Genomic DNA, 69,592 nt, shown 5'->3' with positions numbered 1-69,592 from the left:
GAAGGAAGGAAGGAAAGAAAGAAAGAAAGAAAGAAAGAAAGAAAGAAAGAAAGAAAGAAAGAAAGAAAGAAAGAAAGAAAGAAAGAATCCCATTTCTTAGCAATGTCATGTTGGGGGTTAAGTTCTAACAAGGGAACTTTAGGTGACACTAAAACCATAGCTCTTAGCACAATAGAACTGATGAAATTCAGTGCAAAAGAGAAAACATTAAAAGCAGTCATAGTTGGGGTAGCCACATAAACACCAAGAGGAAATACAGTGAAAACAAGTCATTGAAGCACTGAAATATAAGAGCACAGAAAGAATTTCTTTCCCCAGAAATTATATATTAAAAAAATTAAAAGCAAGATAACCTTTCAAAAAAGCAACTTTTAGATATTGCATTTTTGATAGCATTGTTAACATTAATTAATTAACATGTACATATTAGTGAGGTTCATTGTCATAATTCAGTACATGTATTTATTAAGACAATTTCAAATTCAACCTCACATTACCTACCTCTCCCCATTGTTCCTAACCATTAGCAGTCACTATAATGTATAGTCTGACTTTGTAAACTTCAACATGAGAAGTCATGCAGTATATACTTTAAGTGCCTGGTTTATTTAAGACGATGTCCTTCATCTCCATAAATCCTGTTTGGGGGATGAATGATATTTTATTGCATATATATGTATTTTACACATCCCAAGCTTCATCATTCATATATCCAATTGATGAGTGCCACAATCAGCACGGGCTCACAGGTATCCCTTTGTTATGTTGATTTCACTTTCTTTGAATATATGCAGAAAGTGGGATAGCTGGATTATACATACTGTAGATCTATTTTTAGGCTTAGTTTTTGCTCAACCTCTATGACGTACTCCATAACAGCTTTTGGTGAATCATGTTATCATCTTCGGTGTGTAACAACTTCTTTTTCTCCACATCTTTTCAGCTTTGTCAGTTTTTAAATTTTGATAGCAGCCATTCTAACTGGAGCAAAATGATATATGCCTTTGCAATATTTGTTTGTTTGTATTATAAGACAAATTTCACTATATTGTCTAGGTTCAAACTTACAAGCACAAATGATCCTTCTACCTCAGGCAAGGTGGGGAATCGAGGGGTGTACCAGATGCAGTACTGTAGGTTTGAGTTTTGTTTCCCTGATGATAAATGAATTGGAATTTTTTCATAAATTCATTGGCCATCTGCATTTATTCTTTACAGAAGTATATATGCAAATCATTTGGCCATGTCTTATTTTTCTTTTGCTTTCTGTTTATTCAAGACAGGGTTTCTCTGTAAAGTCTTGGCTGTCTTGGAACTCACACTGTAAACCATGCTGGCCTCAAGCTTAGAGATCTGTCTTTCTCTACCTCCTGAGTTTTGACCATGTTTTAATTAGTTTATTTGATTTTTTTGTAAGTGTTTTCAGTATTTGTAAGTATATTCATCATTTGCAGATGACTAGTTGGCAATTTTTTAATATTATTTTTACTCTGTTGGAATTTCCTTTTGTTGCACAGAACCTTTTACTTTAAATATCATTTGTCTCTTTTGTTTATGATTTTCCTGTGTTTCTAGCACATATAAAAAAAATCATTGCCTGTACAAATGTTTTGAATTGTTTCCCTGATTTTTTTTCTTTGAATAGATTTATAGTTAAAGCTTCCCATTTAGGTCTTTGATTGATTTTTGAGTTGATGTTTGGGTAAGATAAAAGATACAGACCAAATCTGAGTCTTCTACATACAGATATACACTTTCCCCCAGCACCGTTAGTTGAATAGGCTGTTGTTTCTCTGCTGTATGTTTTGGGTACCTTTGTTAGGAATTAGTTGGCTGTAGATGTGTTGGGTTGGCTCTGGGATCTGTATTCTGTCCATGAGTATTGATGTCTGATCCTATGTTAGTACCAGATTGTTCCAGATATTATAGATTTGTGGTATATCTTGACATTAATTATTGTGGTGCCTCCAGCTTTATTCTTGTTGTTCACTATTGTCTTGGTTCTTCAGGGTCCTTATATGTCTACATAAACTTTAAAATTGTTCTAGCTCTGGTATTTTCATAGGGATTGCATCGAATGTACAGATTGTGTTGAATAGTGTAATATTGGTAATAAACCCCACTTAAAAAACAAAAACAGCCGCACTGTTGTACCCATGGCCACCTTTGAGGAGGTGAGCGTGCTGGGCTTCGAGGAGTTCAACAAGGCAGTGAAGGAGCATGAGGGCAAGACCATTTTTGCCTACTTCAGTGGTTCTAAGGATACCGAAGGGAAGAGCTGGTGTCCAGACTGCATGGAAGCTGAGCCAGTCATTCGAGAGGGGCTGAAGCATGTTACCGAAGACTGTGTGTTCATCTACTGCCAAGTAGGAGACAAACCTTACTGGAAAGACCCAAATAATGACTTCAGACAAAAACTAAAAATAACCGCAGTGCCTACACTACTTAAATATGGAACACCTCAAAAACTTGTGGAGTCTGAGTGCTGTCAAGCCAGCCTTGTGGAGATGATCTTCTCTGAAGATTAAGATTTGATGACCTTGCCGGACTGTGGTGGCACATGCCTTTAGTCCCAGCACTCGGGAGACAGAGGCAGCTGGATCTCTTTGAGTTTGAGGCCAGCCTGGTCTACAAGTTGAGTTCCAGGACAGCCAGGGCTGCATCATAAAACCTTGTCTGGAAAAACCAAACCAACCCAAAAAAGCCTGATGATTGCAGTTTTGTATTGATTGCCTGGTTTGTTTAAAAGCAGCCGCATAATTGCTTTGAATTGATGAGTAAATGATGTTATTAAATCAGTGTATATCTAAACAATAAAGAATTGAAATACAAAAAAAAAAAAAAACAAAAACAAACAAACTTCTGATCATGATTGGACCTGAAGGAAGACTTAACATGTCAGTTGGGCCAGCTCAATCACCACCAACCCCTAGGAAGGTGAGTTAACCTTAAGCCAGGTTCAGGAGATAGAATGATTAGTCCTGTCATAAGATACTAAATGAGAGTGCCCTTCCAAGAATTTGTGCCTGTAGTTTAGTAGTTCAAGGCCACAGCCTTGTATCCTAGACCTGCTGCTTTTCTCAATTATTCAAAATTATTTAGATAAGCATAACTTCTTTTCTTCTCTTTTATGTGCATGTTTTCTTTAACACCTTGGACTTTGCACAGCATTCAGGGCTTCTTTCCTCTGAAGCCTCCCCTTTGCCCTGGCACTGCTTGTCTACCATATCCTTCCTCCATGATGGCTTAAATGGCTTGGCTTCTTTCACTCTTCCCTCTATCCTCCTCCTCCAGGTAGCTTCTAGGTTTTAGAGATGGCTAGTCCTAGGAGATGTTCTTTAAAACTCTAATAAAAACTGTTCTTGGGCTTCATTTTGAGGCCATGCTTAAATTTTTTCATTAACAAGACAAAGAACCCGAATCAGGGAACCCTGATTTCTTTTGTATCATCCGGTAGCCACGAAGGAACCCCAGTAGTAATGTTAATATGGCCATTTATCAGTTGTTAATATTTTCACTGAAGAAGGTTTTCCTACTTTAGTGTGTGTCTTCTATAATTTCTTAGATGAGTACTGATTTTTTTTTTCAGATGTCTCTCATATCCTTGGTAAACATATTTCCTTTTAATTTTGTCTGTGGCTGTTGTAAATGAGATTTTTAAATTTCTTTCTCAACATCGTCATTGTGGGTGTGTAAAAATGCTATTGACTTAAAAGCTGCCTTCAGCATTCTGCAACTTCCTTTAATTACTTTATCAGTTCCCTTTCATACATACTGTGTTCAGTTTCTTTAACCACAAAAGAACACTGAATTTTATTTTTTCTACATCTATTGAGATGTTCATATGAATTTTGTCTTTTGTTCTGTTAATGTGGTGCCTTATATGTTGATGTCAAAACCACAGCATAAAGGGAATAAGAGATAGTTTGTACTGAGTCATTCTGAGTGCTCATGGCCTGGGAACCCACACTTAGGTTACCCCAGATTCTATGTGCCAATGTGGAAGCTGTTTCACAGGGGTTTATGGTTTTGTAGGGCAAAAATGTCACAAATCAAGGCAACTTTAAAATATATTAGTGGGTACAGCAGAGAGGCAGGCACCAGAGATGGAAGAGCTATTCTATAAGCCCAGGATACTGTTTAATGACATTATTAGCTCTTGGATCGGCAGACGTTAGTGTTCTTCTAAGTTAATAGTTTATAAGAGGTTTTAAAATTTATTATCATGAGGTGTGGGACATGGAATGGCTGTTCCAGAAGGCTAAAGCTAGACCAACAGAAAGTACTTAGCCTTGGAACCTACAAAACTCCATTTTCATCACAATACTGAAATTACTCTCATGTCATTGGTCTTTGCAGACATATAAACTCCTTCCAGGACTCTCTTGCTCAAGTGGGACACAGCTTCATTTAGGGGTTTTTGTTCACAGTATTTATTGATCTGTATATGTGTGTGTTCTAGTTTGCTTTCCTACAGTAGCAGTGTTAAACTGCTACTGTTTAAGAAGAGGCTGTAATTGTTAAGATTAGCCCCACTAAAGAGAAGCCGGGTACCAAGCATTGGAAAAGGCAGTCTACAAGCCTTTGCAGCAAGACCCCATCCAGTTAAAATTCCTCATTTATTTAAAGCAAAGAGTCTAAAAGGTTTTCTACCCCTAGAATATAAACTCATCTACAGATGTGATCCAAGGGGGTAACAATCCTTGCCAAGCTAGCACTCAAACTTGGCAGTGCCATCCACATGGTACTGGTTTGGGAAGCATGGAAGTTGGAAGATTGGCAGGGTGTGGGGGTTGATGGGTGGGGGATTAGGGGTGGATTCTTCCTCCATGGTTTCAGAGAGCCACTGAAACCAAGCAATGTGTTCCTGTAAGAAGAAACCACCCTGTGAAAGTGTGAAGGTAAGACCTGGGTTGCCATGGAGACCCCAAGATGTTTGAGATGCCAAAGTGTGAAACATCTGCTAAGGAGAACTGCAATATGAGTTGAACCCATCCAAAAGTGACAAGTATGGTATATATGGTAGAAATATTATTACTTGCCTTTTTTTTTTTATTTTGAAGTTAGTATTGTCTTTGTATTTATTTTGTTTGCTCTTTATTTCAATCAGAGGTAGTTAGCCCAACAAGGACTCACATTCCCTAAGTTTGAATTTTCCCCTTTGAACAAGCTAGCCAATAGTGTTAGCTTGTGAAGTCCAGCACTCATGAATGGGATAAGATGTAGTCACTACCTATGCCAAAGATAAAAGATAGAAGTCATCTTGGCTAAATGGTCATTCTTGCTGCCCAGTCTGGGGTGTGGTGTACCTTTTTAAAAAAAGAATTACTTAGTTGGGCTACTTTGGTTTTGTCCCCATGTTCCTTTGTAGGGCACCAAAATTATTCGGTATTTCTAACACAGACAACAAAGCAAGAGGAATAGAGCTATCTAAGTCCTTTTAAACTGAAGCCTGAATATTGGACCTGGAGCTATAGGTTTTGGTACTTAGCTGGGTTCCTGTCTTGACTTGGTCAGTCTTTCCCTGCTGTACCTCCAGTTCTTCCTTTTGGATAGGGAATATATATTTTAATAAGAATGGTGATGATGGCTTTCTAGTTAGGGTTTCTGTTGCTGGGTGGAAATGCCATGACCAAAAAGCAAGTTGAGGAGGAAAGGGTTAATTCAGCTTACACTTCCATAATACTGTTTATCTTTAAAGGAAGTCAAGCCAGGAACTCAGACAGGGCAGGAACCTGGAGGCAGGAGCTGATGCAGAAGCATGGAGGGGTGCTACTTAATGGCTTGCTCAACCTGCTTTCATATAGAACCCAGGACCACCAGCTCAGGAGTAGCACCAACCACAATGGGCTGCTGCCCTAGCCTAGACTTGTCTATCACTAATTAATGGGGGCTATCCCAAAAGCTGTTGCCTGTACATGGAATATGTTCTTCTAGCTGGGCTGCCTCGTCTGGCTTCAGTAGAAGAAGAAGCACCTAGCTTCACAGAGACCTCTCAGAGGAGAAAGGAAAGGGGAATGCAGGAAGCACTCTGGGAGGGGGTGACCAGAAGAGAGGCAGTGAGTGAAATATAAAGTGAATAAATAAAAAAATTAATTTAATTTAAAAAAGAAAGGAAATGCCTTATGGAGGCACTCCCTCAATTAAGGTTCTCTCCTGTTGCAGTAAATCTCCAACCAAAATATGCCCAGCAATGAAAACACAACTCAGTTAATATGAATACATGTTGTGCACCTATATTGGGCAGATCTACCGCTACACTACCATCTTCCACATATATGAGACCCCTTAGAATTTGCAATTTCTCCAGGCCATGTGCTTCTGCTCTGCTTTTCTTCTTCTTCCCCCACTTCCATTTTCTCCTTCTCTCTCCCCAACTTTCACTACACTTTCCCTTTTATCTACCCAATCATCAGCTCTCCTTTGTTTTAAAAATTAAGGTGGGAAGCAGGTTTACAGGAAATCACCTGAGTGCTGACTCATTCCTTGTTCACCACCACTCTCAGGAGAACAGAATTAACTTCAAATATAATTAGCCCCAGGGCTATCCACAACACTCTCCTTTCAGACAACTCTAGTTTGGGAGTTATACCAGCCAGCACAGAAGGCTATCCACATTCATTCTGAAAGTATAACAAAGCAAAAACAAAATTCTAGGCCTTTAGGCCCAGGCTTGGGAATGTGACCTCTGTGACTTAATGCTCCAAGATATGCTAATCATAAAACAGATAGCAACATTCCTCCACCCACCCGCTTCCTGGGTTGAAAGAGTGTTCATTCAAAGAAAGTCACCCTGACCATTGCCAGAACCTGCTATGCAAAAGTGCCATTGTTAGGGGCTCTTAGAAACTGTCTTGAGAGAAATTGCTTATTTCAGAAATTGCTTATTTCTGAGATTAGTGTTTGTGTGAACACTACCAGGAACAATTACCAGGTATTCCTCGTGACTCTTGTGACTTTGCACTTCCTTGGGACTCTTAACTGGTATTTTTGGTATTTTCCAACAACGCCCTCCCCACTTCCTTGAGTTGTGGTTTCTCCCTTTAAATACCCCCTTATCCAGCTACTCGGGGCGCCACGGTCCTCTACCCCTGTGTGGTGTATGTCCGTGGGCCCGAGAGCGCTCTTGAATAAAAATCCTCTTGCAGTTTGCAGCAAGACCGTTTCTTGTGGGTGATTTTGGGGTGTTGCCTCTCCTGAGTCAGAACTTGGGGGAGTCCTCACATTGTGGGTCTTTCAACTCATTTAAGGAAAAATTGGGCACTTTGAATTTTTCTGTCCCCAGGGAAAAGGAACAGCAAGACCTGAATTTTTAAAGAGACCATTGAACAGCACTCTTACTATCTGTTACAATTTTTCCCTGAGAGATTGATTTCTTTTGTTTCTTTTCCATCTTACAAGTCTATTTTTTTAGACTGTTTTGTCTATTAGGCAAATGAGTTGAGCTCAGTGAGTATACACAGTAGCTTTACCTTTGTTGATGGCTTCGCTTTCCACCATTTCAGTTACTTCTGGCAAATCATGACTGAACACACAAACACTAATCTCAGAAATAAGCATGTCACAATTAAAAGCTGCAAGGGATGCCGAGTAATGTGATTATGCTTATCTAATTTAGCTCTATATATTCTGTCTGAGGCATGAACGATCCTTCTGTCCAATGTGTCTATGACACGTATGTTATTTGCCTGTTATTCACTTACAACTATCTCAGTTACCAGAGCAGCCATGGTGTCACAGTGCTTATGTTCAACCCAATAGTCATCCCACAGCATAAGACTGTGGCATAGTGTGACACTGGCAACCCACACATGCCGAAAAAAAACTGTCAAAGACTGCCTCTAAGTGAAAGATGAAAGTTCTCAATAAGGCAAGAATAAAGTCTATATAGGCTGAGATTGCTTAGATCTACGGTAACCAAGGACACTTCAATGTTTCAGGCATCCACTGGAAATCTTGCAATATACCTGACTCAGATAGGAGGGACAATTGTGCTGAGCAACTCTGTACCAGAAACTATGCAACAGTGTGAAATACTTTAGCACTGAGAGAAACCTGACATGTCATTGTAAGAATCTTGGACCTGACCAGTAAGTGATGTAGAGCCAGAGGCAAAAAAAAATCTTTATTTAATTTTCTGCACTAGAACAAAAAGTTGTATTTTTTTATTCACATATTTTTAAAAACACAATATCTTAGGTATTTTTCTGGGTGATGGATTATTTGATGGAGCTCACTAGAAATGGCATTTAGGGGAGGGGTAAGGGAGATAGCCTAGATTTCATTTCTAGTTTCTGTCTTCTCAGTTGCTTCTTGGCATAAGCTTGCAGGACAGTAAGAACATGGTCTCTAATGCCAACTCCGACACTCTGAATCATTTCTGCTGAGCAGCAGATTTTCAGCAACCCACTTCATAAACTGTAATTAGTTTTCTATAAAAGGACAAATTATTCCCTTTCTAAATTTCAGTATTATAATTTTGCTATACATTAGTATCTATACATTTCTGTCTGCACTGAGTCCAAGGGAATCCACATCTTTTCATCTGAGAAAGCCTTCTACTTAAAAATAGAAGTTTTTATTATAAAAGAAGAAAATAAGAAAACTATCTGAAATGAGCTCACTGGGTATCAGGAAGGAATACAAGATGTTATTAGACAGAAGAACCAGTGCATAAAGGAGTTAACAAATTCTGGCTATGGTGGGACATGCCTTTAATCCCAGCATTTGGGTGGCAGAAATGGGTGGATCTCTGAGTTTGAGGCCAGCCTGGTTCCAGGAGTTCCAGGAGAGTCTCAGCTAGATAGAGAAACACTCTTTAAAAACAAAAACAATGGAACAACAACAAGAAGAAATCAAGTAAGACTTGGAATTTGGGGCTGGAGAAAGATCTCAGTGGTTAAGAATGCAACTATTCGTTTTTTGCAGAGGGCCAGAGTTTGATTTTAGGCCCCAATGCTGGGCAGCTCACATCCCATGCCTCTGGCTTCCTTGGGTAATTGTGCATGAGCAGGAGTGCTTGCAGTCACCACAAAGAAAACAACGAGCAGCACCTTAGTCATTCCCAAATGTGTAATAAAAAGTCTTCTACTTAGTTTTTTAAAAAATCTGATTTCATTACTTGGTACAGAACAAGGACTCTTAGACTCCACATTACAATTGTCACCCATTAACCAGAAACTCAGAGACAAAGTGTGTTAACATTGCGATGAATCATGAACTTCTATTACAGATATGAGTGACTTGAATGAGAGGGTGCTTGAATCTTGTGAAGATCGTATTGTCAAACCTAAGTTTACATCTTTCTGCTAACAAGGAAACAGACAAGCTTTCTCAAGATCCTGTTAAACCTGATAATACCAGAAGTCTCTGGATATAAGTGAGTAAGAGGCTCCTTAGACAGGTAAAAGGAGTTCTTTCATTTTTACTCTCCTTATCCTAGTGTCCCTTAATTCCTTATTTCTTCCTTTATTCAGTCTGCTCTCTAAGGATAGACTACCCATTAACTTCATACTTCTACTTCCTGTATGCTAAATGCACTCAACTATCATGAAGAAGAGTTTTAAATCGTTTGTTTGCTTGCTTGCCTGCTTGCTTTTCGAGCTTTGTTTTCTTTGTGTAGCCCTTGCTGTCCTGGAACTCACTTTGTAAACCAGGCTGGCCTCATAAGGGATTTACCTGCCTCTACCTCCCTAGTGCTTTGGGATTAAAGGCCTGAGCCACTGCCGCCAGAGTTTTAATTCTTTTATCCTTTATCTTTTAAGCTTGTTTTAAAAATTTAATAGAGCTGGGCATGGTGGCACATGCCTTTAATCCCAGCACTCAGGAGGCAGAGGCATGCAGATTTCTGAGTTTGAGGCCAGCCTGGTCTACAGAGTGAGTTCCAGGATAGCCAGGGCTACACAGAGAAACCCTGTCTCAAAAAAAAAAAAAATTAATAGAACTCTACATTATAAAATTATAACTTTTTTCGCTAAAATAAAGCTATACTAATAATACACGACAAGAGTCGATTTAGTTTTATATCCTAATTTGAAAGAGTGTGGTTACATGGAATAAGTTGGTCTTTCTTTCTTTCTTTCTTCCTTTCTTTTGTTTTATTTTGTTTTGTTTTGAGGCAGGGTTTCTCTGTGTAGCCCTGGCTGTCCTAGAACTCACTCTGTAGACCAGGCTGGCCTCGAACTCAGAAATCTGCCTGCCTCTGCCTCCCAAGTGCTAGGATTAAAGGCATGCACTACCACTGCCCGGCTGGTTTATATTTCTATTGGATTTATACTGAAACAATTTTAAGATCAAGCGTCCAGTGATTGCACTGAGAACCCGTTGCATGTCAGAACTTTGACATAAACTATTTTGCAGGTGTAGTCATCAATGTCGTTCTATGGTAGGAAAAAGAAGCATAATGTAGCCCTTGTGTTCTTTTTAAATTCCTCATATCAAACAGTCTTATAGAGATGAAAATGTTCTATCCAGTAACGATCATCCTGGCTCAAGTTTCTAGTAATTAGAAAATTGTAAAACACTGCTCCATCACTGACCCGCAATCTTTTTCCAAGACAACTCCACCACAGCCCTGTTAACATTTTAAATTTTATAGCGGAACTCAAATTCTAACACTTAACAGTAAGGCTCTGCCAACATTCACAGGGAGCATCTAAGGGCCAAGTAGGTTTCTAAACCAAGGTGGACCACAGAAAACACCACCAGACAGAAGGTCCAGCTTCACATTCACAAGTTCCCTCGGAGCACAGCTATCCTTGCTCTTGATTGGTCTTCCTGTGTGTCTGTCACACACAGAGGGTGGGGCCTATCCTCAAGCTCTAAGTAAGACGCTCTAGTTTTACGTCATCTCAGTGCGACGAGATCCGCGAGGGAGGGGTGGGGTGAGCGCTGTTCCCGGTGGTTGGGGGGCTGCTTTGAAGGTGTCATGGCTGCTGCTGCGGAGCTTAGTTCCTCAAGCGGCAGCGAGAGGAGCCTGGAGCAATGCTCCAGCCCCCTCCTCACCCGCGAGGTCCTCTGCGAAGTCTTTCGCTCCTTGCACACCCTGACAAGACAGGTAAGTGGGGGTGCGGCGGGGGACGGGGTGGGTGGGGAGGGAGAGCATCCCGGTCCTTGTCCCCTTAGTTCTCTCGGAGGCGGGGGTCGCGGAGCCCCGCTAGCACGGTGTGTGCCGCTGGTGTGCCGTGGCCGGGCTGTGACCCCGGGCCCAGCTGCCTGGGACCCGGAGATGCCAGCGGCACGCTCAATAGCCAAGGTCTGGAGAAAACTGGGGTCCTGGCGCCGAACGCTTGCCCCCCAAAATGCCTAAAAGGTGATGAGGGTGAAGGAGGCTCCTGGCGATCACGATCCTTTTGCCTCCAGTGTATTTATCGTAGAAACTCACTGGTTAATATGGCCTGAAACTTTTCCTAGCGCCATCTCCACTCCTTGGGGGTGATTTACTCCGGGTTTTTTGTTTATTTGTTTGTTTTTCTGTTTTTTGTTTCTCTTGCCATTTATTGCATCTCTTACTCTTTTAGACGGGGAGGGATATATAAGGATTTCCACAATTTCATTTGTAGTATACCTAAATTTTAGTGTGAATTGTTGGATGAGTTATGTGTGGCCACTTCTAACTACATTACCACTGTCGTGAGGCTTAGCTAATTGCTCTTTACAGAAAATGTCACAGTAAACCTGGATTTTAAAAACTAGGTTACACTTTACTATATAGTCGTGATGTAAATGAGGCAATGTTTAAATAAGGAACAAAAGTATGTTTGCCTGCTTTTAGAAGAGTTTTGTGTCAAACATGTTTCCTAGTTTGTTTGGGGACTGGTTATAGTGCCTGAAATGGACACAGCACACATTTATGTCAAGGACAGTGGTACCTGTGAGAATAGGTCATTTACCTGATTTGTGAGGATTATTTTTAAAATCCTTAGTTGGAAAACCTTAGTAAGTTTATTCTGACTGGCAAACTACTTGAGTTGTACATTCTGTTTGGTGTTACTGGACTTCGAAAAGTTAAAAAATTTAAACTCAATTGCTTGATAAGCAGTTAGGAAAAAAATTGTTACAAAGTCTTAAGCACTTTCCTTATTAATATTTCAGTAGTAACATCTCAGATCTTTAAATAGTTTAAAAGTTAGAGAACTTTTTGGCGTGGTTGTGGAACTTAAAGATTATTCATTTATATTTCTAATGTCAAGATGAGAAAAATCTTCTCAAATATTATGCTTAGAAATTGCAAAATAATTTACATTGATAAATTATTTGAATTATAAAATACCTAAATTTTGCATACTGAGTTTTTAAAAATTATATAAATTTATCTCAAAGGTTCAAATGGAAAAATGATTAATCTTAACTTATGCCACCTGCCAAAAATGTGTAGAGAAAATGAAGTTTTTGTAACAGTAAAGGGACCTTTAAACAAGTGTCAAATATAAGATTTTTTAAAAAATTAATTAGATGCTATTTTAGTAATATGTATTTTAAGATGCATGATTAAGGATGAAAGCCATCCACACTTATAATGTGTCCTTTTGCAACAAATTAAAAGGACTTTTAAGATGTAAATTGTAATATGTCTAAGTTCACCTTAAGTATCATTGAATTATTAGCGCTTTTCCATAGAAAGTGTAAAACTGAATTGTTAAAAAGCATTTTTCCTTCAAATGCAACTAATGTGTTTCTACTGAACATACATGATTGAGTAGTCAGTGTTAATAGTGTGTTAATAGAAAATTTTGAACGCCTGATTACTGCCCTAAGGATTATGGGATAAAAATTCATAGAATCCATATGTTACTGGGGAATTTGCTGAATGAATAATTGGATTATTTGGGGGCCATTTTTAAGTTAATTTGTCACCTTACAGTTTGGTTTCCATAAAAGATCAAGTGTCTCCAGTTGCCTTTGAAAGCTTCCATAATTCTTTCAAACTGATGTGAGAATATGATCCAAATATTAAGATTTCTTTCCTATAATTATTTTCTCTAGAAAGGGTGATGCTTTGCTTTGGTTTAAGGTTTGCCTGCTTATTCCCCAAACATAAATCTGCCAAGAGATCTAGAGTTGATTGTGGCAAGAGTAATGAGTTGTAAGAATAAAACACAAGACATGAATTGTTGTCCATGGAACTAAAGAGATCTCAGGTTCCTATGTTAAGCACTCTACTGTATAAATGATGGATACAGAAACCTGCTGCCTAAGACCAGGGGCATCTGAGTCCACATTTGACAAACATAAAGAAATACGGAATTTTACATAGGCTATACTGACATAGGTAAACTTACACTAAGTTAAGATTTGACGGTAAGATTACTAAGATAACTGCATTTACTATTGAATATGAAAGTAATCCATCAGCACATGTCTTGGTTTTTTATTCTTACAGCTCTTTAAATTTGTATTTAAGCTCATGAAACATGCATCTTTACTTTGTAGAAAATATGACGTAATTCCTAATAAACTATTATTGCAAAATAAGTACAATTGACTTGTTTCCACTTGAATTGTGTCTAGAAAAGTTTTTATAGTGATTCCCTCCTACTCAGTCAAGTGATTACAGGTGGAAGCTTCTCCCTCTAAAGTTTTGACTGATTTTGATATTAATTTTATATTCAGCTTCTTGGTAGTTTTCTGGATATACTTTTGTTCTAATAAATCACTACCTGGTGAGAAGTTTTCATGTTATGAGACATATCTTTCTAGAAAGCCCTTAGGAAACACTGGACATTGACTTTTGGCTTTGTTGTACTGCTGTGGGAAAGTACTTGGTTTTTATCTCAATATTTTCATAACTGATAGTTTAATTTTTATTTGAAGTAGTTACTGTCATCTGTCCCTATGTGTGAATAATCTTAAGTCTTAAATACTTTTTTTAATTGGTTAAGTTTGAAAACAATAGAAATGATTGAGAAGACATCAGAGTAATGATATATTTTAGGCATGTGTTTGTGTGATATGTAACAAAGAGAATACACTTTCTGGACTGTCGTAGTTGATCTTCGTCTGTTGAATGCCTAGTTGGGATTCAGTAGGATTCTGACTAGGGCAGACCTATTTTTGGATACCTTCCAGTGGTATTTAAGATATCAAAGTATCAAAAGAGGTTTATCTTTCATGGATGGCTTTTCAAAGATGGCCCCATTATACAGACATAGGAACAGAATTAAAATAGTAAGACATGTTTTTATTTTTTATTTTCAGAGCTGTGCCTTTTGGCTTTTTAAAATGGCAACTGGGTAAAGCATTTTATTATATCATTGAAACTTAGTAACTTTGAGCAAAACAGGCATGCATTACTCCATAGAAATCTTATTTTTGTGATAATCCCAGATATACAGCTTAATCGTGTAATTTTTGTGATGTTGCTGGTTTGCCTCTTTGAAGCTTAACCTCAGAGATGATGTGGTGAAAATTACAATCGATTGGAACAGGCTCCAGAGCCTCTCAGCATCCCAGCCTGCACTGCTCCTTACTGCACTTGAACAACACGTTTTGTATTTACAGGTAAATTTCATATTAGAAATATTTACTGGATATTGGAAATAGAAATTACCTATAGTTAAATTAACTGGAGTATTTTTCAGTTCTACCCCCAACATTCTGTTAACAGTATTATTAATAAAAGGTTACTAAAATCCATATTGAGTCTAGGTCTGTTAATTTCACTAGTGATCGGAATAGTTATGAGAATATAGCCCAAAAGGCCAATGTGGGTATGAGATTGAATAAATGCAATTCTATTCAATTCTAGGCTTTGCTGAAAATTCAATACAGTTCATCTATGGTGGGTTATAATTAAGCAATAAGACACGGCAGGTGTGAGTCATGCTATGATAATGATTCCATGCCTTGGGTGAGTTTGGAGGCTCATGGAGTGCTTTCAGTGGTTCAAGAAGTGGCATTATCCCAGCAGGATACATCCTGGAGTGTCTATTGCAATTAAACAGTTTCAGCATAGTTTTAAAAAGAAAGTAATTTCTGTGACATTAATGTTTCATCTTAGTGAGTAGCCAGTCACTATTTCATCTTAATAATTTGAAATAATTTATCCTTTATTGGAAGTCAATATTGAATTATTTATAATGGTATTGTTACATTTTTAATATTTCAGTTTAAGAAATGAACAGTATTATAACCTTGCTGTTGTTGTTTAACATCTCTGCAAGTGTAATTGATGTGAGTTGGAGGTTTTCTCTCATCAGGATAAGCAGAACTGCTTTTTCTGGTCACTTTACCCTGTTGAAGATGTTAGAAGATTTCAGAAGAGTACTTTCTGGGATGTTTAGCTGTGTTTCATGATAAAAATAACAGTTAACACTTTGTTTAAAGGGCAAGTGATGAGCTATAGAACTCAAATGTGGACCATATCCTTGTGGGGATGACGGGAAAGGAAGTGAATTTCCATTATGAAGACATATTTTTTTAACCTACTGTAGTTGGAATGATCTGTTTCCAACTTGTATAGCATGTTTTGTTTCCTTTCTTTCTTTTTATCTCTCTCTCTTTCTTTCTTTCTTCCTTCCTTCCTTCCTCTTTCTTCTCCCTGTGTGCATTTTCTTTTGTGAAATTTCATCTCATGACCCAGTAAGATATCATACTATGACAGAGAAAGGCTGACTATTCACTCAGGGTAACACCTATATACTTCATATCCATGCTCTCTCATTCATTTTGGCCAACTGTACTTTGAAGTGGTGAGTCTCAGCGATACAGTGATAATGCAGGGCTTTGCTGAGTGAGCACTGCTCTCCTGCTAAGGAGGGAGAACACTCAGCCTAGTGTTCTGAATGACATGTTAATTAAGAGGCATCCAGGCCAGAGTCTGGGGCTTTGATTTAGCACAAAATAAAAGATGAATGACAGAATGATTTCCTCAAAGAAAAATTTAAATGTCCTCAGGTTTTCTTTCTTTTCTTCTTTTTTAAAAATAAATGTACAGTAAATGATAAGGGCAATGTACAGTCGTAGAAAACAGCAAACCTGTGTGTGGTCAGACCTGTGTGTCCTTATATGCCAGCTTTTTATGTTTAATAACTGATAATATTCATTTCTGTAGCAGCAGCTTAGATGAATCTATCACCAGCTGAGATGGGTTTGAACCTGAACAGATGTAACTGTGTTCTTTTCAGCCTTTTTTAGCAAAACTTCAATCTTTAATTAAAGAAAATTCAGCAGCTACAGAGATAAGACAGACAGAAGCAGAGACCGAGAGTGAACTAAGAGCCAGACATCCCACCGGGGCCCTACAAGATGAAGGGAAGCCCAAATACTGTGATTCAGGAGACCTGAAAAAGACACAAATCCTTTTTGACCCAGAAGTAGTTCAGATCAAGGCTGGAAAAGCAGAAGTGAGTGTGGACTGACGGGTACACGGGTCAGGGGAACATTACTTTGAAAAGTTCTGTTGTGTTTAGATTGTTAAATTATTTGTTGTTTTAGATTGACAGACGAATATCTGCATTTATTGAGAGAAAACAAGCTGAAATCAATGAAAACAACGTCAGGGAATTTTGCAATGTTATTGATTGTAATCAAGGTAACTACAAGTTTGGGTTTTTTTAAACAGAATTTTAAACATCTTGACAACTGCTATAATATTTTGTTTCAAAAACATATAACATTAAGAACAAGATTCTATTTTGCAGGTTTTTAGTTGGTAATTAAGGCAGTAGAATTTTCCTTTATTTAGTAATGGGCTCTGTTGCCAAGCTGATTTTCATTTTGGTTACGTAAAAAATCCAAGTGAAGGCCGAACTCTAGAGACAGATGTTTACCACAGGTCCAAGAAGATCAAAGTTCCTTTAGAAAGTGAAGGTGAAATGTTGGATGGCAGAGTTGTTCAGATTCACTGTTAGGAGAGAACAAAGCAATATGAGCTTCAGGTCTGTACCTGTGAAATCATGTGAACTCAGTGAACCTAGTAGCACTATTAGCATTCCTCACAAGGGAGCAGTTTTCTCCTGACTCCTGAGTTTCATGGTGGATACACCCAGCTTGCCATGAAGACCTGTGGAGCCTCAGCCCCAGGCCTCTCCCTTTTCACACTGCTGTTTCACCTTTGCCATTTCGCCTCCGTCTCCCTTTCCTCTTCACTTGGGGCTACAGTGTTTCCAGGTCTGCAGAGGACCTGCAGAACCCCATAGACTGTGTAGATTGCCACAGATCATAACCAGTTAGCCTTGTAATAACCAGACTAAGTAGTTCTTAGAAAAAAATTATGAAGAAAGGTTTGTAATTGGGTTGACCGTTTTTTTCTTACTGCCATTAATATCTCTTAATTAATGATTATAAACATGAAATGACTCATAATCACATTGATATGTGACACTCTTAACATAATACTGTGGGCTCACTGTGGATTCTAAATTAAACTTTTCTGCTGTTAACTTGTGTGGATCCCTAGAATTAGCTCTTTAGAGCAGGTGTAACAGTGGCAAAATCTCAGGTGTGGCAATCCAGCTGTACACGCCTCAAGAGAAAGGGTTTGTTGAGGGAGCAAGGACATGTGTCACTAATGTTATTCCTCTGTTCCTCCTGCTAACTCTATTATTATAAACCACCAGGGGATAGAAATTGACAAGAATTGAAATGCTCAGCAGGACTCCTAAGCCCATTCAGTCCCTTGCTGGCTCAAAACAGTGCTAGCCAGAATTGCTGTGGAGAGTGACGAGCATTCCCTGTCCCCACACCATGCTGCATGCTCTCTGATGGCTCTGTGCATTTGCAATGTAGCCCTGGAATGGATGGTAGCTTTTTAAAAAAATCCCTTAGACCAATGAAAGACTAGAAAGACTAAAGAAGTGTAGACCCCCTTACATATATTTTGAGGTATTTCCAAGGAAAAGAGAATGAGTGTTTAATCTTTAAATATAAATGATTAAGTAGGTTTACAATTTTATTTATAGTTCAGTTTATCACAGGTCTGTTAGACTCAAGCTTAAAAAATACATTTTAATGTGTTGCTGTATTTTTTAAAGACCTTTCAGTTGGTCTAAGAAAAAAGCTCAGTTTTTAAAAAATCAGATTTTATGGAATAACAAAGGATTTTAACTTACGTCATATGCATTTTTTTTTACAAAATAATATGGGAATTTAACAGAAAATTTACAGCCAATGTATAGCTTTACTGTTACTTTAAGCATTAATCTGTATTTCTATATGTCATTATTTTATATAATGTGTTCATATATAATGATTATGCTAATATTTAATAGTATAGATTATTTTAACATATTTCTAATTTCTTTTTTATTAATTATTTGTTGAGACATAATTTGGAAGAAATTGTAGTTTTCACTTTGGTACAAATATTAGAAACATTTTCACAGCATATTTTTCCCAAAATCACAGTTTTTAAAAAGTAGGATTAAAAGGAGTTTTTTGATTAGGAATTTTAAAGTTTGTATTGCACTTAAGCTTTCATTGTATATTGTACTTACGGTTTCAGGGCCTTTTGTTAAATGTGGAGTTCTGAGATAAAAAGTCTGAGACAGACAGTCAATCCCCCTGGTAGATGTCAGTAGTTTGTTATGAACAAGGATGCTGAGAAACTTTGTAAGATAATTTGGTAAAGTGGGTTCTGCTTATGTGATAGAGTTAGAGTGTGGTGCTATATAATATATGAATTATATAATGGTTCTTAGTAATCTGTGGGGTTCTTAGTAATTGATTTTCATTAAAGATTATTAGAAGTTATTGCCACTCAGTGGTAATAGTTTTCTATATGTAAATCTGAACACTAGGTACAAATATTACATGTGATTCAATCCAGGGGGTGAAGATCACTCAAACTATTCCTGTATGTCACAGTAATGTTATTACTTTTATTTTAAATTCTCTTATGAATAAAATGTGAATTATTAGAAGTTTAATATAATCTTGTAATCTGTAATTAAGAACCTATTTAAACTAAGTCTATCCAAATTCCCCCTAGAAAATAGTTGTGCGAGAACTGATGCTGTCTTTACTCCTTATCCTGGATTTAAAAGTCATGTAAAGGGTAAGTAAGTGGCCACCGTTCAGTGTCCCCATCACTGCAGAAGTTTGTTACAGCCGCTTTACAATGTGGAGTAAGAGTGCCTTTCCCATCTAAACTTTATCCTCAAACTAAAGCTTCTGCTTCTGCTTTTGCTTTGCTTTGCTTTGCTTCGCTTTTCCTTTCCTTTCCTTTCCTTTCCTTTCCTTTCCTTTCCTTTCCTTTCCTTTCTTTCTTTCTTTGTTTTGTTTTGTTTTGTTTTTTTTACCATTATGGAAAGAATATAAAGTACTGTTTAGGAGAGAGAATTTCTGTTCTTGAAACATCAATTTAGATAGGCTTAAAAGCGTCTTCACTTAGTTTCTAGAGTTGTGAACACATATGGACCACAGACTAGACCTGAAGGAATTGCAGGGTCAGGTCACAAACCTACAGGCACGCTTCGCGACTGTGGCAATCAGGCGGTAGAAGAACGACTCCAGAATATTGAGGCTCACCTGCGATTGCAGACAGGTAAGTGGAGAGCTGGGTCATATCTGTGATGTGTCTTTGCAAGTCTTAAGGGAATTAGGTTCATTTAGATTCCAGGTTTTCCTTGAAAATTCACTGTAAGCCATCATTCTAGGTACATAAAGCAGCCAAAGAATCTATAAGCTTCTTGGTCCTTATGCTCCTATCCTTATACTTCTCTCTACTTGGGAAACAGATTCTAAATAAATCTTTTAGCCTCCGTTTATTAAAGTTACAACAGAAGATGAATGTAATATTTTACTATGGCCAATTTCGGAAATTGTCTGACAACTCTAATTATTATTAGTCACCAACTATAAAATATGGATAATTGTGGTCTTGGTCTTCTATGCACTCACAGACAATAAACATATAAATGAATAAATGCCTAGGGAAAATGAACCCATATTTATTGAACAGTACTGTTAGTCAGTGTGAACATGCCACGCCTATGCCAGCATAGCACTTAATAGTTCTCTGTGGAGGCGTTGTGCTGTCACTATTGGAGAGCTAGTAAGACTGAAGTTCAAGCATTTGCCCAAGACTTTATAGGAAATGACAGTTGGGGGTTGATTCTCCTCCTAATGCCCCTAGATGTCTGACTTCCCTCTCTCCATCTACTGCTGTAGATGAAGTGTCTGTGACCTCTGTCTTCGGTTGTCAATGAACTTCCTCCTAGAGGTCACTTTTCATCCTGTAGCCAAAGCGAAGTTTTTCAGGCTCATATCTGATAACTGTTTCTACCCTAGGTAAAACTTCTTTAATAGCTCTCTGTTGCTCTCATACGTATAGCAAGCTCACCACTTACCAGAGAGCCTGTGGTGCTCTAGACCAGGGAGGCTGCATGTGAGGTTGAAGGAGTAGAAAGAGTCAGGATGTAGTAGTGAGCTTGGTGTTTACATCATATCTTTAATACACCGTGCCGTCCTCCTTGACCTTGATGAGGAAAGCCCTTTAAACATTGTTCTAGGCCAAAGGAGAAAGTATACCATGCTAGAAGGAATAGAAGCTGAAGAAAATGATGGGACATAGCACAGTCATCAAGTGGGACTGTCATCTTCTCACTGCACGATTTCCCTCCTGAGTACCAACACCTATTAGAAACTAGTCAGTATCTCAGAAGGCGAATCTCACAAAAAACTGTAGCAACATGGGAAGCAGAGGCAGCATTTAGAATGCAGAAGTCTCAAATTTGTCTCAAAGAATGTAGAACAGCACTCTGAGCTAAGGAGTTCAATTGATTTTGCTTTCATCTGCTTATTTTCTTAAGTTTTAAGTGTTTTGTTGTTGTTGTTATATAGAAGTGTATTTGCATGATATTTTAAAAATAAAAATGATAAGAAAACAGAACTATTAAGATTTTAGCATTTTCTCCTATGTATTTAGGTGGCCCAGTACCAAGAGACATCTATCAGAGAATTAAAAAGCTTGAAGATAAAATCCTTGAATTGGAGGGCATCTCTCCTGAATACTTTCAATCTGTAGTAAGTATTAATGTCTTCTAAAAACAAAGTGATATTTTAAAGATTTCCACTATGTAATAATGTACTCATTGATCCACATGTGAAACACTTTTAAAATAAGAGATGGAGGAACTCAGTACTCTGAGGGTGATTATCTGCCTCTTTAAGAATTCTGATTCTGAATATTTTACAGTGTAGGGACCCTTGTCCTCACCTATGGAAATTCTGTGGAGCCATCTTCACATTGTTTTCACTTAGCCTTTGGTGGTCCAGCTTGTGACTCTGTGGCGGCTGTCTTGTGACATAGTCCTTTGTCTTGATGACCTGTCCCTCAGGACCGTCTCACTCAGCTCATAAGTAGCTACATTTCTCACGGCTGAACAGGCCATGCCTGGTACTCTCACTCATTTTTCTTAGACGGGCCTGTATCTGTATAATTCCTCCGCTCTCTCGTTCGTTCACTCATTCATCCATCCTTAACCCCCTTTCTCAAGGACATGAGAAACAGTTTTCCTAATAAGTACCTTCTTTGGCACATCAATATTTCAGAAAACCCACGGCTCACTGCTTCCCACCATCTTCTGATGACATACTTCTCTTCTTGTTTTGTTGTTTGTTTAAGTTCTGAGACAGATTCTCACTATATAACCTGTAGCTTGAACTCTCAAATATTCTGTGTCAGCTTCCTTTCAAGTCTACTAACTAACCATCAGCCACGCCCTATGCATTTATTTACTTACTCACTTGATGTCTAGTCCATTCTGTGTGTCCCAGTGATGAACTGTGGAGAGGTTCAAAGGAGAGCAAGAAACAGATGTGGGCCCAGGAGTGGTGGCACTCATCTTTAATCCCAGCACTCAGGAGGTAGAGACATGCGGATTGCTGAGTTCGAGGCCAGCCTGGTCTACAAAGTGAGTTTCAGGACAGCCAGGGCTACACAGAGAAACTCAGTCTCAGCAAAGCTAAAAGAAGAAAAACAAGAAAAGAAAGATGTGGAAACATAAGTGATTGGTTCTCTAGTATGAGCAAGCACTGTGAGAACATAGTGTATTTACCTTGTATATATACTGTTTTCAAGTATTGTGATTCAAAATTAGCCTTTAGGAATACTCATAAAGTTCGAATCTTTTAAATATACTAGCACACTTCAGTCTTAAAAACTTTGAATTGCTATCTTAAAACATTTCCATGTTCACCGGTCAGATTTTAAAAATAATTGCATTAAAAGATTCAACACATACCAGGCAGTGGTGGCCCACGCCTTTAATCCAGTGCTTGGGAGGCAGAAACAGGCAGACCTCTGAATTTGAGGCCAGTCTGGTACAGAGTGAGTTCCAGACAGCCAAGACCACACAGGAAAACCCTGTCTCCAAAACCAAAAGATGCAGTACCTGTTGATGCTTTTCATAATTTTCTGCTTTTTATAATACCTTATTAGGGAGTTTGGTTTTTAACAAATGGAAAGAATTTTAGTTCTCATTTTGTTCCATGAATCAAATATAATTTTTTTCCTATTAATTTTTACTTTTTTATATGGTATGCTCCAATGATACTCAGGATAGTCAACCTCTATCTAGTTTCTAGAAGATCCTACAAGTTTAGAATCCATATACATGTGAATCTATATAAAAACATTTCAAGTAAAATCTTTTCATACTTCAGAAATTCAATTTACAACAAAAGATCAATTCTTAAGACATATAGGACTCAGTGTTTACTTATATCCTAACTGGAGAAGCTAAAATATAGTCCACATTACTCTGTAGAGAGAAGGGCATATAGACTTCTTGGTTCCTCTCAGTGTGAAGATAACCCTTGATCTAGCTTTACTCCAGGCGAGGTGTATGGCTAGAGAGGACTCACTCTGTTATAGAATGTCAGCATAAATTCTTTCCCTTTGGCCTTGTGGCATATCTGTGCATAGGTCTATAGGACAGTTAGTCTCTATGCTTAAACCTTTTCAGTTCTGTGCTGGCAACTTGCATGTCCGCTCTAGTACTAATCTGTAGGATTTCTTCCACTCAGAGACATAATTTTAAAGATCTAGAAATCCTCTTTTTACATAGCGCCACTGTTTCCTAACTTGTTCCCAGCTCTCCTCCTGTGAATGCATGACTCACCTGGCTGATGTGTGTCTGTTTCTAATTCTTCCTTCCAATGCAGCTGTGGAGTCAACAAGCCTCATGTCTTGGAGTGTGGTACCCACTTCTCACTCTCTGGGTTTCAGCCAGCTTCTCAACACAGATTATCTCAACTGCCTTAAGTATGGGTCATATAATTTAGAAACTTATTTATTTCTGTCTTCATTCTCTCCTCTACTTTTAAATTGACATTCCACTAAAAAAGATCACCCCTCCAGATTTCCTCATTTCTGTTAATGATAGAATCATTTTACTAACCAGAAACTGGACTTTTCCTTGCTCTCTTCCCATAGCTAATTATCAACAGCTGTCAGTTTTTCTCTGTTTGTTTCCAGTCCTGTCCCCATCTCAGGATCTTATTTCCCAGCTAAGCTAGTATAGCACTGTCTCCTCATTCTTAGTTGATCTCTGGTCATTAAAATATCATAAATCTTAACAATTACTGCTTCACAAGCCACTTCCCTGCTACATGCTTTCAATGCATCCCTGCCTGGAAAAGACAGAAACGCTTCTGGGTACAGCATTGAAGTTTCTGTGACTTCTACTTAGTGTAGAACAGATCCACAATAAACTAAAAACCCAAAGAGTAAGGTCGTGGTAGTCTGTTTTTTCATTAACTAAATCCATACTAAGAATCTATGAACTAGACTCAGAGTGAAGGTCTCACTGGAGGATCTGCTACAACCACACTGTCTTATGACATCAGTTCTAGTGTTAACAAGAATTGCACTAAGCAAGAATTGCACTAAAGCTGACCTTTAACTGGCATGAACAAGTGGACAAACAGTAGGCATGGCTGATGCTTAGACTTTGGAAAGTGTATGACTCTTGCCTCAAAGCAATGTCTAGATGTAACTCCTGACTTTAAGGGACATGTCAGAGGAAGAGAATGCTAAATTTAGGCCAATCCATACCGTATGTTCAGACTGTAAAAGTGTGTGATAGACCTGAGCCATGAGTGAACATTTGGATCCAGTTGGAAACATAGGTAAATACAGCTCCCTGTCTGAAGTGTTAGAAGGCTTGAGTGGGAGTGAGATTGGAGTCAAGGGATCGAATTTAAATATTATGTCATTGTTCATGCTAGGAAGACGTGCAGGTCTAAATTGTGGCAGAGAAAACATACTACACATATAAAATTACCTGCCCTTACAGCTGGGTAACAGAAGGTGGTCTGTAGGAGGTAGCCCCTTACCTCTGAGTTGCCTTAGTGCACAAGTTGCGTTGTACAGTAATAGGATCATCTCTCATTAGGACACGGGCTTTCTAAAGTTAGCTGTAAATTACCTGCTAATGTGAAATACAGTGAAGAGACATTTGTGGGTTATCTGTGTGACTGTTTTTGCTGGTTAAGGGAACGTGTAAATATTTTCTCTCAAGTGTAAAACTTTGTTAAAATGTTTACCTTTATACTCAGATGTCCTCATACCTAAAAAATCTATACATTATATGTACTGCATCTAAACATTCTTGTGAAATAACTGTAGTCACACCTAAACTAAGCCCCACACACTCAATTCACTGTGCTTTTAAGTCATTGATCCACTGCATACCTGTTATCATTCTGGTATTTTTTTTATTTTGGTTTTATGATAATGGTGTGATTATTCATGACACAGAGCTATTAGTATTCCATTGATTAAATTGTTGGCATCACACAGGAAAGTGTTTCCATGAGTATCTAAAAAGCTACTTTTCAGGTAGGTAGGAGTCTGAAGTGGACAGGGTAAAGTTACGCTCCGCCTGTCCATGTGCCCTGCCATAGGCACCCAGCTCAGCCTGGCAAAGAGAGGAGCAGACTTATCTGAGCTCTATTATTCCAAGTCTAATCATTCTGGCACTTAATGACTGCTATGTAATATAGCTGCTCATACGAGGCGTGCTTAGGTGGTATTTAGATCAGCTTTTGGCATGAAAGGGAATCTGAGTTTTAATTTCTTCTAATCTTTGTGGTCATGTATGTTCATTAAAAGTTCTTCTATGCAGCTAGAGACACGAGCTCTGGGGGTACTGGTTAGTTCATATTGTTGTTCCACCCTATAGGGTTGCAGATCCCTTTAGCTCCTTGGTTACTTTCTCTAGCTCCTCCATTGGGATCCATCCCTGTGATCCATCCAATAGCTGACTGTGAGCATCCACTTCTGTGTTTGCCAGGCACCGGCATAGCCTCACAGGAGACAGCTATATCAGGGTCCTTTCAGCAAAATATTGCTGGCGTCCATCATTGGGAAGAGAGGCCCCTTGGTCTTGCAAACTTTATATGCCTCAGTACAGGGGAACGCCAGGGCCAAGAAGTGGGAGTGGGTGGGTAGGGGAGTGGGGGTGAGGGTATGGGGGACTTTCGGGATAGCATTGGAAATGTAAATGAAGAAAATACCTAATTTAAAAGAAAAAGTTCTATGTACATTCATCATGGATTTTTTTGTTGTTGTTGTTTTGTTTTGTTTTTGTTTTTTGGGGGGGGTTGTTTTGTTTTTGTCAGATATGTTCATTTAGTAATTTGACACCCAATGATTTCATTACATCATAGTTCAAAAGGCTGAATAGTTTGTCTCTGTGAGTCCTGTCAGCTTAATGAGAATCTAACATTCAGGCCAGCGTGCATGTGCATATACACCACCAGGGACTGAACCCTGCCCGGGCTGGACAAGTGTTTTACCATTGTGCCATCTCTTTAGCCCCACTACAAGAAATATGAATTTAAATCGACTCATATAATATGGAAATTATAAAACAACGAGAACACGGTTTTCAGGATTGATGTAGTTGCAAAGTCAAGACTTGAGTTCTTGCTCCTTTTGGATCTGTTAGTGTCGGCTTCTTCCATTGATACATGGCAAGGCTGCTATAATTTTTAGGTATTTTATCTAGATACAGCAGTAGGCCATAGGAACCTTTGTTTCCTCACAAGAGAAGTTTGCAGAAAAGTTCTCCTTAATTCCCAGCAGACCCTCCTTACTCATTGGCTACAATTGGGCCATGTGCATGTCAGTTTCTAAGCAAGAACATTGGGGTGAGGTAGGCACAGCCTTGAGTCACACAGAGGGACAGAGTGCTGCTTGCTTAGACTGGCACAGTGCCTTCCATGGTCACAGATAGCTGTCTGCACATATGCATGTGTTGTGTGTGTTTACTTCTTTCTCAGTATACCAAGTACCCTTTGTCTCTAGCCACTGTTGCTTCTCTTGGGAGGGTCCCAGGAGCTCTGACTCAGACTTGTGAGAAGCTGCTAACTAATGGAAAGGAGGGATTTTCCAGAGAGGAACTTGCTGTTACACTGCTATATACTATTTGGGACAGTGCTCTCCTCTGTGGGGAACTTTGTAGGCAGTGCCTTGTAAGTGTGGCGATGTGCTTGGGGTTCTCAAATGCTTTCTGGGTCTCTCTCCCACAGTCTTATGTATGGGAAGTCATGCGGATGTTTTCTAAATAGTGATTATTTTGTTACTTTTAAACTAGAACTTCTCTGGAAAAAGAAGAAAAGTCCAACCACCTCAAGTAAGTCATTTTGTCTTCCTTTGAGCTTCTGAAATAATTAATGAGTGTTATACCTTATTAATAAGTGTGTCTACTCTTGTTGCTTTTAGGTCATACCTTGTCAGACTAGGTTGAATTAGGGAAGTCATTTTATTTTAAGACCATAGAATGATTTCAATAGGCTAATTAAATAAAAAAAATCTTCACCTTATTTTTAATAGAATATTTGGGTTAGAAAAACTTAAATGCTGGAATAACTTTAGTCTCCTCCTATTTGGCCTTTTATGAGCACTACTGGTTAGCATTATCTAAATCAAAAAGAGGTGCCATCGCCATCATGTCTAGGGAGATGGCTTAGTGGGAGAGGGCTTATATAGCATATTCAAGACCCTGAGTTCTGAGCCCTGGCGCTGCTTCAGAGGCAGAGCATAGTGGTGTGGGTGTAACTACCTCAGCACTGGGAGGCAGCAGCTCTCAGGCCAGCCCTGCTAGCCAGTTAGCTCTAGGTTTATTGGAGACCCTGCCTCAAAAAGTGTGATGGGGAAGAGTTGTGGAAGATACCCACTGTTAGTCTCTGGCAGCTATAGGCTTATGTATCCACAAACACATACTCTGTGTCCCCTGCACATACACAAAGGCTAATTGCAGCTTAGCCGTCTGTCCAAAATACTTTCTTAGTTGAATTAAAATAGTATAATTTTGCCAGCCTTAATGATGTAAATTAAAGTTGGAAAAAACTTAAAATTTACTGTATTTTTAAATATTATGTTGCTACTGTGTGTGATGATATATACCTGGAATTGTAGTACTCTGGAAGATGAGGTGAAAGGGTCAGAAGTTCAAGGCCAGCCTGAACTACATAGTGAAGCCCTGTCTCAGCATGCCCTGTCCCACAAGGCAGCTTATTACATACTTACTGTAAAATTTTGAGTCAGTATTTGAGAGCAGCCTCTGTTGTAGATTAGTTGGTCCTTTAGAAGGAAAGGCCTAGGCATTTTAGGCATCTAAGCTGATCTCCAGTGTATGGTTTTTGCTATAGAGTATGAGTTCACAGGGTTTTTGTTTTGTTTTTTTAAAAAAGCTTTTATTGGTCTTTCAAAGCACAAAAACTCCAGAAAAGCTTTGTCATTAGGGGAGAAACGCAGGTCAGTATGACACTGCATTTATATATGCATTTGGTCTATGTTGCTAGGATGAAATCCAGGGCTTCACACATATCAAGCAAACGCCCTGTGCTGAGCGTTTACAGTCCAGAAAACAAACAAAAAACCCAGAAGCCTTGTTAATTTAAGCCTCTAAATTATGGCACTGTCACTATACACAGCTGTCAGCCTCAAAATTATTATACAGTAATATGCTGCTGAATAGTTAGGTATTTATAGTTCACTTAGAACTTTATCTGCCTTAAGAAACTTAAGTCTTATTCAGCAATTTGTGTTTCTAGCAGAACTATTCACTGGCTGAACTGGATGAGAAAATTAGTGCCCTCAAGCGAGCCCTGCTCAGAAAGTCGAGAGAAGCAGACTCCATGGCCGCTCACCTCCCGTGAGACCACTCTTGTCACATTGCTTTCCTTTAAGATGCACATGCTTAACTATTTGCATTGTATTCATCAACATAAACTTGTCTGACAGCAAATAGTCAGATGCTGCAGTGTTTGGAAATGACGTACATCTTGACCATTGCACTGTTAGAACTTATTCCCTTCTGTTTTAAAGGAGGCATTTTGGATATTAAGCAACTTAATTTGAAAGAACTTCTTTTGGTGGACTACCAGAGATTATTATTTTGATAGTGGTATTTAAAAGGACTTTATATTTGTAACATTGATTAACCTTTTTTTTTTTTTAGTTTATATTAGTACTTTGTACATAGGCATTTAACAAACATTTATTGACAAAAAAATAAAACAAAAACTGACAAATGCATGTGTATAAACTTTTTCATGTCTTTCTTACTGTAAATAACCACTTGACCGGTCTTACCGCCTTCTTGGCTGTGGGACCTTGAGGGGCTTAATCTCTGTGTGCCCTGATCTATAAAAAGGATGATGCCACGAAGAACAGTGAGCTGGACTGGCTGTCCTGAAGGAGTAACATGGTAAACGTTAACGTACTGCACATCTGTCTTTGGACAGTATTAAGACATCACAGACAAGTTTGTTGCCACAGCTGGAAACAACACCTAAAAGATGCAGCTGCAGCTGTGTCCCGTCTTACAGAGCAGCTACTTGAGAATTGTTTGAATGCAAGAACTAAAATTGTCCTTGGATCGCCTGTAAAGAAGAGGTTAAAAATGAGCATGACTGGAAGAAGCATAACTAAACATCATTAGGATCACTAGTTCTGCCCATAACTCACCCTGTGTCCTGTTCTCCCTCTGCATGTCTTCTCCCTCTCTGCTCTGTCTTTACTACATTTACACAGTCAGGATAGTCTCTCTACTGACTGGTTTTTCCAGCCCTCTCTACTTGAAGAGTGATAAAAAAAAACCTCTATGTTTTTTGTTTCCCCGCATGAACTGATAGTATAGTTCTGTCTTTCTAACTGCAACCCCTTCTAGTGGTCTTTGATAAGCTTTAGTACACTCAGCTCTTAGAACCTCAGTCCCAAGAACCACTGCTTCCTGTCAAGCCTGCAACCTGCTGCTGAAGCCAGGGCTAATGCCTTGTTGCTGTCAGCAGGGTAAGAGTTTGTCAGCATGAGCTCCTAGTCACTCTTCTAGAGCTGGTAGACTGTCAACCTTTACTCCTTTCTTTAGTGCATCACTCACTGGAGTGATTCCGGGAGCTTAGGGAGGCAGATGGCTCCCATAATTCAGGCTACCAGATAACCATCCTCCACCCCACTGCTGCTTCCCAATGGCCTCAGGGACAGCAAATCCCCTCCTCCCTACTCAATCCCAGGTTATACTTTATCAAGTGTTTCATAAGGGATTGGGTGTCCCTAACATATGGCTGCAGCTAGATATTTACAACTGGGTGTCTCGGACCCAATACTGAATGGGTTCATCAGAGGCACCTGTCTAGGAAGTATGCCTTTCTTGCTTCCTTGAAGTAGTTCCTGCTCCAAACTTGGGTTCTGTGGGTACTATGAAGTCATGACCTAGCTCTTGGTTTCCAATGCTCTTCTTTCTATAATATCTGAAAAAGCGTTTTGTTCATTCGTTCGTTCGTTTGTTTGTTTGTTAATATGAGTCATCTGTCCATCCCAGAATACTGACATCTGGCTTGATAAGATCTCCAAGCACAAAAATTGTTATATCTGGCCAGGCCTTTAGGGAATCAATGCCACAAAGAAAATGGACTGAAACCCCTGGCCTGTGATCTATACTGATGAGCATGCAATTGGCCTTTATATAATTTTCAATTTGCTGAGAAAAAATTTTAGTGACATTAACTGAAAATATTATATGATCCTAGGGACAGCATCTCAGCCCATCAAACAATATATTTAGGTGTTATAGCTATAAGAATTGATATTTGGGAGTCAGTGATGACTCAATGTTAAAGAGTTCTTGCTTTCGCCGAGGACCAGGGTTTGGTTCCCAGCACCCACACAGTAGTTCATAACAGTATGCAGTGGCTATTCCAGGTCATCTGATGTCCACTTCAGTCCTCCGCAGGCACCAGGTTTACACTTAGATATATGCAGGCAAACACTCATACACAGAAAAATCTAAAATGTTAAAACTGATATTTTATAACTAAGTTAGATGCCCCTAAAAGGACAAAATTTATTCCAATATAGGTTCTTTGGACTCTTGTAAGATCTATTTTCAGACCTTAATGATTTAATTTTCCTTACATCTTTTTGAAAACATTTTGATTTTTTTTAACCCCAGGAATTAATTATAACTTATCCTGAACTATGCTAAGACTAAAGATGAAAGTGAAATCCCTTCAAAAGAGAATGCAGCAGCATCATAAGGGATGCTTTGTGATCACTCCTTGTTTCACATAGCCCAGAGGACATTGCTGAAGACAGTACATCTGGATAGACCTCATCCCAACTCCCAAGCCCTCTGCTTTCAGTTTTGTTTTGTTTTGTTTTAAGCATAATGATAAATTCTAAAAGAGAAAGCAGGATTTTTCATGACTGTAAAAGGAATCAGAAGGTACATTCAAAGGCTCTAAAGATGGAGTCTCTCCAGACTCAGTCTTGTGAAGTGAGCATGTTCCACCTTGGCTTGTGGCAGGCGATTGGCAGGTAGTTACAGTCAACCATCATGACTCATGCCAGACATGGACACTTTCGTAACCAAGGAAATAAGAAAACTTGTGCTTACTGTGTCTGAACTATTTTACTGGTTTCAAACAAATGGCTTAAAAGTCTTGATAGTTCTATGAGTTATTCAGAAAATGACTTTAAATACATGTACTTCTTAAAAATCTTAAGATTTATTAGAACTAGATGGTAAATTATGTTCATTTTTCCTGTTATGTTGACAGCTAAATAGACTTTAAAATCTCAAGATTCTGTAAAATTCATGTACCTAACATTAAACTTTTAATAGTTTCTAAGTTAAAATTATATCTATATGTAAGCAAATAACTTTCAAAGATTTTTTTTAAATGATCCCAAGAAACTTAAATATGCATGGAATTGCTCCCCTGAACATGCTTCCTTTAGGAAGCTTTAGTTGGGAATAATGAATTTTTAAAAAGTGAGAAAATTCTCAGAGTGCAAAGTGTGTACACGGACAAGCTTCTGCGTTTTTTAGAGTCTGGCAACCTACTTTCTGTGTCTGAAGGGGAGATTCGGCCCTAAAAGGAAAAGTGGAGTCAGCTGAAAAAGAAACTTAATTGTGTATTTCTAAGTAAAAGAAGTGTCTCTAAGGACCTCATGTGGTACAGTTCCAACCACGTGACATCCTGGACGTAGGCAAAATTACAAAGGAGGCAAAGGTCAAAGCGTGCTGTGGGGGAGCAGAGAATCTGGGGCGAGTAGGCAAAGCAGAGAAGGGTTAAGGCACTGGAGAGAAGGATCTAAAGGGATGCGTTGGCATCAGTATACTTTGGTTTTGTTTGGTTTTTTGTTTGGTTGGTTTGGTTCTTTATGGAAGGACAGCCAAGGTTCTCTATGCAACCTTGGCTGTCCTTGATCTTGCTCTGCAGACCAGCCTGGCCTTGAACTCAGAGATCTGTCTGCCTCTGCTTCCTGAGTACTAGGATTAAGTGTGTGAGCCATCAATGCTAGCACATTGGTGTACTTCTGTCTGAACCCAAAGAATAAATAACAAACACTAAGAGTGAGCCCCATTGTGAGGAAGCTATGCGTTCTTGGTGATGGTGACACTTCTATCTAAGATCAGCTGTGCCCTGCGGACCACCTGAGGAACAGGCCATGCAGATGTAAACTCAGATTCTAAGTTTTTCTGTACATCTCAAACAAAACAGCCTTACAAAAGTAAAGTCTCAAGTATGAATAATGACACTTTATAAAGAATAAAAAAATACTTCAAATGTTCTTAAATTTACAGCGTTTGTAAGCAGATCTGGGCTTAAATGGTCTTTCCAGGTTGCTCTGTGTGCCAGGGACAGTCACAAGTAAATGTTTTGTTTCATTTTTTTTCTGAGCTATTTGGAATTGGGAACCTGAATATTAAGTTAATTTTTGCCATTCTAAAATGTTGAAATTAGGAGTCCATTAAAATATGTAACATTTCAAATATACAGAAAAGTACAGAAAAGATTATATTAAGCAGCTACATCTTACTACCCAGATTTAACCTCCCAGATAGTATCACCTGCTACATTTACATCAGGCTAGCCAAGGCTCCAAGAGCTTTATCTTAAATAACATAGAATGACAAAAGAACTAGGTCAAATATAAACGTGGGCCACCCCCACCCCATCCTTTTTACCCATTTCCCCTGCTCCTCTCCCATCTCACTCTTGGGATTGGATCCAGGGCCTCATCCATGTTGTGTAAGCACTCTGCATGCCTCCCTCCATGCTCTATCTCTGCTTTGTGTGTATGTACGTGCACTCTAGAATAGATAGCCTTTCAAGCACTTAACTTCCAACCTTAGAAAACAAGCCACCCCCTGGATCGATTAGAACATAATTTTAAAACAGATGGGTTAGCCAAGTATTTGTTGCAGATTAAAGGAGCCCCACAAATGGTAGACATGAGTAGAGTTAGGTCCAACACTCATGTTCATGTTTCACTGGCAGCTCTGTTTCCTATATCATCCCCCTTGATTCCAGCCTGTAGTCCCTAACAGCCTGGGGACTGTACTTTCAAAGTCGCTGTGCAGCTAAACTAAAACTCCAGGCTTCACACGGCAGCCAGGTAAATCACAGTCCTTCCCCACTGATTTCTCCCTTCTCAGAACCTTGATCTTACCTTCAGTAGAAAGATGAGCAGTAGATGAACTATAATGGCAACGAATAAGTGCAGGAAAGAAGCAAAGCAATGCGTGGAAGGTCCTAGCTCCTGACCACTGTTTACTTTTACAAAGAAAAATCAGAAAAGGAGGAATTAAAAGCCAAAAATGTACATGTAGGCAAAACACTCAACACACATGCACTGAGTTTTAAGGAGAAGCTACTCTGAATATGGCCTCTCTCTCAGAGTATCTTGCTGTATGGTGGTCCCTTTCTTTGTGCTTATGTGAGAGGACAGTGGATGAGGTGAAAGACATGAATGTTGACACACAGTAGGCTCTTACGAAAGCACCACTGGAACACCAGCCCTGCAACTGTACATCTGAAACAAGAGGCCTCCCCAATGGTGTCTAGGGGAAGTGTGCACAGCGTGGAGAAAGGTTGAACAAAGACACAGCATGTTTGGGTGTAGTAAAGTTCAAGATTTCATCATGCTGCTGGAAACTTAAAGCTGTCACGGCTGGAATTTTCCATGTAATATTTTTGGACAGGGACTGAGTATCGGTCACTGGAGTCACAACAAAGCCTCAGGTAAGGGAGATGACATTATACTGATCCATGAAACAGGTGACATTTCTGCCATATAAGCCCACACCAGTGTCTGTCTCTTCCATATGCCTGTCAGCAGTCCCAGGTGCTTCTTTTAGAACTATTGGAAACTTCTAGAAAAGCCCCAAGAGCATATTAAAGAGAACATAGAAATAAAAACGCCGAGAAAAGCTAAACATTATTAGTGTTTGTATAACTTCTCGTCGGTGTGGCCAGGGAGTTGCCAGAACTGACTTAGGGATGAGGTTTATAAACAAAGAGCAACCCACATTGGTTATTTCACTACTTCTAGTTCAGCAACACTGCCACTTGAGGACCTAGTTTCTTCCAGGTTTCTGCCCTTACAATTTAGGCTACCTCCAGCTGGGCTCAGCGATGCTTCCCCCAACTGCCCCACCACCACCACCACCACCAACTTCAATTTCCATTCTCCCAGCCCTTTCTTGCTCCCTCTGTGCCCCTACACCTGTAGCCAAGCAGGACTTCCAATGGAGGGAGGGGAACACCAAGCCACCCATAAAACCTTCCACCCAATTTGTCCTGACTACAAGTATGCAGGGATAAAGACAGAGCAGAGACTGAGGGAATGGCCAACCAATGACTGGCCCAACTTGAGTCCTATCCCATGGGAGAGAGCCAACCCCTGACACTGTTAATGATACTCTAGCAGACAGGAGTCTAGTGTAACTGTCTCCTGAGAAGCTTCATCCGGCTAAGGATGGAAACAGATGCAGAGAGCCACAGGCAAACATCAAGCAGAGCTCAGCGACTTTTGTGGAAGAATGGGGGAGAGAATTGAGAGAGCCAAAAGAGTCAAGGACACCACAAGAAGACCTACAGAGCCAACTAACCTGGGCCTGACTGGGGCTACAGTGATAGTCATGATGAAGGGCTTCGAAAGTCTGTTGTCATCTGTCCTAATCCAGGTGGTATCTGCGAGGTTCACAACTAAGGAGATACTGAAGTTCAACATAAGCAAGGTCTAACCCGGCATGGGAAGATCTTAACCATCAGTATCAATTGTTTTCTCCGTCAATCAATGTTGGGTACCTTAGTTAGCTTTCCACAAACCCATGTCATCCTCTCAGAGCCTCTCTGCTTCCAATATTCTAAAGCTCTTTCACGGAGCCTCTTAGCATTTCTCCACTCCTGATGAACTTGGTTGGACTGACCTGTGATGCTCGGCCCTGTCCAGAGAGAACCATAGGAGAAGTGACCTCATTTCCTCTCACACCAGCTCTGTAGGTCAGGGTCTCTAGGTGAACACAGCGCCTATGGCTGTAGCTGTGACCTCTCTGTGTCACCTGGCTGCTGTGGGAGGCCTGGACTGGGCAAACCATCTCTGCCCCTAACATTCTCTCTTGCAGGACAGAAAAGTACCCTATTTAGCCTACAGGGTGACAGCCAAGCCCTGGGACAACTTGATTTTTCTGTGCTGAATTGTTTTATCGGGATGCCTTCTTACACTGACCCTCTGGCTTTAAAGACTTGCAGAACTTTCTTTAGCACAGAATTTGGCTTGACACTTTTTTTCCCCTCATGCATGAATTTGCCACATTTGTTTTCTAGTAACCCAGAAAGACCTCTTTCTCTGTTCTGGTGTTCTCCTCCAGCGTGCTCTCCCCCTTTACAGACAATCTTTACATGCTGGTCTGTTTACTTAGATCCTGTAAATTTAGCCTTATTAATCCTGGCCCACTAACAACTCAGCATAGCTCCTGATCTCCACAGCAGTCTCAAGGTCCTTGCTGGATCCAGTTTCTCATCAAACCTCTGGTGAACACTGTTCTCTCACCATATGTATACACACACACACACACACACACACATTATACACAGGCACACGCACAAAATTGATTCCTAACCCATGTTTATTACCTGGCTTCCCTGGAAAACCATCTCCCCTGAGCTGTTTCAGCACAAGAGCAAGATTTAGTGTATCATTAAAAAGCTTTCTTTTTCAGAATATTTCTTTTCCACTGTTTTCAAGAGCTAGAGGGTTTTTTTTTTTTAAGTACTTGTGGAAATAGAAAAATTGTACAGAGACTATCTTATGTCTGTATGGATTGGCATATGTCAATAATAAATCTGAGGAGGTGGGACATCCGGGAGGTAGAAGGAATTCTGGGATAGAGTCAGGTGTGAGAGATCTGACAGGCAAGTTGTGATGAGACAGACGCATGGTGTCTGAGCACAGGTAACCAGCCACATGGCAGAATGTAGATTAAAGCAGATGGGATATTTTAAGTTAGATCCAGTAAGAGTAGAGCCTAGCTACATGGCCAATGTATTTATAAATATCTTTTGAGTCTGAGTCTTATTTCTGGGAGCTTGGGGATGGAGAGAAGAACCAGAACTAACGTCTACAAAGCGTTTCTATGTCTCCCACTTTTACTAACTTTTACCCATCCTCATTTTGCTAACTACTAATTTTTGCACATTAAATATATAGATTTGGGCATGAATGCAGTTGGTTGCTATCAGTTATCGTTTATCTTTCCCAATGTACACCACTCTTGTGGCTTGCAAAGTAGAGAATTCCAATAAAAGGGGAAATACTGTGTCAAAAACAAAAGACATCTAAATAAAACAGGCTGAATTTTTCAATCTGGATTTGTTGTCGTTGTTATTGATTTTCGTTTTGTTGTTGTCTGGGGCTTTGTTTTTTGCTAGAAGCCAAACACAGATAGATATTAGATTTAAAGCACATGAATTAAATTTTTCCCCAAACAGCAAGAAGACCATCTGGCTGAATTCTCTGTTTCAATAAAAGCTCTAGAAACTCCAACCACCCTGTTCTCCACTTACACATTCAGCCTAGTTCATTGTTCAGCTGGCATGCGTGGAGGGCAGTGCCAGCCACTGAGAGAAGCGAGTAACACAGTTCTCGCAGAGGGAGGATGGATGTCAGCACAGATATGACTAAGAGGTCAGTGAAGGGGGCCAGAGTATCGCCCCAACAGACTTGTGCATCGGAGGAGAGCTCACCCTGGCTACCGGCTGCAATGCAGTGAATGGCTGGGGATCTTCTGGTAGTGGTTATGACAGAAAGGATTTTAACCTTTAAACTCGTAAGTCTCAGAACATCAATTCCAGAAAGAAAAAAAAGTCCACTTGATGAAACTACAGTGAATATATTTGAAATGCCTTCTTATAATCTGCTTAAATATAGTTTCTAAAAGTAGCTATACTAAAAATGTAAATTTTTATTTAATTTTGTATTTTAATGATGGTTAAATGGTACACACACACACACACACCTGACTGAAACTAAAACTCTGATGGACTTTTCATACATTTTCTCATGAGATGTGCGCCGTAAGCAGAGGCTATTGTATCTGTATCCCTGTGTGCAGAGAGGCCTTCAAACTCAAGGACAAGGAGTCAAAAAGGCAGGATGGCTTTACCTGACTCTGTCTTCTCTCAGGTCAGTATTCTTGCCCGTTCAGAGAGAAGAAATTTTATTTACAGTGGGTCTACATTGTGATTAGGGGAGAGACTGAGGTGGTCTTTGATCAAAACAGAAGAAGGGGGTAACTGGTAAATTGAAATTATGAAAATGACCCATTTTTTATTGCAGCATTGCAACTGGCATCTCAAATGAAGAGATACGGAGTTCATCAAGCTTGGATTTTTTTTTTTTATACAGCACAGCACAGCCGCATCATAATTTCTAGCAAACAACATAATTCCAAAGATGCCCTTCTTGATGAAGTGCTAATGTAAAAGAAGAAGTGTCACAGGAAAGAAACCCACCAATGAACTTACTGATACGACCCCTCGCATGCCCTGGTATCTGGCAATGACTGGCAAACCTCTGTCAGTTCCATCCTCTCCACAAGCAGGTCAGCAAGACTGTGCCCCGGACTCTGAAGTGAAGTCTGTCTTTGAAGGGGAGCTGCTCACCTTACATCATGGCTCTGCTACGACAAGGGCACATTCAGCCTTGTTTGGACAGCTTACAAGTTTGTCACCCACAGCACGAGTCCTGATGAGGGCCGGATGGGCAATTTCTCTTGACGCAGAGACACCTCACTCCTAATTAGTAGAAACCTTGGATTAACTTGGCTGAGTCACGAGTCACCTACTCCATTAACTATGACAAACTCCAGAGAATGGAACACAGAACCAGTGGTGTTGACAGAAACAGTGTGGACTGTCCCGGACAGCCTGTCTCTACAAAGGTGCCTGCAAGTACGTGAATTTTAATAAAGAGTCTAGGGCTGCTTGTCTACTACTATGCCCCAGGGTTGTGTATCCAGTCATTGCTCAGTGCTCTTTATATAAGGGTTGAAGATATGAGAAGGAAGGCCTAGAGGCTCATCCTTGAACTAATGCTTATTGGATAAACTTCTCACTGTCAAAAAGTGCCTTAGTTGTACAAAGTGGTAGTGAAGGTCACATACATCTTCCCGTGGGGCAGGATTGTAAGCTGTATGTGAGCTTTTACTTCCCCAAAATGAAGTAAAAGCTTGTTCTTCTATGTGTATCATGATAACAAGGAAAAGGAGAGAGAGAGCGCATGATAAACACCAAGCCATTGTCTTTGTCCTTCTGAGCCTTCTTAGAGGTTTGTATATAGCCCTGCTCAGGCAGGCAGCTTGATTAGACAAGTCTGTCCTAAGGTGGCCTTTACTTGCCTTTTTAAATTTTTTTCAGCACTGTGGTAGAACTCAGGGCTCTGCAATGCTAGACTAGTGCTCTGCCATTGAACTAGCTGTCATTGAAAAAATATTTTTTTTTTTCCTGAGAGACTCAAAGTCTAATTGACATTATTTATCTGGAAACTCTAAAGCAGCAGACAGTACCCTGGGTGAAAACAGAGGAGGGGAGGGAGCAGTGCCTCACAGCGCCACCGCGCAGATAATGAAAGCTCTGCCTGACTTGTAGCCAGGTGATTTTGCACACCAGACATAGGTCTTTCGAGGAGCTAAGTGTCTCCCTCTGTTTCCGTCACGCTATTAGCATTCAGAATGTCATACATGCTTAAAAACGCTTTTCCTTAAGCTGTCCCATTTTTCAATTACTAAAGAGCTTCGAGTTTAAAAGTTCAGCAACAAAAAGAAACCCCATCATGCTCCCACCTAGGACATGCGCCTTGTCTAATGGGATGGAACAATCCCACCCTTTTAGACACGTCGGGCACTTTATTGAAACACCCAGCTGCCCTGCTTCACACTTGGACTGGACTGGGCAATAAACCTATTCGATCTCTCTTTTATTGTCTGCTTCAGGAATGCATGCAAGCTTTCCTTTTTTGCTATAGGAACAGGTTTCTTCTTTGCAGTGTAGGAAGTGATTCACCTCTAGGAGGCTAATTTCTTATAGTTGAGTGCAGGATCTTAATAAATAAACCAAAAAGTGAAGTGCTGTTCTGAACAGCCCTCACACCAGCAGGGAGACTCTGTGAATGAGGAACCATGGAAGACTGTTCACCGCACACCCATTTACTCCCAAATACTATTTGGAACAGCACTGGATATTTTGAAATAAATTATAAGTGATTCTTCTTTCTGTATTAATTAAGAACTTACACTACTCCTCAAGTGTTTTAACTCCCCCAGTGCCAACCAACCCTAAGTCCTCTGGATTAATCCCAACGCATGAAGAGCTTTGAAAACACAACAATCACAAGCAACAACCCAGAGTGATTAAGAAATCAAGATGTGTGCAGGTGCTGCGAGAAAGAACTCACACAGAGAGAGGCAGCACATTACAAAGATTGCCCAGACATCATCAGAACACACTACAAACTCAAGGCTCAGAATATCATACATCGCTATTGCATCTCACCTTTAGATGCGTGTGTGTGTGTGTGTGTGTGTGTGTGTGTGTGTGTGTGTGTGTGCCAGAAGAGGATGGCAGGTGTCCTCCTCTATCACTCTCTACATATTCCTTTTGAGGTAGGGTCTCTCCTTGAATCTGGGACTCGTGTTTTCTTAGCTAGGCTGGAAGACAGCGAGTCTATGACTTTTCTCTCTTTGCCTTCTTCTAGGATAGCAGATGTGTACAAGATGCTCAGTTGTTACATGGATATTGATACCCAAACTCTGATTCTCATACTGTCCAGCGAGAGCTCTTAACAGCTCATCCATCTTTTCTGCCCCATATCTCACTAGTAGACGCAAGTTTGGGGGAGAGAAGCACAGGAAGAATATGAAAGAGCATCTCTCTTCACAGACGCTGAGCACATAGAAAGCGCTCAGAGAGCAGGAAGCAGTGCTAAAAGGAGAAGATGAGCCGGGCAGTAGTGGCGCACGCCTTTAATCCCAGCACTTGGGAGGCAGAGGCAGGCAAATTTCTGAGTTCGAGGCCAGCCTGGTCTACAGAGTGAGTTCCAGGACAGCCAGGGCTACACAGAGAAACCCTGTCTCAAAAAACCAGAAAAAAAAAAAAAGAGAGATGAAGATGAAAATAACTTTCGTGTGCTCATTTTATATGGGAGATCTACAGAATGAATAAGAGAAGAAAAGAATTTTTTTTGTCCAGGCTGGGGACAGCTGAGGTGGGGGGGAGTCATTTAAGTATCAGTCAGTGTACACAGCCTCGTCCAGCTTAACAAATGAGCCACCAATAATTCTCCCTGTGCCAACCAATCTCACCTTCCCCCTTTCCTCCCCCCTCCCTTCCCTTCCACCTCTCCTTCCTCTCCTCCCATTCCTCTTCCTGTTCCTCTTCCTCTCCCTATCACTTTTCCTCTCCCTATCCTTCTCCCCATCCCTCCCCCTCCCCCTGCCCCTCCCCCTCTCCCTCTCTGAATTACAAGCCTGTCTCCTTATGCATTTGCTTACCTCGGATAGGAGAACTGGTAGCAAATGTTTTCATCCACAGCCATTCTGGATTTTCAGCCCAGTTCTTCATAACTGGAAGCCTCCTTGACAGAGAGGGACAGGCAGTGATGTTGATGCATCTAAATGGACAACTGTAACCAGAAACCTGAGTCACAACACTTTTCAGCAATGGTTGTCAGAATAGCTGTGACGCTGGATCAGTGGCCTTGTGAAGTCTTCCCTTCCTGGAAGAAGGCCACCCTCCACTCCTAAATGGTTCTCATTTGCTTCCTTTACCCCAAATAAAATTTTTCTTTGTTGATATCTTAAAATAATTTTTGAGAGTTTCATAAATTTGATCAAACTCACCCCCACATCCTCTTCTTGATATTCCAGATCCACTCCTACCCTCAAACTCTGATTGGCAGGATCATAACAGATAGTTTTATGAATCTTTATTGACAAACATCCAGTGAAAAGCTAAACTGTTTCCTTTGGTTTCCTTTACGTCGAGCCTCTGTCCACAGGCTCAGTGCCAAGTTCTTAAACGTAATACACACTGGCTTCACCCCTACATTAGCCAGCACACACTCACTTCTACCTTAACACAATGGAGCAATTGAGTATTTCAGCTAGAGTTCTAGAGTAGCAATAAATATCAGCCAATTTCATGAAATAATTTACCCAGGACAGAACAAACCATTTCCAAATGATCCCTTTTGTCGACTTCCAACTAAACTATACCGTGCCATTGACAAAATATTCATTATAACCAGGAAACAAAGTATTGTTTCAAACCTATCGTGTACAAATTATATAATTTTTCAAGGTTAATGAGTCTAATTTACTCATCTCTGGTTAGGAGGGGTGATATACGGTGAACAAAACATAAGGGCTTACCCATTTTACTTCTGCTGTTGCGTCGTCCACATTTGTTTGGCTTTTATGTCCATGTAATTGATTTGTATAATTTTGTCCAAAGCTGATGGGCAGCTGCTCATCACCACTTGCAAATCATTTAGATTATTATTGTTCTAATGTTTATTCAAGGCCAAATGGAGAGAACACAAAAGGTGTGATGTTCAACTTAGCATAACAATATCGTGAAAAATTTCTATTTGGTTTCAGCAGCAAAATAGATTCTCACTACCAATTTGGCTCGCAAGTGCAGGTGAATTGCTTCTGTCCATGTGGCTGGACTAGCTGCCGAAATTAATTATGGCATCATCTTCTAGTTCTACAATACAAACACTCTAACAGGAGAATAAAGGAATAGACATATTCGTAATACTTGATATTAAATTTTATGAAATAGACTTATACCTTCCCTACTTTTGAAACAGCTAATAAAAATGACAATTATGTGTTAAAAAATAAATGCTATCAATTTGATGATCCAGAAAACCATAATCCACTGAAATACTTCTCTGCCAGCACTGTCCCTGATATTTTTCAACGCACAAAGCTTTTAGGAACACATTGTGTTGTCTCCCGAGTTCTTATAGTCTTATGTTCACGGCATCACGGGAATCCCACAGTCCCTGTAAAGTGCCTCTCCGCTGCCTTTGCTGGACACTTACTATACGAAGACTTACAGAAGGTAGAGCAAGTTTTAGGGTCGGTTCTTACTAGGTAAATAGCAGCAAATGGCTTTTCATTTGCTTTCAGTAGCTAATTAGAAGTGTCCCCCCCCCCCAAACCCAGATCACTTAAAATACTCATAAAGTCTGGAAGGGTATTTTAAGTCCAAGGTATTAAGGAACAAGTTAGTCCATGATGTCACAAGGACATTTGAGATGCCTATATGAAGACACTCAGCTTATAGGCGGTGTGTTTCAGAAATGGAGAGGAAAGGAAAATTGTCTTTAATCATGTTCTAAAGACCATTTGGCAGAGACATGTTAGAATATCATCAATATTACTTTCATTTTTTCGGACCTGAGTAAAAACTACTTGTGGTTTGAATGAGGAATGTCCCCCATAGGCTTGGCTCCTACTTGCTAGCACTGTTTGGAGGGAGGGAAGTGTAGGTGGTGCAGCCTTGTCAGAGAAAATAATTCACTGGGGGTAGACTTTGACATTATATAACCTCACTTGACTTCCAGCTTGTTTTCTCAGCATCATGTCTGGGCTAGCTCCCCCAGTTTTGGGCCATCCCTGCTGGCCATGATAGACTCTAATCACTCTGGAACCTTGAGCCAAAATAAACCCTCTCTTTGATAAGCATCTTTGGTCCTGGTGTTTTATCACAGCAGGAGAAAAGTAACTAGTATACTACAGTTCCCAGACTTCCTTGCAGTTAAATAGGAACCTCAAACCCAGATTCCAGTCAGCCCATGGGACGGAGCAGAAGTGACCGGAGGCAGGGTGTTAGGTGTCTCCTAGCCTAACCACAACCCTGCCTATGCTTTCTAATGGGATTCTGAAGCCAACCCGATTTACATAGGGAAATATGTCTACTTTTTAAAGTAAAGAAGTTATTAAATAATTTAAGCATCTCTCTAGACCAGAAAGCTTGGTGACTCCTTGCAGGGTGAACATTGACAAGGCAGTCCAATGAAAAACGATGAGCAAGCACCACATTTACTGAGCAGAGCGCTCTGTTCCTAAAAGATCGCGTGTACACAAAAAGGTCTGCTTGTAAAACATCCGTTCCTTCCTGACAGCAGGAAGAAGATACACTAATAATAACAGAAGGGCTGTTTAAACCTTCCAACATCTATAATGGATTCCTCTTTGCTCTTGATGGTGGTAAAGGCCAGAGTCTCTGGAGCCGCCAGTTCCCTGTTCTGAATGTTGCTATTTCTTTGAGGCATGCTGTTGGTGCTGATGGTCAAGGTGAACATAGCTGAATCAGGAACACTTCAGGACATCCCCCAAACTGCATTTGTAAACAAAACCCTTATTGTTTTCTTTTTGTGATAGCCCCTAGACAAAAACACTTTAGTTATTTTAACTTTTCTATTCATTTATTGAAAACAATTAAAATTTATTAATAAAACAATTAGAAAATCAATTCTAATAGGTTACTTCATATATTCATTCTCTTGAAGTCTATTATTTATGCCCTTGTCACAAGTACCTATTACCAGACTATTTCTCCAAGTGGAGTACTTTTTGGTTTTACAGAAATATAAATGATGTCCTGCTTTGTACATATTAGTATCTCTAAAAGCTCAATTGAAAAGGCTAGTTGTTACAGTGATGGTTAGGAAGTTTTACCACTTGTTCTAATTTTTTCTATTTATGAATTACTCCCCTTTGAAATATTTTATCTTATATTTAATATATCCTGATCCTTTGCTTAGAAAAACCCATTGCCACCGTTTTCAATTCTCCCATAAGTTCCATGAACAACTTCATCTTACAAAATGCTAGCACTACAATGCAATGTTAGCCCAGAGATGAAAATATATATATTAACCTTTTCCTCTTAAGTGAATAATTATTGGCTAAAGAATATCTGTTTTGTAGCAGGCTTTAAATGGAATGGTCTTTAATACCACATGATAACCTGGGAAAGTGAGTGAGCTTTTCACTAGGGCGTATAATCCTCTAGGCGGAAAAAAAAAAAAGAAGAAGAAGAAGAAGAAGGAGGAGGAAATGTGTTAAGACATAATTAAATACTTACTTTTTGGGGAAATATAGGGAAGGAAATTCATCTTTTGTCAAACACACTTTTGTTAACCCAGAATTTGCCAGAGTTATTGCATGTCAAACCTAGTCTATTCCTTATTCATTTAAGTACCAAGAATGCCTGCCTATTGTTCACAGCTAGTTTCCGCCTGGGAGACAAAACAGCTAGTTGGAGAGTCAGCCTCGGTCAGTGTCTATTTAGGGCAAAATGTCAAAAAAGAATGTCCTGCATTTGGGGCTCGACAATAATGGACATGGCTAAATCAGAAAATTAACAAAAGCAAGTGAACAGCTTTTTACATTCTGAAGAACATTAGATTCTAGTGTCCTTTTTGTTCCGAGCATTGTGGCTTAACCCTCTGAAAAGACCACCTGTGGGCAGCCATTTTGCGATTGTATTAAACGCATAAAAGAACGCTTTCCAAAATAACCTGGCATTATTATTCACTTATTTTATAGTAAATCTGCATTCAAAACCCACATTACATGTGAGGCTTTGCTCTTGAGTGAAATTTAAAGCTATACTTTTGATATAAATGCATCCTCAAATGCAGATGCAAGATTTTATGGTCAAACTTACAATACTTAAAATGGGTTCAAGGAAATCTTTGATACAGCAATTAGACCATCCGTTAGGTAACGGAGGAGAAACAGTGGAAAGTGATGCACACCAGACAGGGAATCCTGAGGCAATGATACAAAACTGATAGCATATTATTATTAGGCTGACACTAAGAGGCCTGTGGCAGTTGGAGAAAATGGCTGTTGTTTATCAAAAGAACGTGATACCCTCAGCACTGCTAGGCACATTATTTCCCCAGTCCAACACCTCCGTGTTAAGGAAGAGGAAAACCGTATTTGAGGTGTGCAGACTTGGCAATCATGCATGCTAACCAGCCTTTCCCTAAACAAAACACAAATGAAAGCATTAAGCCCATCTGATGAAAAAGATCGTTGGCGGTACAGGTGACATCTAGTAAAATAGAGGCCGAATGTCCTGAAGGTAGAAGAGAAACCGTTTCTGACAGACGTCACCTCGCTGCAGAAAGACTGCTGGCTGTGGCACTTTCTCGTGAGTATTTAAGAATGTGCTTTAACATTAAATGTGATAGAAAGTTTTCTAGGGTACGTGAATAAATGTTCTGAATCTTTGACCCAGGTCTTAGTTTTGTGCCTACTATAGGAGGGTTTGGGAACACGTCCGGTGTTCCCTAAGTTTTGGTGACACACAAGCCTGAGGAATTGATGCCTTTTTTTTTTTAACTTGAAAAGCAAAATGACTTTCAAAATAAATTTTTTAAAGAGTTTACTTTAAAAAACACTTTTACTTATTAGGGGGACACACACACACAAATACATATGGATTTATTTCACATAGAGTACACTGGTCTCGAACTCAGCACTGCCACAGAGGTTGGTTTTGATCTCTGGCTGCTACTGTCTGAGTCTTCCAAGTACTGGGATTACAGACCTGTGTCACCAGGCCCAGCTCTCAACATATTTTAAAGAAATTATCTTAGATAGTTTTTAAGTCTATTTAAATATTTTTTTTTAGTTCAGCTTAATTCTAATTAGATTATGACTCTTCTCTACTCCAGGTAATTTACTTAAGTTATTTAAAGCTTGTTCTATTTCAGTAGCTGTAGGCAAACTGTATGAGCAGACTGTATTATCAGAAAAAAAATGACACTCCATTGTCATTCAGATACGCCATAAAAGTTTTTCCCTAAGCTTTTTTTTTTTTTTTAAGTTTTCTTTTACTCACAGTTGTTGCTTGGGGCACAGAGAGGTGGTTGCTGCTGCTGCTGCTGTTGTTGTTGTTGTTATATTTTTATTATTTAAAACAATTTTTAAATTTAAAAATATTTTGATTGTCCTTTTAGATCCTTCCCCCCACCCAACTTTAAGGTCTTTATCAAAAAACAAAAACAAAAAAAAAAAAAACAAATACAACAGCATCCCCCTTCCCAAAATACAATCAAACAAACAAACATAAAACAAGCCAAAACAACGCCAAAATAGTTGTTACTTTTATACAATTTTAAAACAGTGAAGATGAAATTCTATGTTCTATGACAAGTGAACTTTCCCTATGAGGAAGGGGAAAGTGGTTTCTTAGTTCTAAAGTGGAGAAGACTCTGGATGGTCATTCCTTCAGTCTCTGCTCCACACTTTGTCTCTGTAACTCCTTCCATGGGTATTTTGTTCCCCCTTCTAAGAAGGATCAAAGTATCCAAATGTTGGCCTTCCTTCTTCTTGAGTTTCATGTGTTTTGTAAATTCTATCTTGGGTATTCCGAGCTTCTGGGCTAATATCCACTTATCAGTGAGTGCATACCTTGTGTGGGGTTTTTTTGTGTGTGTGATTGGGTTACCACACTCTAGTTCCATCCATTTGCTTAAGAATTTCATAAATTCATTGTTTCTAATAGCTGTGTAGTACTCCATTGTGTAAATGTACCACATTTTCTGTATCCATTCCTCTGTTGAGGGACATGTCGGTCATCAATGGGAGGAGAGATCAATGAGAGGAGAGGTCCTTGGTCCTGTAAAGGTTCTATGCCCCAGTATTTCAGAGGGGAAGCCAGGAAAGGAGATAACATTTGAAATGTAAATAAAGAAAATAGATGATGATGATGATGATGATAATAATAATAAAAAGAGGAGAAGACTAAGGAAAAAAAGAAGTTTCCAAGATATTCATTAGGCAGCTATCCCATTTTTGACTCATGGGCAGTATTTTTTCATAGTCATTAATTCTTCAATAAGCTTCTTAACTAAAAGAAACTTAAAATATAAACTCTGAATATTTAGTCCATAGATTTTTTTAACTTACAGATTTTGAGAATTTCACACATGAATACTATAATTGCACTGTTTCCCGTTGTCTCCTCCCTGCAACAACTTTGCTGTCCTGCCCCGCCCTCAACCAATCCCTTTAAATTCATGACCCAAAGAATAAGTTCATTAGAAGTCCCTTTCCAGGTAGATATAAAGGAAAGCCTTTTGTTTTCCTTCTCATAAATAAACACACTCAAGTCTACTTCTTTGACTTCACATTGTTAGAGAAATCTCAACCTCTTCCACATCTACAAACTTTCCTAGTTTTCAAGAACATCTATTGTTTTTTCAGCTTCAGAACATAGCACAGCCTCAAAACGCAAGCATGCAGAAGACTGTCCGGAAAGCAAATGTTCAAGAACAAAGAGGATATCACAAATGAGAGAATCCTGGGGTATTGAATGCACACTCAAACATCACTGCCATGCACCCAGAAGCTCCAGATACTGCCGCCATCTGCCAACGTTATATTTTACTTTGCCTTGGGCTGGACAGATGGCTCAGCTGTAACCAGCACTGGCTGCTTTTGCAGAGGACTTGAACTTGACTCTCAAGCATCCAGCATCAGCTCACAACCATCCAGAGGGATCGGATACCCTCTTCTGACTTCCAAGAGCACCAGGCACACCTGTGGCACACACACATGCACATGCAGGCAGAGACACCCAGCACGTAAATAAAATAAATTGAGGAAAAAAATTATAAAATTTAGTTTGTCTCTTCCATGTTTCACTCTCTAGAGAGCTCTGATTTCATGACCCTGGGTAGAATACACATCTCTCTTCTGTAAGAAAAATCCCATGAAAAGATGATTAAGGACAAGATGCCATAGTCATGTCCCAATCCACAGCTATAGACTCTAAAGCCAGCGATTTTGCAACTCTATAGTACAGCGCTATGGGTCATGTCATCCAGTGATCAGATGAAAACACACAATTGTGTTGTCTTTTACAAATACCTTCATAGGCAGAATCACAACCTGTACAGAAAATGACCATGAGCTGCCTGCTTGCTAACAAGACCGAGCCTCACTAGTTTAGTTATACAAAAATCAAGATAGAAACTTGAGTTGGTATCCAAAAGTAGGTTAGACATGTTTTTATAAAGGAGGAGATGACTTTTTATGAAAACCACAAACTACTGAAACCACAAAGGTTAATAAGTGGGTAAAGGAAAAGGAGAGATGAAGAAAATGAGAAGCTGAAGGAGCAAGAAGGGATCTAACGGAAGGCACTGTTGACTATTCCCGAGCATCAGAGACAAACCTTAGAAACCGGGAACTGTTGCAACATTAGAAGGAAATTATTTAAAAAAAAAAAAGCATGTATACTACATAGTAAAAAGAGAAAGAAAATAAGAAAGAACTGGGAAAAAAAGTCTTTCAAGATTTCCACAGAGCACATCTGTGAGGGGAAAAAAATTCAACCAAGAGAGAAAAGAAGCAGTGAAATTGAAATTTCTTCCAAAGGTGTCTCATCTTGACGGCTCCATTGTGCCTTCCCTTTCACACCGAGACTTTAATTTTGCATTCCCTTTGTCCGTCTTGAGGCACACATCTAGTTTATTCTGTTTCTTTTTCTTTTAAAGGTCTCCTTATTGGCAAAAAAAATATAAAAAATGAAATAAGGAATGAAACTCAGGCCTTTGCATATCTCTTTTGTCCCGAGTTTAGGAAGACGCTGGGTCCCGCACTAGGACACAGGCTGGGTTCTTAGCTGTACCCAACAGCTGCCACCGTTTTCCTAGTCTTCAATGCACTCTTCTGACCCTAATGCCAAAAGACCCAGTATTACAAAGCCACCACTAATCATTAAAGCAACTTCTATGTGATTATGGAATAGAATATAGTCACTTATAATAAGTCAGGTTGCTAGGGCTGTAGTTCTAACTTGAGAACATTTTTATTTCTAGCCTAAAGACCTATCCCAACTGCCAGGAAGGTTGGGACCTCAATCGGAATGAGAAACTCATTTTAGGAGACCTACTTGTCTACAAATCATTGCTCAAATAAAGCCACATTGAGATTTTACTCTTCAGGGATGCATCCTTGGCTCTTGCTGGTTTACCATGAGGCCATGTGACCTCACCAGTCTCCTTTGCAGCTTGGAGTCAATGCTGAGCTTTGGTAGGATATCTAGCTCTTTGTTTCCCTAAAATCCAGCACATGGGGAGAGCACCAGGATCCAGACAACGACAACAGGATCACCAAATGACTCTCAGTCCTGTTCATGCTACCTGAACAAGGAACCATTTTATAGTATGTCAATAATACTCTACTTAGCATAGATATGCAAGCAAGTGGACCTATTTTCTTCTGCTAACTCTCAGCACACAGCATTTACTCAGGCTCCATAGAGAGAAGACACCAGCAGTCAGCTGATGACATCAGGCCCCACAAGTATATTCTCCATATGAATATTCCTCCAGGTAAGCTCAGGTTGTAGCTTTATACCGAGCTTTACACCGAGCGTCTCTCTGGTTCCCATGGCAACCCTTCCTACTAATGTTGAAATGCTATGTCAGGGTTAATTTTGTTTGTGTTTTCTTTCCTTTCTGAAATGAATTGTTGATGTTGCGGTGTTTGCACATCCTTCAACTTGTGCAGAATTCACAGCCGGATCTTATAGGCCTGGATACAATCAGGTTGCTGCAACATCTAAAAGCCGACTTATGCATTCGTGCTGATTAAACCTGCCATTTAACAAAAGCCCCTTGCATTTCAGAATCCACTTTTCTCCTTTTGCCTTTTCTTAATTACTATAGTAGAAAACTCTTTTTAGGGCCAAATTCAGCTAAACCTTTACTTCTGTGGTAAGCACATGCTTTCAATGTGTGCATACATGCAGCACTTGAATGGTGTGAAAGAATCTAGAAGCACATATGTGCATCTAGAAGGTTCTACTAACTTCCCTTTGCTTTCCAATTTATTACTTCTTCAGATCAGCATAGAAATGAATTAATATTAATTATGAGCAGAATCTTACAAATCATTTTGTTTGTGTTTTCTTTCCTTTCTGAAATGAATTGTTGATGTTGCGGTGTTTGCACATCCTTCAACTTGTGCAGAATTCACAGCCGGATCTTATAGCCAGATCTAATACCAATATTTTAAAAATCACTTCTTTGAACATTCTTTATAATAAATTTCTGGGGGAAAAAACCCCACTATTCTCATTCCCGAGAGGGAATTTGTTGTTGCCCTGGTTGCCTGTGATAACACCTCTTTATTTAGCTCTTTTTCTTTCCAGAGTATCACCCAGGGGCACACTGATTTAGAGCACTCACACTTACAGCTGAGGTTGGTTGTGCATTTTTGTTTCTCTGATACAGTTGTTTATTCTTTCCGATTTAAAACAATGCCCTAAAATTGCATGCATTTAATATGCTTGTTTTTAAGAGATTAAAATCCTTCATTGGCAAAGTCACCTGCCAAGGGGTCATGTGCTAATGTGGCGACATTAGTAGAGCGTCAACTTGAGTAGAAGAGCCAGAACTCTGTCCTGGAATCACCCACCTCTGACATGCAGCCAGTTCTTGAGTCAAAGCGACAGCTGTGCAAAATGCCACCCACTAACCCTGTACACCTGGTTAACGCAGAAAGAAAATGGAAATACTTTGCCTGAAGGGATGTTACAGAAGTGTGGCTGACTCTCTGAGGAATGTGATCTGAAAACTCAGGGTTAAACCTTAACTAATAACAAGAGATGGATAGGGCCATTAATTGCAAAGCAAGGTCTGCCACTGGGGCTGAGAACAGAGTCCTCCTACATTAGCATAGACCCTGGGAAACAAGACTAAGCTGATTCTCTTCCCATGCCCATCCAGCTGAAGGCTACCAGGAACTCAGAACCTGGTGGGCTGAAACAGCAACCTGCTGAAAAGAAGCTCCTGGCTGCTCCTGTGAAGGAGTGGTAAGGGTAGGGGGAAGCTAAATCTGACAGGCTTGTTAAGCAAGGGCCAGGTAGATACTGTGGAGGTGGTCTTCCTTGTGGGGTGTTCTATTAACTGTCCACACGGGCAGGAATTGTCGCTCTTAAAGCAGTTCCTGATAGAGACATTCAAACTGTTAATGAAACCCCATCTGTATTGGGGCTTCCAAGGGGCAGTGGAGGCAAAATTAATTAGTTTCAAATGTGAGACTTTTTTATTTTCAAAGAAGAAGAGCCACAGTCTAAACAAATGGCATTTGTAATGTCCTGAAAAGACACTATTATAAGAAATGGGGAGGGAAGAAAGGAGGAAGAAAAAGAAAGAAAAGAAACACCTTTAAGCAAACACTACTTTCTTTTAAAAAGTAACACAGTGGCAGGGCTTTACATACGTAGTTAAGTCTCATTCTGGAACTACTGCCATCAAAACTCTGCTAACAGGAAATCACAAAGAATATGGCGTTTCTGTTGAGGTGTGTTAAGGTCGATTTCTAACTAGATAATACATTGAGTAGTAGTTTTTACCTACAAAAGATAAATTTATGACTCATTCCGGGCTTAGGAAGGGCAGGCTAGGGCCAAGAAATTTGTTTTACAATGCAGAAATCATATTGCTAAGTCTTTATATTTATCATAAGACCAAGACTGGAATCCAGACTGTACAAAGTGTAACTTGATTAGGAAAAATACCCATGGAAGGAGTTACAGAGACAAAGTTTGGAGCTGAGATGAAAGGATGAACCATCCAGAGACTACCCCACCTGGGGATCCATCCCATAATCAGCCACCAAACCCAGACACTATTGCATATGCCAGCAAGATTTTGCTGAAAGGACCCTGATATAGCTGTCTCTTGTGAGACTATGCCGGGGCCTGGCAAATACAGAAGTGGATGCTCACAGTCAGCTATTGGAACACAGGGCCCCCAATAGAGGAGCTAGAGAATGTACCCAAGGAGCTGAAGGTGGAATAACAATATGAACTAACCAGTACCCCCAGAGCCTGTGGCTCTAGCTGCATATGTAGCAGAAGATAGCCTAGTCGGCCATCATTGGGAAGAGAGGCCCCTTGGTCTTGCAAACTTTATATGCTGGAGTACAGGGGAACACAAGGGCCAAGAAGTGGGAGTGGGTGGGTAGGGGAGTAGGGCGGGGGCAGGGTATAGGGAACTTTCAGGATAGCATTTGAAATGTAAATATGGAAAATATCTAAGAAAAGAAAAGAAAAGAAAAGAAAAGAAAAGAAAAGAAAAGAAAAGATTGATAGAAAGAAAGAATGACCTCACTGGAGCTGTGGAGATGGCTTGGTGCTGGTTACCAAGCTTGAAGACCTGAGTTCAGGCATGCCTACCCAACTACGCGCGCGCACACACACACACACACACACACTTACTTGAACCTAAGACTGTAATGGCAGAAGCAACACTGGTTAAGTTCTCTGATCTCTCTCTCTCTCCTTCTCTCTCTCATTCTCTCTCTGTAATAAAAGCTTTTTTGTTTGTTTTGTTTTTTTTAAGAAAATTGCCTCATTTATTAAAAAACTCACTCCAGTCTTTTTTCCCTTCCGTCCTCATTTAAAATGACCTGTCCAAGAAAGGAAAGATGCGCCCACTTGACAGGCCTCCTTCCCAGAAGGGTTCTGCTGGCCATTGTAACTGTGTGGTCCTGGAGTCACTCCTTCATCCAGAGTTCTGGGCACCCTGACACTAGCAGTAGGGTGTCAAAGTGTACAACTGAGGCTTCCCTACACCTGTGAACAGGATAGAACAAAGGCGTCAACAGGCCACCCTGGGAGCTACTGAAAGTGAAAGGCAGCTGGTGGGCAGTGGTCATTTGGTTAACATTTTTGAGGGCTGCTTCTGAGTCCTCTGAAAAACTACCCCTTAGCAGCTCTGTCTGAGCCAACCTTCAGTGGACTCTGGTGGGGGCGGGGGGGGGTAGATGCTTGAAGGACTGGGTCATCCCTGCAGAAAGTGACCACCGTGCACATCTGGAAAGAGGTGACAGTCATGCATGCTGTTAGAGCTAATGAGCCAAACAGGGACACCTGGGGATGGAAGAAATTAATTACAAATATATGCTAGCAAACTACCTGTTAGTGTCTACCTGTGAGCATCTAAGACTAAATGGCGCCTAATTTCTGCACTTTCCCTTTGATCACACAAGCGGGCCCTGGGAAATTTCTGATGCCTTCTTTTCTTACAGGTCCCCCGCGCGCCCCCCCTCCCTTCCCCAGTCCTTAATGGAGATCTTGAACTGCAGAGCCACCGTGTCAGAACTCAGACGGTTAACATTCACTCCTTGCTGTTTTATTGCATATTACTGTGCGCGCCTGAGCAGCGGGAGCAGATTCGGGCAATTACAATCAAGTCAGGGCACACGCCGCGGCAGAGCAACACGAGCATGATGAGGATACTGATGAGGTACTTATCGAAAACCCCACATCATCCACACTCATCAGCCACAACATGTCACCCCAAATGAGGCATCAGCTGCCTTCAAAAGGCTCATTGCACCGTGTTTACCGCTTCCCTCGGACCCACTTTTGATTTTACGGTCAGAACTGGGTTCAAACAGCAGCTGTCTGGCAAGAGCGGGTCTGGGCTCCTCACAGCTTCCCCAGAGTCGCCAGGCTTTGTCTGGGGGAGCTTTGGGGAACAGAGGCTGGCAGGGGGAAGAGGCGTGCGTGGGAAGGCAGAAAAGTGTCCAGTTCCGTTTCTCTCAAAGAGGAATCCCTTTCCTAGAAGGGGCCCTTGATTAATTTCAAGCACTAGCACACAGTGGTGGCCTAATGGGGGTGGGGGAGGAACACAAAATAAGGAGCCTTTCACAGATCTCCTTAAAATAGTGACGGGGTGGGACCTCTCACGCAGGCAGAAGTCCTAGAAAGGTCAATCCCATTGGAAAAGACAGATCCAACCAGGAGAGCCAGTCAAGTGGTAACAGTTCTTAATTCTTTCATCATCGACTCGTTCTCTGCCGGTTGGGGGGAGCATTCATTAGCAGCTTATAGAAAGACTTTATTCTCAAATCCCTGGTTTCCTGCTATAGGCTGAAGATGTATTCTGAGTAATACTCAAAATTATTTTATACTGCTCCAGTCAATGCAACTAGCAGCTAAACAGACAGGGTAAAGGGTGTGTGTGTGTGTGTGTGTGTGTGTGTGTGTGTGCGGTGGTGGTGGTGGTGGTGGTGGTGGTGGTGGGGTATAACATTGTATACATTGCAAAGAGAATACAAATGTTATTTGCTCTTACCCCCAGGGTATGCCTTCCTTACTAGGAGAAACATACCACTCTGAAACTTCCCCTGCATAAATTTTTATCTATAAATGTTCTTTGGTAAATATGCATACATCTAGGCAAGTTGACTCAAATACCAATAAAAGGCACGCAGACTCAAAATTTAAGTTTGGGGAGATATTTCAGCTCCCCAATCCACGGTTCTCTACCGAGTGTTCTCCCAGCTGCCCAGAACAGTGCCTGAGTCACAGACTGTAGTGGTGGGATGTGGCAGCAAGCGGCCTGAGAGAAAGATGGGCTTCCCTTCTCCCTTATGCGGTCTACACTGGAAACATAGCCATAGGTAGTGCGAGGTTCCACAGGAGGGTGAGGAGATCAGCTGCGTTCTGGGAGACAGTGCAACCTGGGAGCCACCAAATAGAGCTTTGTGCCCTGACAAAGGTCCAGGGTCCTGGGACTTACAAGCAAATCTAGTCAACTGGGCTGAGGGGCTCTTCTGGGTGGTGGATGTCAGGAGCTCTATACCTAGTCAGCTAAATGAGAAGCACTGCTTCTTCCTCCCTCCCCACCTCTCTCCTGTCTGTCTCTGTCTGTCTGTATTCCTCTCTCTGTCTCTGTTTCTGTCTCTCTCTGTGTCTCTCTCTGTCTCTGTCTGTCTCTTTCTCTCTCTCTCTGTCTCTCTCTCTATCTCCCTACAGGAGTTGTCATTAGTTTTTTTTAATGTTAATTTTTTATTAGATATTTTCTTCATTTACATTTCAAATTCTATCCCCTTTCCTAGTTTCCTCTCTGAAAGTTCCCTATACCCTCCCATCAGTAGGTTTTTGCTGGCATTGTAACATCTTTACAAAAATGGAGGAAATTAAATGAGTAAGAGATATAGGCTTGAAAACTATTTTTAAAAAGAAATGAATTTACTTTTTTAGGAAGTAATTTTACCTAGTCTTAGAAGTTGCAGTGAGGCTGCAGGGAAGGCTTCCTTGACCTCTGCAGTATGCCTCCATCTGCTTCAAGGTTGTGCTGGTTTTCTTTCCATATAAGGTTTCTTTTTCTTGTAAACCTTCTACATCTCCCTTCAGGCCTCTGGCCTGACAATACTCTGGTGTGACCCTTCTAGCTAAACCCATTTAATTCCTGGGAATGCTTTCCAAAGCCTACAGGTTTGCATTGCACATTTGGACTTGAAAGAAATCCCTATGACTTGATCTAGACTGCAGAGCACAAACCCCAGAGAGGCCCCTAGTGTTGCCAGCACAGAACAGAGGCAAGGGGGGTAAGGGGGTGGGGTGGGGGACAAACGGATGCTAGCATTTACTATCATTATTTTGGATTCCTTAGTGCTTCTGGCCTTGAAACCCTGAGACCAGATACACATTAGGGTGATGACCAATGGAAAGTACAAGGGAGAAGAAATACAGAAAAGAATTGGGTGGGCACCATAGGAAAGCCAGAGGACTTTGGAAGGTTTGATTAAAAATTAACTCAGTTCTCAGATTCACGCATTCCTACTGCATCTTGACTATGACTTATTTCATAAGTGATAACTCATTAACATTTCACTTAGAGTATTTTCTTCCTGGGGTTTGTTAACTTTGTGCTGTTTCTTTATAACACAGAGACAGAACGAGTAGAGTTCAATAGTAAGTTATGAAAAGGCATGAGAAAGTAACCAGATGTAATCCTATGGACTGGCACAACCTTTCAAAATGTTGGCAACACTACCTACACTCTTAGCTCTAGGAGGTCACAAACGTTGCTCAGAATTTCTCTAGGAAATGTCAGCATCATAGGCATGGTGTGTGTTTTTAAATTTTGTGTAAGTTGAATGCCTCAACCATATTCTTACTGATGGGAAGTGGACAGGAAACAGTTAAAATGTAAAATTAAGATAACAAATTCTAGGCAATTATCCAGACTTAGTGAAAAAGAATTAGAAGAATTCGACCTCACTGGTTACTTGATTAGTCATCTATCTTATTTGGGTGTTTAGAAATCTAGAAAAGAAAACTCAGCTATGCAAGATCCTTGCTAGTTGCTTCTCTTCCCGCACACAAGAAAGAGACAGCTTGCATGTGTGTATATGCATGCATGAAGCATGCTCTTCTGGAGAGAGGGAGAGAGGGAGGGAGAGAGAGAGGGAGAGAGGGAGGGAGNGAGAGAGAGAGAGAGAGAGAGAGAGAGAGAGAGAGAGAGAGAGAGAGAGAGAGAGAATGTTTTGTGTATCTTTGTGGGGTCATCAGGTAACGCTCTTTGTGATGCACATTCTAAATTAGGCTAAAGGGATGCATCTTTCAAATGCAGATCATGTTTGCATCAGAAGAGCAATGAGAACACTTGTCAGTTTCAGAACATTTATGTGCTAGAAGTACTGTTAGCAGAAGAGCAGTTTAGATAAATTCGAGACTTTTTTTTTTTTTTTGCTGATCACAAACACTAAGCTTCACACCTGAAGCCCTCAACCCCCTGGGGCGCTCTAATCCTAGCCCCATTCACCCTTAGAGACTCCGAGTGCAGCGCCTCGGCTCTCAAACCTTTGATTGCCCTTAGTTTGAATGCCACCACCTGCAAAAATGCCTTTTTATTCCCTCTGAGCCTCTCGAGAAGGAAGTAAAAATGATAATTCATGACAAACATTAATTAATTGTTTACAAGATGATCTTTTCTTTTTCCAACTTCTGTTCGGCAGACATGTTGAACTGCAAGATCCCACTCGCGACGCCAGAACTCGTCAAGAGGTCTGTATTGTTGTTTGGCACCGAGGCGTAGGACCCGCCACAGGCCATTGTTTCTCCAGCTCAAGTGGGCCTGTCTGGTTCGCCTTGGAAGAATGAGGGTGACATGCGTGAGTTCCGTATTATAAAAGGACTGCTGGTTCTAGGGAGAACAGGAGTTTAACGCTAATGCAGAGTAAATAAACAGTTTTCACCACCTCTTTCTCCATGTGAGTTTTAAAGGTCAAGGGCTGCCATTGCGGCGTTTTAAAAGCTTCAAATTACATTTAAAGAAGGTATCACTAAACTCACAGGAGCCTTATCAGAATTGAGGAGCCCACTGTCTGGTCCTTGAATTTCTCATCCCTGGAGGGTGGGTTGTAAGAAGAATGCAGATGTCCCTTTGTCTCACTGTCTCTGCTATCCTGAGAAGTGCTCAGAGGATTCTGTTCAAGGCCTTCCCAATTTTCCTCCAAAGTAAAGACAGTACTGAGATGCTTGGATTTCAGACTTCTGTACCATACAGGCCAAACATGTTGGACAGACAAGAATCAAGACTCTGATAGCCTTTTGAGACAAAAGTTCAGAGGCAAAGAACCAGTCAGGTTCCTGTGAACCCCACAGATGTGTATTTGAGAGATTAAGAAAGAAAGAAAAAAGGCAGAGGGAGATTTCTTTTTTTAAATTAAAGAATAAAAAGCTTACTTCAAGGAAGTGTAGAGTCACCAGCAGAAAGACTTCCTCAGACCCAGGTTTTCAGATTTCAAATTACGAGCCCTTAGATCACGGCTGCCGAGCGAAAAATCAATTCTATATTTTCTGAGTTAATACTAAGGATTGCACTTAGCAGACACAGAGACTAATAAGGTATGCAGAAAGAGTAAGACAGCGTGCGCGAGTGCACACACACACACACACACACAAATTCAGGCCTTGGTTTTGGCCATGATCCAGCACAATGATGTTTCAACCAGATTTTGAAGAAAAAAAAAATCAATAACATCTGTGGTATAATGGTTAATTAAAGCAACCCTTCAGCCGGGCTCAGGAGGAGAGGCTCGGCCTGAAATTCAGACAGCCAAAGCTTGATTATCAGGAAAGAATGCTTTTTTAGCTATGAGTGGCTAGGCCAAAAGCTGCAATGTGCTGAAATGGGGAGAAAAAAAAATTGCTTTTATTTTAACTTTCTTTAAGTAATCAATACACGCTTTTTCACCTGCGCTAGAATACTGCTCAGCCCCAGAGCCTGTTACTCCACTTCAGCATAAATTCCAGCTACTGTCTTTGGAACCTGGGGTTTAAAAGACGCCCCCAGACCCTCTAAAGCCAAAGAGAAGAATATGCAGGTTTGGGCCTGTGTCCTTGAGACCAGTTAAAGCTGGGGCTCTAGCAAGGTCGGAAGGGTTTAATCTGTAAGCTGTGCTCAAAGCTGACCTGACCTTGGGGTATACAGAGGTCACAGCTAAAGAACCAAGGCTACACAATAAACCTACTACACAGCCTTAAGGAAGCCAGGGCAGCCGGGCTATCTCCTCCCTCCTTTTTTTGTCTTCCTATTTTGAGTGTGACCCTAGGGATGTTTTCTTTCCCATTCAAAGGACAAAGGTTAAGGAGTCAGCAATGCCACGCCCTAGCCTTATAGGACAAAGTCACCAGGTGACTCCTTCAAAAGAAACTATTTGGCAACACTGTCTCCTTGGCCTTTGGGTCCGGTCACTCCAGGAATAGCACCTAGTAGAGGCTGCACTGCCCCATCTCAAGACACATTTGCAAAACTGTATTGTCTTCTCCCTGTTACACAAGTTGCTGCCAGAATATTGTATGTGGCTTGCCGGTGGTCTTCCCCCCACCCCCTTTATTCAGCACATTTCTTTTTTTTTTCAGTTCCAAGCATGTACCCACCCCTGTGCTGAGTGGCTCCTGCCCAAGGAAGCTTGTATTTTATTTAAGAACTGTGCACTTACGAATGAATAATAGATAGCATATTGGGAACATATCTCGAATGGAGTAGTATGGGGGACAGTTAAGAATTCTGCAGCTCTTTCCAGTCAACTGCACTCAAGACAGGCAGAGTGAGGGCTGGAGCTTTAAGGAGCAACGTCAGTGGAATAGAATATTGGGGGCTGAGATGAGGGAGAGAAAGGTAAAAGGGATCTTTACGATTTCTAAATAGTTACATAAATTACAGGGAGTCGTTCTCAGAAGGATGCGTGCTGAAGAACTGAGGCCAATGATTTACAAAATCCTCAGAGCTATGCTTTGCATTTTATTTCATCCTCCTCCCGTTGAGCACCATCAGGACCAGAGATAAATGCCTTGTTGGACCTGACCCAGGGCTGTAGGCCTGTGATTCAAGCTACTAAAGAGGCTGAAGCAAGAAAATCAAAAATGTTAAGGCCTGCCAGAGTGAGTTCAGGGCCAACCTGTGTGGTGAGAGCCTTTCTAAGAACTTGTAAAACGTGAGAGGGGGCTTAGAAGACAGCTCAGGAGTAGAGCCCCTGCCTAGGACCCACAGGATCCTAGGCCAACCCTCAGCTGCACTAAATACCACTAAAAGAAACCACCTTCTTCATTTCTAACACCACTAGTTCTTTCTTTCATGGGATCCACATACTGAATGTTGAAATTCATCGTAGCTTCTCAAAACAGTACAGTCCTAGGCCTTGGCTTTTTCTCCCTAATTTCTAATTTTTATCTTAATAGTTTTCTTTTCATCTTTCTCCAGGTAGTTGAAAAAAATTCTGTTCTTTTCTCTACAACTTTCAAAATCTAAATGTAAAGGAACCAAGAAGCTGACCTGCCAACGTCTTGTGCATTCCAGTGTACCTTAGAATTAGTACTTTTTATCTTTAAAAAATATTGCTCTTCCATTCACTGTGTGATTTTGCACAAAAAATACAAGTTCTCTGGGTTTCAATTCCACATTTGAAAAAATAAGCATAACCTCAACGTGTCCCCATACTTTGATCTTGCAAAGTGTTGAGAAACACACCTAGGACCTTAAGCCAGTATTAAATCACAGTCATCACAATTTATTTACCATGTCATTTTCTGACCTCACTTATCTTTATGATCACCTTGTTGGTTATTTCTATTGCTTCAAATAAAACATCCCAGCTGTGCAGCTCAAGATGTCCACACTTCCATATGGGTGAATTCTCAACCATCATGCACGTTGAATTAAATCCCCCACCCCTTAAATACACTAGCAATTCATACTTTGAGCCAATTAGTTAACTTTAAAAAAAAAACATTTAATGGTATAAGAGATTTATGTATTTTACTTTGTATGTGTGGATGTTTCATGTGCATGTGCAACAGCTGCATACCTACCCTGTAGTGACATTTTTTTTTTTTTGAGAATTCTGGAATATTGGTTAAGAATGTGCTTTCATTTTAATCCTAGGTGGGGGGATGTCCGCAGCAGCTGACTATGATTTGCCTCGTGCTCTAGCAGAAGCACGTTCAGAGCTGTGTGACATCTGGAACTCTGGGAACTTTTCAGATGATACATGAATGCCTAGGAGGCAGGGTGGGTGGTCAATGGTCATTTAGGGAGGTGGGCCGTAGTTAAAGAGAGAAATTAGATTCAGGGATTTCTCTCTCCTCCATCCTTGTTCCTCCCCTATCTAGGGTATGAAACCAGGTGGATAAAAGGTGGGAAAACGAAGAAATGGCAAAGTAGCAAAGTCCAACTACAAACACCTTTGGAGGCAAGAGGCTTGGATCCCCTGGAACTGGAGTTTCAGATGGTGGAGGGGATGGAGCCCAGGCACTCTGCAAGAGCAGCGAGTATTCTTCATGTCTGAGTCATCTCTCCAGCACCTACATTTTAATTTCATTTCTCACTTTAAAAAATATCTTTTAAATTATGTTGCCAAATTGTCTTCCTTAGAAAAGGAATGGCATTTGCTATCACACTGTTACACCTTCCACGTAGCTTCCATGACTTTATGGCTTGAGACCGCTTCCATGCACTCTTATATCTGTCTTCCTTATTTGGCCTTTGTGCCTTCTCTTGTAAAGTTAGAATAATTGCAAATTTTTGCAGCTATTTGGTTAAAGGCATAGCTTTCATTCTTTTTTTTTTTTTTTGAATAAGGCTGTTATAAGCAGTTAAATAAAAAAAAATCAAATGCTCATTTCTAAGCAATTATCAATTTAGGCACCATGCTAGCTGCTGGAAATATCAAGGTAAGAATTGTTTCAGCTGCTATTAACAGAAATCACTACCTGGCTTAAATTAAGCACACTTAGACTCATTCTCTTCTTGCGTAAAATAAGATAAAAGTTTGGCAGTTTAGGCTATGAGGTTTTAAAAGACTACCAGGAATCCTGAAGTTCCTCTTTTACCTTCCCCATTACACCTCATCATAGAAGCTTGTTGGCTATACATTGGCTACTACATCTCTATCCAAGACATGGTGAAAGATGGATCTAAGTCCCTTATCCCATTAGGGAAGGGACTTCTTCCCTAAAAAGTCTTACTTATCTATCCTTATCTATTGCTGATTAGAATTCTATTGGCTATGATCAAGAGGTGCTCCAAGTTCAGCCTCATGAAGGACAGGCAAACTGTCCTTCCACTGAACTGTTGTGCAGTGAAATGAGAACAGTGGCCTGTTCAGTGTGAAGCAATTGTTTTGTTTTGTTTTTTTAAATCTTTACATATTGACTGGATTCCGTCTTCTATAAGGACTTCCTGTTCCTTTCTACTTTCTGTTCCCACCCATATTCCTTCCATGTCCCAGCCCCCACCACCATCACCACCACCAGCTGAATTGGCACAGTGATCCTCTCCAGAAGAACTTGGTTTGCAGGGCCTTCAGGGCTTTGTAGTCTCACCTGCAAGTCGCAGAGCCACTTACTGGAGGGCAGCAGTGAAAGTTGATTACCTCTGACGAGAAGGTGTGGCTTGGGAAGGGTTCTGTCATTGCTGGTAGGGGGACTTAAACCGTGTTTTGAAAGGCCATTAAACAATTCCCAGCTCCTTACCACTGAACTCCTTCCCCATGTCTACCCATGGGGAGAGAATGGCTTCCCCAAGCTTCTCATACTGTGCTTCCAACAGCACTCAACTCCAGACTCATCTTTTAACCTCTCTGATCCGTGTTTGTTTCCTTTTATAATGGTCCTACCTGGCAACCCAGAAAACGGACAAGAGTGAAAGTATTTTTAAAACATCAATTTAGTGTTTTTCCAAAGTCCTTTTAAATCGTTAAGTTGGTTGTACGATGTCTTTTCTATTCGTTAAGGAAAAATTAGAATAATATGTGAACTTTTTGGCAGAAAGAATTCGCATGCTAGTAAAGACCAAACTAAGGTAGTAAATGCTTTGTAAATGATACTAAATGTATGCCTTAATGTATCTACACTTATATAAACATAAAGGCTTATATGTTCATTAATATATTTTTATTAGGACTGCTGAAGGAAGGAAAGAATATAGCTTCTGTTTTTTTGTAATTAGAAAAGAACTATATTCCCATATGAAATAAAAGGATGCGTTTCCATGGGAAAATAGAAAGACAGACACAATAAAGTGTTTATTTCAAACAGAGAGGCAGCTCATAAATGTTAGGGAGCATGTGAGCTGAAAAATCTAATAACAGATATGCTGAAGAATAATTCATTCATTCAACAAAGGTAATCTGTGAGAGGTAATGGGAAGAGAGTAGGAAAGAGGCAGAATGGAGTGAATAATACAGACAAGGTGAAGCTGACCTGTCGCCAAAGCCTGCAGCTTGCATATCTAAAGCCTGCAGGTCAAATAAATTTTGTCACTACATTTAGTTCATTTCTAAATGAAACTAATTTAACTTTTATCTCTTAGATTCATTTTACTTAGAAAAACACAATGGACTCCTGGCCATTTAGCTAGTAATATCATCAGCTAAGGACCACCTATCACAGAAGATCTTAATCTTTAGAGACTTGTGTTCTATCTTTGAAGTCCAACCATTGTATGCAAAATACATCATTGGAACTAAGAGGCATCCCTAGCACTGTTCATCTCAAAAAGCCTGTTACCTATTAGCAAATTAGTATAAATACGAGTCAGAATGTAAGTAGTATATAGAATAGTTCCCACTTCACAAAGATAAGCAACCAACATTTCTTACATGGCATTCATTCCAGAGAAAGGAAGGAGTTGGGGTAATTAGGGCTACAATGAAATGGGAGAAACTTTTAGCTTACAAAAATGTGTGAGTAGTGTGCCTTTTATTACCTTTAAACTGTATCGTAGAGTCAACTTGTCTTAGACCTGCTGTGTGGTGTGTCTACTCACTGTTGGATATCCTTGCGCATCATACGTAGATCCTGACTTAGGACTGTCTATGGGCCTTACCATTCAGAGTCTCTAGCTCTCAGACTCAGCACAGATGGAATCTGCAGAACGGTTTCACTCCTACCTTCACCTGCTCGTATGAAGTAAAGGGTGTGCGTGTTTTAAACCTCAGGTGACTCCCTCTCTAATGTCTTAGGCACCCATACTCTGATTATCCACTCCCAACTCACGAAAAGACAGAGAAAAACACTGTGAACTGACTAAAACTTAACAGTTCAGTGTGAGCATATCGAAGGGATTGATTTTTGTGAATTTCAAGACTAAGGAAGCTTTTAGGGGAAACCAGCAAAGAGCTTGTGCTCTATCTCATCAAAGAAAATAACCTTCCATTCCTGTGACCCACACTTCTGACTGGCTTATACTACAACTGCTCCCATGTGCTCTCTCTCTCTTGACTAAGAAAGATTTTCTCTTCAGACATGTTAGTTCAGCCTCCCTACGCTTCCTCCTGCCTTGAATAGGAAGGTGAGAGAGCAGATGTTTGACCACGTGGGCACATGTGTGAGGATGAGAAGCCAGCATCCCAGGTGTGCCATAGCAACATGGCAGAAGTCAACAGGAGTGACCATCTCTGACAGTCCTGAGAGTGTGTGCCTGAGACGTGAAAGACTATGTACCCACAAATCATGCTGGTCATTCTCTGGTAACACAGAAACTGGTTAACAGGGACATGCCTCCACTTGGGTTAGCTCCACTCTCAATGTGGACAAAGCTGTGGGCAAGCTTCCCACTATTTTAAAGTAAGTTGTTTTTATTTCCCCGACTATTAATGTCATTAATGTGCCTTGTGAAATATAAAGAAAGGCCAGTGGTACCCCGGGGAAGTCTAAGATCACCTATAATCTCCCTAGCCAGAGATAATAACCAATAATGTTTTACAGTGTGCACTGCTCTGCATATAATCACTTGTATCTTATTTTTAAATTTTAAATTTAATATTTGTTTCGCTATGTTTCTACTTTTCAATATATAATATTTCTTCTGTATTCAGATATTTGCCTGTGGTGTTATTTTAATGGCTATATGTCATATCATTATGTGGAAACATTAGCACTTATTACTTATTTTACTATGGGTCATATATTTCATCTCCAAATTTTCAGTGTTAGAAACAACCCCAAAGTCATTCATATGTAACCAAAATTATTTTATGTTCATAAAAGCAGTTTTGTTAATGTCAAAGATATATACATATATGTGTGTGTATGTATGTACATATACATACACATATACATGTGTGTGTATATATATGTATGTATATATGTATATATATGTATATACACACACACACACACATATATATATATATATATATATATATATATATATATGTAGAGAGAGAGAGAGAGAGAGAGAGAGAGATATTTAAAAATCACAGAGTGATTTTTCACATGGTGACAGGCATACATGCAAACAAACTTTCATTACATAAAACAATAAAACACAACTTTAAAACAGTATCCTGTGGTACTACTTGAGTTGTAACACATACATTACACAAGCATGCTACACATTACAGTATGCCATAAACCCAGAACCTTTTAAAATCAATAAGCCAATACAAATTCCATCAATGAATTCTACACTCAGAAAAAAAAAAGGCAAAACCTTTCATGTACAAAATGCCTAACAGGTCGCCCAGCCAAACACTGTACCTAGGCTGGAAAGAGAAGCTGTTAACATAGGCCACAGCCTAAAATCTGCTTTCAAGTCAGAGCCTTGTGGAGAAGCTGATAATGAGCTCTTCCTGGCTGGCTGTGCCCTTTGTACCAGCAAATAGTATTTTACAGCTCGGCCCCAGGACCAGTATCTGGTGACCCAGTAGAACAGTACCCAAGAACGTTTTTTTTTAGAAAGCTAGACAAGGGTTTTTAGCACTGTGAGATAGGAGCGTTCAGGAACTATGACATCTGCCTTCACACACTTTGGTGACACAAAAGACTCTAAATGGATAGTTGTTGGTGGCACACTTACACAGGATGACCAGCTTTCTAATTACCCAACTTACTCGTTTTCCCCCCTCATCATTATAATCAGTTCCTGATATTATCTATGTATTTTAAACATAGAGTCACTTTAAAATTCAGCCGAATCCTTTGTGCACCCGTTCGTCACTCAATGCTAGAGTTTAAGATTTGGTCCTTTTTTGATGAAAGGAAGCATACAGTTCTCTTGATTTTTTAGCCCATCTAAAATGAAAGAGAATAAGCTGTCAGCAAGAGGAGGTAATTTAGCCAGAATTCCTGTGCTCTGTACTTGAGCTATGAACGGTCTTCGTAAGGGCCTTGTGCACTTTTAAACTTTAATAACTCTGGTTGTGCGTGTAAGAGAAACAATCTGTAAATGGCACTCAAAAGTAAATGTATTAAATTTTAGGACAACTACATTACACAATTGCACACAATATGTACTCATTTCAGTTCCTGTGACAAATGAAATGTGGCCAGCAGAATTGAAGTTCACGACAGCTCTAAGAAGAAAATTGAATTTGCCTTTAAATTCCATTTACAGTTTACTATCATGTCTACCGCGTATGCTTTTGAAGTTAAGTTTGGAAGTGGCATAGAGACTTTATAAAGATCCTGTACTTGAATTCAATGATAAGTATAGTTAGAGAGAACATCATATCATCTCTTAGCAAAAATAATATACCTGCTTACTTTGGATGCTTTTAAAACAGCTTCAGAGATAGAAGGCGTGAGTCTCCCCAGTTGGTACAATGTAGTAAACAAGAATGAGACGGAGTGTCTGAAGCAGGAGACTAGCTCTCAGTGTGGGCAATAGCTTGCTGAGTGATTGAGGAAGCTCAGCTTTCTCCCATCTTTTAAGGTTTTTGGTTTTGTTTTTAACCCTATACTAAAAATAGGATTACCCAGGCCACCAACTGAAGATGAAATGGAGTTTATAAGTGTGAATGTAGACAAAAAAAAAAAGGAATTCTCTATACTTCTCCATTTAAGTCTATCCTAGTATATCATAAGAACAAATCATGAGGACACACACACAATAAAACACTAATCTTTTCTGCCTGTTTCAAAACAGGAGGTTGCTAAATCAAAGACCCCAAGTCTATCAAGAAAAAAAATCGGGTGTGTGCATTTGGAAAGAACAGGAATGAGGCTACTCTTCAAGTCCTTGTTGAATACACAGAGCTGGGAAGAATTATGCAACCTGCAGATTGCTTTGGCTGGTCTCTGTGTGCTTTGCAAAGTGATTCATTTCCTGTATTTGGTCAAGATAGGGAAAAGTTGGGCACACACAAATGTGATGTAGCTTTTGATCAGCAACGTTTATCAGCTAAGTGGGTAAGATTTCATGATAGGTATGGAGAGCATTTAGTGCTTAAGATCTAGGCTGGCCGGAGAGAATGCTGGATCCCAAAGGTGTCCACATTTCGAGCTCCCACTTGGGGAAATCTCTTCTCTTCCTTACGGCTTTCCCAGAGAGACCTTAGCATTCTGCTCAGTCACCATTGTCCATAAAGGAATCTGAAAAACACCCTCAATCTGCACTGAGCATGGCTTTCGATCCACCAATGGCATTTCATTTTAACACAAGAGATGTTTAAGAATTAACCCTCTAAATCAACGATTTCAGGGAACTCTAGGTAGGGTTGGAGGAGAATTTAGGGAAAGTGAATTCAAAGGGTCTGGAGGGTTTATGAAGCCTAGCATTTTGGACTGGGGGAGTCCTCAGTGGATAGCACACTCAGTAGCTAGCCTTCATCTGATGCCAGCCAAGGGTCACATGCAGAATTTTAGAGGCAGCCTGAAAATGTGGAAATGCAAATGTTTAAGCGACTGATATGCTTTTTGTTTTTTGAAGAAATAAGAATGCAGATGACAGCCGGGCATGGTGGTGCACGCCTTTAATCCCAGCACTCAGGAGGCAGAGGCAGGTGGATTTCTGAGTTCAAGGCCAACCTGGTGTACAGAGTGAGTTCCAAGACAGCCAGGGCTACACAGAGAAACCCTGTCTCGAAAAACCAAAAAAAAAAAAAAAAAAAAAAATGCAGATTACTCCTAAGAAGGTTTTCTCTGCAGTGCTAAGCAAAGCTATGGCTACCCCAAAACTTGCAGAAGCAGTAACTATCCTAATTGCTACAATCACTGAACCTGGTCTCTTAATCCAGGGCTTAAACGTGAGGGGTCCTTGATTCAAAAAAAATAGAGGAGTTTCTCCCCTTAGTAGGGCTACATTAGACAATCTTTGTACCTTCAAAAGCACAAAAAAGAAAAAACTCCTCTTCTGTGTTGGGACTAGTTTTGAAATGTTTTGTTAAAGTATTGGGACTACTGAAATACATTAATGTTTCCATCCCATTATGAAGCTCTTCATTAGGAGATTATAAAAGAGTGATGTGTTCATTGAACTATTATCTGATTTGAACAATCCGTCGAAGCTCTCATGGTTGGCTTACCTTATACAAAATTGTGCCGAGCCCTTTTGTGAATGGTATAGATACCAGGATATTTTAAACCAAAGACCCCGTCAAATGCAGCACGACTCCCAAATGCCAGATTCTGAGTTCTTTCTTCAAGTTGTCATCTGTGAGAGGAAAGTCAATTCATATTTTTGTCACCAGCAGAAATACTTACAGGCTGTCCAGGAAATTTACAGCATCTGAAACTTTTAAAAGCTTTAGATACATTCAGCCAGCTAATTAGATTTTTTTCTTCCTCTTCCTCTTCCTCTTCCTCCTTCCTTTTTATATTAGCCAGCTTTATAGGTTCGAACTTATTTGAACAGAAATCTGGGAAATTTTGTTCTCACCTGTGTTAAACCCAAAGTGCTGGTGTCAGCAATTCTAACCCTTGCTTTCCCACCTAATCTCTCCTAACTCCAGTTTCCTCCTCCATTATGAATGAAATTAAGACAAAAACAGAGACAATAGGACTAATGAGTATCACTAAATTGGCAGGAAAAAATAGCCTACAAAATGCACGCACGCACGTATGCACCCTCACACACACGCACGCACGCATGCAGGAAGTACCATAGTCCGGAAGGAGAGGCTCTCGCGGAGCGGGAACGAAGAGAAACCACCTTTTCCATTGCTTCAAGCGTCATCCTGGGGAATTCTTCTGGCATCAACACTCAGCCCAGGTGGAGGCCCGGAAAATGCACTTGAACTATCTCTGTGCATCTCCTTAATGAAGTGTCTAGAAACACCCAGCTTCCCAGTACTTGAGGCAAATAGGGCATCAACAAGACCCACACTTGGGAGAAGAAACACTGGTCCTGACCAACTTTTCTGCCTTTGTTGGGTCCGAAAAACCTGGGTCAGCCCTACTGTGTCTCCAGCTGTCACAGCATTTGGAGAGACAATGTAATGCTGGGCACCTGAACTTCCTAAAAAGCCTTTTTTTTTTTAACAATTCTTGTTCCACGATCCTTGTGACACAGTAAGATGTTAGAGAAATGGATTTGGTGTCAAGAATGATTTTTGCACATTGAATTTGGCCGTGAATGTGAGGGTGTAGAAAATCTTGGGTTAGTGTATATTCACAGAGTATTTTGGAATTTGGAGTAGATTTTATAACACACGAGGCTACCATAAACACCCCAATACCTGATTTAAAAATCTCATCTCTGTGGTCTTCGAGCTTGAATAGTTGTTTGTCAGAAATATTTCTACTCCCTAGCATGCATAGTCCATCTATGGCCCAAGTTAAAATCAGCCTCCTTGAAATTATCTTTAAAATCTGGCAGGACAAAGTACATTTTTATTATAATAATATCCACTCACATTTATTGGAGAAAGCTTAGAAAATATAAAAATGAAAATAAAACATTAAGTGTTACAATAGCACTCCAAGATAAATGGGGTTCTTTGATATTCTCTCACACAGTGTCTATAAACTATTATATTAAATATTCCACGTTTTATCATGATTTTCAAAATTGTTTTCCAGGAATCTGAAAGAATTTCTTTAAAAACAGCTTCCCAAATGTGTTATTTTAAAAACCTACAATAAAGTTGAATTTTGTGGTAAACAGCCATGTAGGCACCACTTAAAACAGTGGTTCTCAACCTTCCTAATGCAGTCTTATCTTTAATACAGTTCCCCATGTTGTGATGACCTCCAACCATACAATTATTTTCATTGCTACTTCATAATGCTTCTGTATGAATCATAATGTAAATATCTGTACTTTCTGATGATCCTAGGTGACCCCTGTGAAAGGGTCATTCGACCCTAAAATGGTTCACTGCCTTGGCTTCTATCATTACTGCCTGGCAGTGTTTGCCAACTTGAGTGAATAACCAGTCAGTTCTTGTCTCTTCAGCCATGGATGAATCAAGTTTCTCTTTCATGCATTTCAAACTGCAATTGCCACTTACACTTCATCCTAAATATTTTTAAGAGTTCATTGTTTTAACTGGAGTTCAATGTGAACATGTGCTTTCCAGGCAAGATTTACATATGAGGAATTGTGAAAGTCTTGTGAACATACACTCTTTTTCTAATGTATTTCTGACACTCCTATAAAGATTAGAACTTTAGCAGCAAGCCCAGAAAGGACCAGGGTTGCTTTCTGCAGAGTCCTGACTGGCCTTGAACTTGGAATCCTGGGGCCACAGAGGTGTACTGCTCTGTGCAAGGCTTATTT

The 69,592-nt window shown here is 40.1% G+C and overlaps 1 protein-coding gene and 1 pseudogene across 4 annotated transcripts; both read left to right on the top strand.

Moving 5' to 3' along the window:
- The first annotated feature begins 2,156 nt into the window (after window positions 1-2,156).
- Window positions 2,157-2,623, top strand: LOC110307432 (annotated as a pseudogene). Its single transcript, XR_002379388.2, has one exon. The product of XR_002379388.2 is annotated as a thioredoxin domain-containing protein 17 pseudogene (transcript).
- Window positions 2,624-10,839: 8,216 nt separating this feature from the next.
- Mbip (MAP3K12 binding inhibitory protein 1) lies at window positions 10,840-28,718 on the top strand. Of its 3 annotated transcripts, none has more exons than XM_021179342.1 (9): window positions 10,840-11,056; window positions 14,380-14,499; window positions 16,125-16,343; window positions 16,435-16,531; window positions 18,929-18,994; window positions 19,331-19,483; window positions 20,867-20,964; window positions 26,544-26,582; window positions 28,006-28,485. In XM_021179342.1, exons 1-9 carry the CDS (start codon window positions 10,928-10,930, stop codon window positions 28,108-28,110), a joined length of 1,026 nt encoding a protein of 341 aa, XP_021035001.1. In that variant the 5' UTR covers window positions 10,840-10,927; the 3' UTR covers window positions 28,111-28,485. The 3 variants fall into 3 exon arrangements, with proteins under 3 accessions (XP_021035001.1, XP_029340691.1, XP_021035002.1); XM_029484831.1 differs by having other exon boundaries at window positions 10,869-11,056; window positions 28,009-28,716; XM_021179343.2 differs by lacking the exon at window positions 20,867-20,964 and having other exon boundaries at window positions 10,869-11,056; window positions 28,006-28,718.
- The last annotated feature ends 40,874 nt before the right edge of the window (window positions 28,719-69,592 follow it).

Source organism: Mus caroli, chromosome 12, assembly GCF_900094665.2.
Source record: "Mus caroli chromosome 12, CAROLI_EIJ_v1.1, whole genome shotgun sequence".
NCBI classification, from domain to species: Eukaryota; Metazoa; Chordata; class Mammalia; order Rodentia; family Muridae; genus Mus; species Mus caroli.
Note: the sequence above shows the minus strand (reverse complement) of the source record. Positions and strands in the feature narration are given on the sequence as shown.

Bases quoted from the DNA above. Each gene is read 5' to 3' on its own strand.
- Mbip (XM_021179342.1), top strand. From the start codon at position 10,928: ATGGCTGCTGCTGCGGAGCTTAGTTCCTCAAGCGGCAGCGAGAGGAGC. The intron at 14,500-16,124 runs GTAAATTTCATA...TGTTCTTTTCAG, and splicing joins AACACGTTTTGTATTTACAG to CCTTTTTTAGCAAAACTTCA. The intron at 18,995-19,330 runs GTAAGTAAGTGG...GTCTTCACTTAG, and splicing joins ATTTAAAAGTCATGTAAAGG to TTTCTAGAGTTGTGAACACA.